Source organism: Canis aureus, chromosome 1 (assembly GCF_053574225.1).
Source record: "Canis aureus isolate CA01 chromosome 1, VMU_Caureus_v.1.0, whole genome shotgun sequence".
In the NCBI taxonomy this organism is placed as follows: Eukaryota; Metazoa; Chordata; class Mammalia; order Carnivora; family Canidae; genus Canis; species Canis aureus.
The window spans coordinates 39,159,587-39,231,675 of record NC_135611.1 but is presented as its reverse complement, the minus strand read 5'-3'; the positions used below and the strand labels follow the sequence as shown (position 1 = coordinate 39,231,675).

The 72,089-nt window shown below is 37.9% G+C and overlaps 1 long non-coding RNA gene across 1 annotated transcript; it reads right to left on the bottom strand.

The window, feature by feature from the left end:
* Positions 1-36,569: 36,569 nt before the first annotated feature.
* LOC144313299 (uncharacterized) lies at positions 36,570-63,237 on the bottom strand. The gene is made up of 2 exons (XR_013378980.1): positions 63,180-63,237; positions 36,570-36,837 (listed from the first exon to the last, which is right to left on the bottom strand). It is a non-coding gene; the product is annotated as an uncharacterized LOC144313299 (long non-coding RNA).
* Between the last annotated feature and the right edge of the window lie 8,852 nt (positions 63,238-72,089).

The following is a 72,089-nucleotide window of genomic DNA, read 5'->3' as shown; positions in this document are numbered from 1 at the left end:
TAAAAACATAAAAAATCTAAAAAAAATGAACCATCACTTCTCTTTAAAAAAAAAAGAAAAGAAAACGTACAAGAATAGAGGAGGAAAGAAGCAAAGACACACACATATACACATATTGAAGAGTTGTGTTTTATGTTAAAACACAGCCCTCAGGTTGCGACCATACTAAGTATCCATCTTTCCACACATTCAAGGTTTTTACTTAACTATTTCCCCTCTGGACTGTTATAATCAGGTGCTGTGTATAATCAGATCCCTGGGAATGGCCCATGGGTTACATGCAAATAACACATATGAGTTTTATCACTTACAGTAATAACCTGTCATTTAAAACCACCATTCACGTGGAGAAAAGGGAACCCTCTTGCACTGTTGGTGTGAATGCAAACTGGTGCAGCCACTCTGGAAAACACTGTGGAGGTTCCTCAAAGAGTTAACAATAGAACTGCCCTATGACTCAGTAATTGCACTGCTGGGGATTTACCCAAAGATACAGATGCAGTGAAACGCCGGGACACCTGCACCCCAATGTTTATAGCAGCAATGTCCACAATAGCCAAACTGGAAGGAGCACGCTGTCCTTCAACAGATGGATAAAGAATATGTAGTATATTTATACAATGGAATATTACTCAGCCATCAGAAAGGATGAATTTGCTTAAACGTGGATGGAAAAAAAAAAGGTGGATGGAACTGGAGGGTATTAGGCTGAGTGAAGTAAGTCAATCGGAGAGGGACAATCATCATATGGTTTCACTCACACATGGAATGTAAGAAATAGTGAAAGGGATTATAAGGGAAAGGAGGGGAAATTAATGGGAAAAATTTGAGAGGGAGACAAACCACGAGAGACTCCTACCTCTGGGAAACGAGCAAAGGGTTGTGGAAGGGGAGTTGGGCAGGGGGATGTGGAGTAACTGGGTGATGGGCACTGAGGAGGACACTTGATGGGATGAGCACTATATGTTGGCAAATCGAACTTCAATAAAAACAACAACCAAAAAAAATAAAACCACCATCCAAAGAAAAGTACTGATTCTGTTTGCTTTTCTATGTTCATGTTCATCCACTGTATTTTGAAAGTAGATATGTTTCAACAATTCAGAGTACATTAGCACTAATAAAATCAACATGTTACACATTGAAGTCATTGCTCAATTCGGTCAAACTCTTAGTTAGACCCCTGCAAACAAATGTGAAACTCCAGAGAATTTTAAACAATTATCTAGTCAAGAGCTTTGAAGCTTCTCTATCAAAGACCTCTAGGGCAGCAGAGAATGTGAACATCCTAGGAGAGGGTGGGCTGGCCCCAAGGGGCCTCACACATTGTCAGCTTCAGGAAGGAGGCAAGCATGTCAACCCAGGGGCTTTGTAAATTCTGCAGACCTCCAGCACAGGAACATGTTTCCCCTGCAGCATCCACCCTTGGGTTTCTTCAATTTCTGGTTTGAAAAGTAGGGCTCCATCTCTTTGCCTCTAGGATATCTAATATCCATATGCCTTGCTCTAAAATCGAGACTCTGACTCAACTCATGAATTCCCTGTTTTCTTCAAGAAAAATCTAAGAGATTATCCCAGAGATGTCATTCTATGGTGAATGCTTGAATGGATACGTGAAGAGGCTAACCTCCCATTTTTCAAACTAAATACCACACTTAACACAGTCCATTTTAAGCCCCAGGCCTTGCGTTTTTCTAAGGTAATATCAAGCTTCTCACTATAACCCCAACTGCTCTGACAGTTAACTGGGAGGCATCAGGAGAGAGGATCGGCCTAATGCCAATAAAACTGTGAGTGTGTCTTGCCCAACAAAGCAATCAAGGCTGAAATCCTTCTGGAGACAGGTCACAACCATTGGATCTTATTTACTTATGTACAAATTTCTATTTCTTTTGTAAAGAAAAAAAAGAATCAACTAAGTGTTTAGAAAAAATGAGCATTTTAAGAATCATCAGGTTCTTCTTGCTTTCATTTGCACAATTGATAAAACATTTGAAACAAGGTCTAGGTTCTAGAAAAAGTTAAGTAGCAGCCTGCCAAGGTTAAGCTTGTGTGAATCTGTAACTTTGAAACCCAAAACACAAGCTTATTCCTGTACAACAGGAGAGTAGAGGCACATACATTTACACAAAGGAAGTTCTCTTTTACATAAAATAAAATATCTCCTTACCTTTGAGTCCCATGGGTTGGTAAATTCCAGTGCAATTCGGATCTAAGATAAATAATGAAATGTAGTGGAAAATCAATCAAACATAATCTAAAGATCATTTGCTCTAGTATTACTTTTCAGAAAGTCACGTTAATATCAAATGGAGACTTTTTCCAAAGTACTCATGTGTAAGTCTCACCCCTACTTGTGAGGAAGAGGAAATCACTCAGCTTTTCTGATTTATATCTCTGGAGAGATCCCTCTGATTAGCACCTACTTGTTTTGAAAATGTAGCAATGCACATGACAAAGGAATAGATACTTAAAGCAAATAATAATTGTGTAATAAATATAAGCAGTTTTTTTATAAGCAGTTTTAATTATATAATATAAATGATAATACAAATAATTTAAAATATGAATAACTGAAAAATAATGTATCTAAACAAATGTAAATAACAAATTAATGTAAATAGTTATTTATTCAAAATGACTCCCCATCTATTTCCTTGAAAATTATCTATTTCTTCCTCCTTCTAGGAAAGAGAATAACATACCTAAAAATTTCTGTCCACTGATCTAAAGAACTGATCTACTATTTATGGTACATTAAGTCAGTTGCTGTTCAAATATTCTTTGGCAGAAAGTAAAACTAGGACCTAAGGTTTGAGTAGAGCAGCATCACTGAAGTTTTGGATTCATGCAGGTTTAACTAGACATAAAGAAAAAACCAGAAATGGTGCTGTTGTGCACAAAGGGAAATCAGCTTTGACTACAGTGATGTTTTGTCCTCAAACACTTTATCGTAGGCAGGAAGAGCTTTTAAAGAGTCACATGATCTCCCAAAGAACCACTGAGGAGGGTGCCAGGGTGGATCAGTTGGGTAAATACCCACCTCTTGATTTCGGCTCAGGTCACGATCTCAGGGTCCCAGGATCAAGCCCCAAGTCCAGCTCTGCTCTCAGTGTGGAATCTGCTTGAAATTCTCTCTCTCTCCCTCTGCCCCGCCCCCACTCACATTTGCTCTCTCTCTCTCTCTCTCTCACTCAAACAAATTAATTAATCTTAAAAACAAAACAAAAAAAAAGTACTGAAGACCCCAGTTTGCCGTGCAGTGCTTTCTCACAGGCCTGATGCAGACTCTCTGGAGGCTTAAACAGCAAGTGGCCCATGAGCTGAGTCCTTCCCGCAGGTGGCTCGGTGGGGTATGCCTTTCATAGTACATCAAATAAAAGATTTTGATTATTCCCCAGAAATTTAAAAATCAAGAGACTTAACATACAAAAATACCAAGTAAGGCCTTCTCTTTAAAAACTGGACATTGTACCAACTCTTGGCGATCTACGGCAACCCGGGGTGGCCAGATGGGCCCCTGTGCTCAGTTTCATCCCAGGACTACTACTTCTGTCAGGAGCATGTCCTTGGTTGAACCTTGTAAAACCTACAGATGGAAGTATGAGGGTATTCTTTAGGCCCTTAGGACATTAATCTACCCTCTGCTACAGTACGTTCAAAAGTATAATATATGTAAAATGTTGAGAATAACAATCACAAACTCTTAAAAGGTATCGGCCATTATTATTATTATATCATTTTCTCCATCCTCCTTAGCTTTTACCATTCCTTTGTAAAGGAATCTTTTTCTAAGATTAGGAAATAACTGGTGTCCTGGCTTGTGCATAAAACATAAACACATCTTTACATGTACACATGTAATACAGGTGAAATGTGAAACACACACACACACAGAATAGGAGAGATGTTGCTGGGGAGGATTTGGGTTGTTTATTCATCCTATTCTATTTTAGCTGAGGGGCAAAAAAAGCTCAGCTCTATAGAGCCAGTCCATCTGTGTTTCCTTTCCAAACCTATACCTTGTGTCCTTTAAACCACTTTTCCAGGCTTACTCTTATTTTAAAATTTCAGACAGCTACTGAGACAAGTAACCTAAATTCATCACTGTCCTAAAAAGAAAAGAAATTCACCACTTTTATGTAGATGTGCCATAAGACAAACACTGTTTTGGTGTTCTGGCAAAACCACACACAATGGAGACAAAAATATTCTCCAAAGAGATGTCGATATATCTTATTACAGTTATCCTGCACTAGCATGGGATGAAAATGATTAAATTCATAGCTCCAAAAAACAACGCACAAATTACTTCTTGAAGGGAGCAGCATAATAATACCTGGAGTGTAAAAAAAGGAAATGAAGTTTAATTAAGTGTTGCCCAGTGAAATACTTCTGGAAAAGCTCAGTGGAGGCAAAAAGCACAAGTCCAGCTTGCCCGAGATGGGGAGGGACCTGCTGTCAAGTATAAAAGACCTTGCCCAAAAACTGTTTATTTATTACATAGAACATACTAGAATCCATGTATAATAGCATTATATGCTATATAGCACTCATATGTACTCAGACATTCACCTAACCACCAATCAATCTTCTCTTTGTATCACCACTAAAATACTGACTTGTCTGGTTATTTTTTAATAACACGACTATTTTCATAGAGAGTGGTTCAAACCTCAAAAGAACTGGAATGTTGTTTTTAGTTAATACAAATAAATATAAATACCTTTAAACACATCTGTTATTTAATCAATCAGCATGAAAAAGTCAATGAGTTTAAGAACAGTCACCAGGCAAAAATTTGTACCTTCAAACTGAAACACGTTGAGTCAAGGAAGAAAAATGAGATATAGAGAAGTCCAATTTTTAGACTAAATATTGAGACACATGCTTAAAGGTTAGTTTTTGAATATATTTTTAGGTTTCCCTTGGTCAAAATATGAAAAAATGTAGTCTCTGTCTAATACAACCTTGTGAGTGGGGCACCTGGGTGGCTGAGTGATTGAGCATCTGCCTTTGGCTCAGGTCGTGATCCTGGGGTACATGATCCAGTCTCCCATTGGGCTCCCTGCAGGGAGCCTGCTTCTCCCTTTCCCTATGTCTCTGCCTTTCTATCTCTTATGAATAAATAACTAAAATATTTAAAAATAAAAATAAAAAACAGCTTTGTGAGCTATCATCCTCAATGCTCACACCCTTCAAAAAAAGGATGTGCCAATATCAATACACACATGCTAATTCCCTGCCTCCCTGTAACCATGTACCCCATGTATTAACCCTCCTAGGTTTCACTACATAGGGTAGTTGTTCAATATAAATTGTATAAATTATCTGTCATTATAGAAAATAAGATTTTCTCCCTCACTTATGATATTTCAAACATTTCAGATTAAGTTAAGGAGTAATTTTGTGGTGAAATTTGCAATTAATATCTTAAATGAATGTACTAAAGATGTAAAATGGCTGTGATTTGTTTAGCATTGACTACAATTATGGTACTAACAATAGGAAATAAATACCCCTAGCTAGTGCCAGGCTATATATATTTGTCAACTTATTTAGTCTGTACAATAACCGTATGCATAAGATTGATATTTTCATTTTACTGATGAGGATACTGAGACACTCACATGTTACATAAACTTGCCTGATGTCACTTTACTAAAAGGTAGCTGAGCTGGCAAGTGAAAGGATGCAGTCCGCCTCCAGATTCTCTTCTCTTAACCATGTGCTAAGCATTATGATAGAACCCTGTGATGGTTAATTTTATGTACCAGCTTAACTGGGCCACAAGGCATCCAGATATTTGGTTGAACACTATTCTGGATGAGTCTGCAGAGGGTCTTTTTAGATGAGATTAACATTTGAATTGGAAGACTAAAGTAAAGTAAATCACCCTCCCCAATGTGGGTGGCCTAACTCAATCTGTTTAAGGTCTGGAAAGAACCAAAGGTTGAGTAAGAGAGAATTCACTCCATCTGTCTTTGAGCTGGGACACCAGTCTTCTCCTGCCTTTGGACTTGGACCAGAACTTGGTTCTCCTGGTTCCCAGGCTTTTGAACTCAGACTGGAACTATATATACCATCAGCTCTCCTGGGTCCCCAGGTTGCCAACCATGCATCTTGGGACTTCTCAGCCTCTATAACAATATGAGCCAATTCTTTATAACAAATTTCTTTATATATATATCATATTGGTTCTGTTTCTCTGCAAACCCAGACTGATATAGACCTTAATATATATAATCTCACTTAATCCTCATATCTACCCAACTAAAGAAATACTAGTCACATTTTTATAGATCACAAAATGATGTCCAAGGTTGCGCTGCTAGGGAGGTTTGAAGCTGGGATTTGAAGCCAAGTCCAAACCTAGAGTCCATATGCTTTCCCCATAATTGTAGTACCTCTCTGAACATGTGAAAAGAGATGAGAAAGTTTCAGGCTAAGGGAAAACACCATCTGTCTGGTCTTTCCATTCCCCTACCATTTCCACCATGTTGACCCATTAGACATCTCTATAGCTAACCACACACCTTGAAAACCCAGTGAAATTCCTCTTTGAATGGAAAAGAATAAGTAGTTTTTTTTAAAAAAAAGATTATAAGATATAAGTAGACTTTAACAAAATGATAAATTATATAACCTCTGAAACTCTAAAGACTTTATACTATCCCTTGTACTATACTAAAACTAAAATCAGTGATACATCAATCAACCTTATTTGGCACTTTTAGTCCTTATTCAGGAATCTCACCATTTGCACTTTGATTGCTGATCTCTCTCTCTCTCTCTCTTTCTCTTAGCTAAGAGGTCATACATAAAATTCATTAGAAATACTTAAGGCATTTAGACGAGCTCTCAGACTACTGTAGTTGTATTACAGGGAGCAGTAACAGAAATCAGGCATCCCTTCACATATACACACAAAATAGTTATTTCTGATAACAATCAAAGGCTATAACAACAAAAAACCCCTCTTCCTAACATTCTATGCCATTATAATAGCTGTCTTTGACAACTAAATACCAAGTAATCAAAACAAATGTTAATTAGCACCCAGCATTTACTATTCATAGAGACAGGCCATCATCTGTTAATTATCAGACCAATAACAGAGTATTGATCACAATTTGTCAACTTGGAAATAATTAAAACCAGTAAAAGAGAGTAGAATCTTTCAGTAAACAATAGGCTTTCATTTCAGAAACGCTTAGCCAGCTCTTCTATTGTACATTACTCTCTTCATCAATAAGTGCTTTTCATATAATTGTCTCTCTCTTGATTGTGCTGGTTTTTAAAACAAAAATTATGTGTTTTAGTGAGTACATATTAGGCACATATATCATTTTGGCAGCCAATATCAAGTCATGATGGAATTGAGAGAGTCAATACCTAGCACAAGTCATAAAATCAGTTTTTCTTATTTGTTTGTACTTCAAAACACTATTAGTTAAATTTGTTTTTCTTCCATTAAAAAAAAAAAAAAAACCTTTACTGAATGCCAACTATGTGCTTTTTTGATATGGAATTAATTATTCAGATATATGCTTTTAGATTCTAAGTCTTAATATCCAATGCAAACATACATCTTCACAGGAGACAAAGCCATTATTTGCTTTGTCTTAAGACTCCTCAGCTAATGTAAAGTCAGTTTTCCATCTAAAGGAAAAAAAGATATGCTACAAAAACAGTATCTTGCACCACAGTCCTTAATATATTTCTGAAACTTTTATAATAATTTTTCAAGAAAATGCAACCTGTAAGGACTAAAACCACTTAAAGCATGGATTTATGGTCAAAACCTTTCTGACACAAGTCAGCTACCACTATGCCTGTCAGAGTTCTCCAGTTATCCCAATATAAATTGTTTTATATCATAAGGAAACATTTCATCATAAGGAAAAAATTAAGTTTTCGTTGTAAATGAGAGTTAAGATTGAAATGCCTATTTTTGCTTACTTTCTGGTTTCATCTCAAACCACAGTATGTTTCCACAAAGATAAATTCAAATTTTGAGGAACTATAAACTAACTCAAGTTGCAGATCAGTAATATTGTCTAAGGGAATGAATGGTCCTTTTCCAGCTGTGGGGAGATGCCAAGTGTTTTAACTCTGCAAAATCTCAGCAGCTCACCTTAAAATCGGCTTTAAAATAGCTTTTCTGTGATAACCATAGGTGCCCATTTTCTGCCTGACGAATTTCCATTTTAGATCCCAGAAAAACATGAATCATAATGGAAATTCTGACATAACACTAACTATAGCAATCCATGGATGAGGGAGGAGAGAATAAAATAATTTTAATGGCTATCAAAGTTTTACCTGGAGAATTGGGTGGTTAAATGGATAACCCCTTGACTTTTCACCCCTGAGACTAGTTGGATTCAAGTCTTGACTGGAGTGACTAAAAGGTCATTCTGACTACTGATGTGAGAAAGGCCCAAAGTGAAATTGGAATGGTCTCAGTCCAGTTGATTCAGTGCTGTATTTCCAAATCACAAAAGCAAATGAATAGTCTCTGAGAAGATATACACAAAACTCATGCTTCTAGAAACAAGAAAAGGGTAAAAAACACAAGCTAATATCACTGAACTGTGAATCACACAAATATGGTACCCAAGTAAAATCTTGTTGCAAAATATTTATACATTAACAACAAAAGCCTTGGGCTATTTAACCATTGGCATCGTTTCAAACTCTGTATTGTCATTAATGCTTTTGTTATGACCTGCTAAATGCTAATCCAGGAACATGGTAAATTCATTTAATTTAAACAGAAAATACTTTCAATTTTCATGGAATTCATTTCAGCTATAAAATAAATAAAATATAGGAATATCAAAATGTCAGCAGCCTGACAGACCTAGCTATGAATGAAATGGAATCATCTGATACCCAAAGAAATACATAGAAAAAAAAAAAAAAAAAAAGAAATACATAGAAGTTTCCAGTAACGCTGAAGGCCTTTCTTAAATGAAGGAGTTAATAGATGTAGCATGCATGTTTCAAAAAAATACCCTGTTAAATTACAAATTACAACCAGCTCTCAGCTCTGTTTCGTTTATAGTGAATAATTCATTTGTACCTTAAATTCTTTCTCTATATCTGATTTAAAACACTTTCCAACAACAGGTGCTTATCCATATAAATTACTCTCTTGATTCTGTTGGAGAATGGCTGATTATAGGCAGAGGAGGAGGGAAAGATGTCATGGTGTTCGTGTCAGACCCAGATATCCTCTAACAAGATTCCAAAAACAAATATCCAGGCCGAAAATATTACGGCAGAGAAAACAGACCCATTCCATCAAAAATACATCCGAAACTCAGTTGAATAATATATGCATTTTTCATAGTGAATTACATGAAATGCCCCTATCCCATCATTTTTAACTATTTGAGAAGGCCAACCTTTCATCTTGACACAATTTTAGTATTTACTATGGACTTCCTGCAAGAATCCACTTCATAAAGTGACAGCACTTAGACCAACGATTCCCATTTTCTATAGATGACATTATCAGTCTCCCCCTATTTCAACTTCCATTTTGATTTAATTCGATTAGACAATTACCAGCAAACCTAAAACACTAACTCATAGCAGTAATATAGGAGAGAAAGAGCAAAGCTGGTTGGCATGCCCTATATATGAGGAAGATTTTCAAGTATTGCTCCTTTCAAGACGCCTGATTAGAAGTCTATGATTGCAATCACTAATTCTTTTCTCAAGGGTCACACAATTGTTCAGATGGCCTAGAAATTGCAATTACAACGCAAAATGAGGGATGCTGGCTGATGGTCCTTTCTCTGAAATCCAATCCACTTTTAAAGTACACTGCATTCCAGTAATTGCTTTTCATCAGTACTCTATTTAGTTGTAACATTTTATAATTTTGCATTTTCATTGAAAAATCACATTATACCACAAATATTGGGTTTATAGGAGTTTTCACATCATCACAAGTCTTATTTTCCAGTTCCAGACCTCAGAATTTCCACATTTTAGAAATACTGTGGTCAATCTGCTTCCCTTGCAGCCACATGTCTACTCGCAAGTGTGACATACATAGGTCTTGCTTCTTAATATGCTACTGACATAATTATCTCGGACAGTCCTTTGCTCCACAAATACTAAAAGTGAATGAATGACAAGCCACTCCAAATTGTACTGGTTGCTATATTATTAGAGTTAAAAATAATAAATGAAAGAATAAATGAATGATCATGCATTCAGGATACATTTTTGTAATAACTGGAGGAGCAAGAGTTGGATATTAAACAGTGTTATAGATGTGGCAGCATCGTTGCCATCGAGCTCACCTCCTTCCTGAAAACTCTTGCTTCCTGCTTCCAGGTCCTCACATGCCTGGTGTTCTCTGGTCTCTCCTTTCTTAGTGCCACCCCCCAACTTTGTGGGGGTTCTCTTTTACCTAACAATGGAGTGAACCAGGCTTCTTCTCCACATTCATGTATTAATAATTACCTAAGCGCCTGCCTTACAAGGAACCCTAGAAATGACTGGAAGAATAAGAAAGTATCACTGTTCTCAGTGGGAAAGCAAGACCAAACAACTTCAGTACGATGTGGTTGTGATGTTACTCAAAACACTGTCAAGAAGAACTAGGAGAGCACCCAATGAGAGGGGTAGAGGTAGCAGAGGAGTGACTTCATGGCAGGGGATGCTCAGGAGCTTGCCAAACAAATTAGTCAAGAACAAGCATTCTGGATGACGGGAACAGCCTGTGCATGACATGTTCAGGAAATGGAAATAGTTTCCTCTTGTTGGAACAAAATACATGGAGGGCAAGTAGAGAGAAACAAAATTTAACCAGGGGGCATGGCACTGGGAAAGAAATTTTTGAGTGACATGAGCCATTCTTAATCTCAGAAGTGCCGCTTTGCCATTATGTCAAGAAAATTTTGGAGAGCAGTGAGGCTGATGTTAATGAGACCAATTCAGGGGTCATTTAAGAAGTCTAGGTGATATGAGAGGAGTGGAGAAGTAATGCACTTAGTCCTAAATATGAAATAATAATAATACCACACAATTCTTATATAGTGACTGAGACAAGCTAGGTGTTGGGCTAAGCACTCCATGCATATCTCCCAAACCCTCAGACAGCGCCATGCTCTATGTACCACTATTATCCCATTATACAGATGAAGGCTCTGAGGCAACAGTCCATGAGTAATGTGTCCAAGCTAACAAAGCTCTGCCTACCAGAGTCAGAATTCGAATCCTGGGTGTCATACTGCAAAGTCCTTGCTCTTACCCACCACACCATGCGAAAGTGGGAGATCTGAGTGCACAGGGTCAAGAAGCAGCAGTGCAGGGTTCAGAGGCACAGACCTGAGAGGGCCTGCTCTGATCCTCACCTGAAACAGTGATCCTCTTCCTGAGCTTCAGTTGAAACTCTAAAATCTTAAATTCTTAAAATGGATTTTTGCAAGATTACCACACGGAATAAGATAATGTATGTAAACTAGACCACCATACCTAGCACAAAGAAAGAACAGGTATAAATTGTAGTTCTCATTTCTACAGAACGTTCCCTACATTCTCCATATAGGTGCTCTTCACCAAGGCAGCAGAAATGGGTAGAGAGGTAAGGAGAAGCAGGGGTGGGCAGGACTTAGGGGACACAGGATGGTAATTTTGGGGTATTTTCTATTCGTGAAAAGTATTTTCAAGGCAGGAACTAGATTATATTTCTTTTATTTCTGGCAGTTTCTGGCAAATACTAGTTTGTCAAATATGTGTAGTAGGGTTATAAATTTATTTTTTGGGGGGGTTATAAATGTAATTCATAATTCAGTATTAATACACAAAGGAAAAGAAATAATTTCTTTATTTTATCTATAGCTGAACTGTTCCCCTCACAAGCTCTCCTCCACAGGTTAATAGTGAAAAGCATTCAATATTGCTATTATCCAACATAAAGCTTAGTTGGATGCAATAGTTTAAACAATCCTTTCAGGGAATGCTGAGTCTCTTTTATAAAAATAATAATCTCTGCCTTTCCCATTGTTGCCCTGCTCCTCTTACCTCCCTTCTTTCTCTACCTAAAATAGCACACAGGTGTATGCTTCACGTCAGGATAAGCCCACTCAACACAAGACTGCCGGGAAGCAAGCAACAAGACAACAGACTCTTCAATATTCTCCAAAGCACTCGTTCTAAAGATAGGTCTGTTCACGTCCTGCAAGGCTGCTGTTCCTCCCTCCCCCCTGCCCCTCTCCCTGCCCCCTGTGTCTGAGGGTGCAGTCGTTCTTTGTCCATCCATCTCTACTTTGTGTGTTGGGATCAGCCATCATACTGGCTAAACTTCAAGGCCAAAAGAAAACTAAAGATTTCTCCCAACTAGTTAATAACACATCTCTTATTAAAGTTTAGACAACCCTGGATGTTACATGTAGCAGAAGCTGTATTCAAAGGTCTGTCAAATCCAGTTATATAAAATTTATCATAGAAATTTGGAAATAATTTATCTTTGGAATACAGAAGATTAAAATCTTAAAATGTAAAATAAATGGAAAGCGATCAAGTTATACCTAATCAATAAAAAATATGACTAGTTTTGAGGGGTTTGATGTGAGTTCTATGCATGTTGCAAAATGGTCTGCAAGAAAATTATATATAACTAGTTCTTTTCTTGAGGCAGAGCTATATGCATGTTTGTCTGAAATTAGCAATAAACTTTAAATCACACAAACTCTTAGGTTTGGGTCTGACATTTATAGGATATGGGAAGTCTTTAAGAAACACTTTATTTCTAAGTCAATATCCTGCTTGGTAGTTTCATCTTTTGAAGATGAAAATTGATTTTTCACAACACTGCAAATAGGCCATCCCCCTGCCCCATTACTATGAAGTGCCAGAAACACAGGCAAAACCCCAATCAACTGGCCACAGGCAGCCTCATGGTTCACCAATTCAGCATGATCTACGCAGGATGCCATGGTAAGGTGACTTTTCCAATGTTTTTAAACAATTTTTTAAAAGACAGGTAAATAGTACTTTTGTTACAAGCTGTCATAGTTATTTTACCTGAATTTTTATTTCAGACAACAAGGAAAAAGAATTGTCTCAGATCTATCACAAAAAAAACCCAGCGTGTTTACTTGTGACAAGCTCATTTCTCTATAAGGACTGAAGGATTAATAGTCATTGGGTCAAGTTTGAAAGCTGTTATTTAATTTATGAGCTTCCCCCCCCCACCAAAAAAAAAAGAAAAGAAAAATCAAAACAGAAGAATAAAAAGTATTTTTCTGTACCATTTTACTCTCATTGGAAGAATTGAGGAGATACAGCAAATGAAAATGTTGGGATATTTCCCACAATATGATACATGGAGTTTTTGAGAAGAAATGTGGCTCAGTATAGTCTAAGGACTCTCTGTCCCTGCCCTGCTGATGTTGGGTACTTACATGATTATACCAGAGATGTTCCACTTACAGTTGAGAGGTAGAAAGCCACAAACAAACAAACAAACAAACAAATTACTCTCTCCCTAACAATGAAAAATAGGGCAAATTAAGCTACAGAATCATAACTTTTCTAACCAGAGAGCTGACATCACAAAGCAACACAAGTCAATTGAATACAAAAGAATGACAAATTTTTCCAAAGAAAGATGGGACAAACTGTTCTGCCATTGATAAGGTATGGGGAAACCTGGTATGACAAAAGTAGCTTTGATTTCATAAATTTTTAAGGACAGAGTATGCATTAGCATGGCAGCTTAGAAAATTAGGAGCCCCAGACATGAGGACCCACACCCTCTTGCAAGTCTCCACTGTGTGACCATGAACAAAACGAAGGGCAGGATCAAGGAGCAAGAGCAGTGGCAGAAGTGTCAGGAAGTCAATGAATGCCACTTGGGACAACACAAGATTCCATCCATTTCCTCAGACCATTCTCTCACATGAAGCAAAAACTTTAAGGTATGAGGGCCACGGGAGGCAGGAAACCCTCTTGTCCCCATAGCACAGTCAAGATTCCAATGCTTATGGGGGAAAGATAAAAGCAAAAAGCCCTCTGTTCCCAGGGGAGGGGTTGAAAGGAGCAGGAAATTCTCTCCCACCCATTGCCTTGATAAGGAGATGGAGTGGAGGCACAGGGATGCTGAGAAAACCCTACTCCCAGGCTCAAGTTCAGAGAACCTTGCTGAAAATGGAGATGGGACATAAGAACCAGACCCCTCCCACCATGCATCCAACTCCTATCCCATCCCCAATTCTATTGGCTCCACCATAAACCTTGGGCCTAGTAATAAGCAATTATAGTCTACTTCTGGAGAAAGGACCAGAATGGCCCAGGTATGAAGGAGCTGTCCAATCTGAGGACAGAGCAGGAGCATTATCAAAAACCCTTCAGCACTGCAGGGTCTACTCTAAGCACAAGATAAGAGTAACCCACTGTTGGAAAAATTTGAAGTCCATAGAGCAATCATGGTTAACTACAGCAAAGACAAAACCGAAACCAACTCAACTATAGACTAGACTGACTCAGCCACAGTGATGAGGAAAACAACTTTTGTTCTTCAGAGTTGCTGCCTAGGTATTTTATAGTACAATAACCCTGCTCACCCTCAGAGTCTGGACATTTCAATAAGGACTTGATTTTAGGATATATGCTCTAAATTTCCACTTTAGTTTTCCTGGGGCCGCTTTTAAAATAGCTATTTAGAGTTAAGCCCACAAAAAGTTAGTGACTTTTACCCCAAACTATCTTTAAGTGATAGATTCTTCTATCCTGCTCTCAACCTCCTGCTCATCCATCTAGGACAGAGGATTGACCTTCTCCTGGCTCACTGCACACTCATTCCTCATTTTTGGAATCTGTAAGCAACGAATCTTATAAATTTACTCCCTTTATGTGGGTGTATTGAAACTGTGCCTTCAATCAAACTGAGTGTAGGGTTTTCACTTCCCCAAAGTGGGAGCTTGGATGCTAAGGGAACTAACTACTTGCTGACCTCGTGTGGGTGGCTTGTGCCTTTTCATTCACCTGGTCATAATCCGCAAAATCTTAATTAAACACACCAGCTCCGGCTTCTTAACACAACCATCCACAATAATGGCTTGACAAAACAAGAGGTGTATCCATTTCTGGATGTTATACTACCCAGTCTCTTCTGGTCTTCAATACAATGTCTGACATTCAATCAAAAATAATGAGGCACACAAGAAAGCAAGAAAAAAAGATGACTAAATAAGTCTTTGTCTTTATTAAGTTCCTGCTTAGGGGAGAAGACTATTAGTCAATAGCTAAAATGGATTATAACAAAGTACTATATTAGAAATATCTCCAAGTGTATTAGAAGTAGTACACATATAGGGAAATGAGTAATTATTTCTGCCTAGAGGGAGGTACCAGGGAAAGCAAATAAGAGACATTAAGTGAGAATTTGCCATGAGGACAGAAGGAATGAGCCTTTCAGTAGAGAAATTGCTGTGTGAAGGCACGGATGAATGAAGAGGACATGAAATATTGGCAATTTCACAGTTAGGCCAGTAGAGCCTCAGGGGAAAACAGTTCTCACATTGTTTGCTGCTTTCCTTCTGGTGTCTGTGAATGTATATTAGTATACAATGCTAATTGTTCTCTGCAAACAGGAAAACAAATTGACTATATGCTGGGGGTGAAGTGATTCCTTACCACCAGAGTGGCCCCTAGAAGAATGATTTTTGAGCAGCCTCTGGTTCATTCATAAGCTGGTATTAGAAAGGTTGGGTTTTCTTGCCACTGGTGATTGCTGATATTTAATTGAAAAAGATACTCTTAAGTGATACTCAATGAAGCTCACTCAGCATCCCAAAGACAGACTATTCTCCTCCCTACAAAAAATTCATATTAGCATACATTTGAATAAATTTCTTACATTTCTCTAGTCACAGGAAATATACAAACATTTTTCTCCTTTATCTTTCTTATTGAAAAGTTGAATTAAGACAACCGTATGGCTTGTAACACTTCTCATTAATGGTAATTAGCTTCTGTATTTGAACAACATAAACATTCACATGTGTGTTTTAGAGAGATATAAAAATTATAACCTTTTGGAAATCACCCAAAGCTAAACTGTGAAAGCTTTTGATTACAAAGTACATTGAGGAAATGGCGCAATTGCACAAAACTTTCAATACAATTGGCTTAAATTGATTTTCAGTATGGAATTTAAACTCTCATAATATAGTTAGTGCAATTTATTTATAGGCTGTCACTGAGCCGTTTGGGAAGCTACACAAATGCTATGTAATTAATCTTTTCGCTGCTCTCCATTTTTTCTGTGAGAAAGTTGACTCCCTTGGTGTAGATATACCCTCTACACAGATTAGGACAGAATGTGTAGATTCCACAGGGGCAGGGGTGCTGTGGAATATTTAAATCTCCATTGGTGGGGCATCTGGGTGGCTCAGTGGTTGAGCATCTGCCTTTGGCTCAGGTTGTGATCCTGGGGTCCTGGGATCACGTTCCACATCAGGCTCCCCGGAGGGAGCCTGCTTCTCCTCTGCCTAGGTCTCTGCCTCTCTCTTTGTGTCTCTTATGAATAAACAAATCTTTTAAAAAAATAAATCTCCATTGGTATCATTGATATTTCCTTCTTTCATCTAGATAGATAAGGATCAGGAACTCCAGAATCTGTACTAAATACTCGTTTCCTTATATATTCGTTGCAATCTTGCATTCCTTTATTTAAACCTGTGCCAAATAAGATGGAAATGCAACATGGTCAGGGAACACAGACTATATGCATATCCCTGCTTCTCAGACCTGCAGATACATTCCCAGGTGTGCAAAGTCGGCTGAGAGTTCGAGCACTAGGATAAGCATGAAGCATCTTTCTGGATCATTCATTTCCCTCAAGTATTTTTTGAGAAAACATTTTTTTTTGTAAATAAATGTAGTTACATCATGAGTTATAATGCAAATTAGAATTAGAATATTTGTATGATAAAACAAATGGTCTTCACCTTTGCCCGAGAATACCACTAGGCTCCTTGTTTATGCTCTTCTCCCATAAGGGGGACCATAGTGAATACTGTAAGAAATTCTGATAATTGCTGAGGTGAGTTAACAAAAGATGTATAGAAATCTAGAGGTATGGTTGTAGATAATAGGAGGCAGTTCTATGATAGTCATGATTCTTTAAGAGATCACAAGCATGAAGAAATGCATTAAACAAAAACTCAGCCACCATGAACTGCCCAACAAAGGAAGTGATGAGGCTTGAATTTCTGCTCAGCCTATGGTTTCTCCGGAGTCCCAGAACCACATGCCCTCAACAGAATGGATCAGATATCTTTTCTAAATGTTCTACATTCAATACCACCACCTTTAAAATGGGCATTCCAGGAAAAAAAAAAAAATCCACAGTTCAATAAAAACAGCCCAAATAGGAAAAACAAACAAGCAAACAAATGAAACCCTGTCTATAAAATTTGTTTGAGCTGCCTTGAGGTCCAGATATTCTGATACCTGTTTTCCCACTCTAGATTGTGATGTGGCTCCCTGCCCCCCCCTCCCCCGCCCCCCCCCCCCTCCCAATGTCAACTATCTGACTCTCTGGCCTAGTTTTCAGAACATCCTTTGACACCAATGACCTCTCTCTACCACTGGCCTGTGATGCTGACTCTAGGCAGCATGTGACACCCGCCACCCCCCCCCCCCCCCGACCATCTGCTCAGATACAGGTGGTGGAACTCCAGCTTGCTCTTTCCACAAGAGGACTTAGGGTGTTGAGCAAGACTCTCTTGCCTCTATAGATGGCCTGCCTCCACCTTCTTACCACTCTTCCTTCACTGAAGCTGCCCTGCGCTAAAGGCTGACTGCCCTCTGAGCTATGTCACCGTTGGGAAGTGCAGAAAACAGAATACCACAGGGGTCAGAATCAAAGAGAAGCCAGGCCTACTCCCAGCTTTCTGCTGTAGATGAACCTACTTCTCCAGTGTTCTCTGTGATCCAGGTAAACTAACCATCGTCCTTTCTGTAATTGAAAGAAGAGAAAAGGACACTTCTAAAAACTTCACATCAAGGTTATACCTTCTGGCAACAACACTACTACTAAAGCTGGTTAAACCATCAATTCCTTGAGGTTTCTATATATCTCTGGGCCTACTTTGCCTTTGCTCAAACTAACAGAGCTCTATTATTTTTCTACTTCAGTACATTGTGAGAATTGCTTAACCTTGGAATAAAAATTCATGAGGTGGTAGAGAGACAGCATTCATCAGAGGTGCCTGCGAAGGACATGCTTTGGGGGCCTTCCTGTTCCTTCCCCTAACTTTTTTTGCATTTAGCTCAGCAGGCAAGAAAATCATGGGGAAAAAATTTCTTTTACTGTAGAGCAGACTTAAGAGACACCCCCAGGCTTTGTATGCAATGCCTGATTCTGACAGTTTCTCCCTGCACACTCAGTGGGGGAGTGTGGCAGTCACAGCCCTTTCCCTTCCATGCTCAACATAGTATACAATACATAAAGCACTCTTCAGAAAATTACCTCTTCCAAGGTCCTAAATGATACCCTGGTGCCCTGTAAGAGTTGATTTCCATCACTGTAAAAATTAATTCACCTCATATAGTAAGCAATCTACTTCTTGAGAGTAATTTTGTTATAGGATCAAAGCCAATACTTGGCAAAAAGGGGAGATGTCTCTTGTGAACTCCACCACAAATGGTTCTTGAAGCAGTAAGGTTTTTTTTGTTTGTTTGTTTACTTCAGATACTATTTCAAAAATGACAATCATTATTATAGAATATTTTCAAACAGTTAATAAAAAGGAAACAAAGTCAATTTCTTGTAGGTGGCATATGAAAAGACTTTTGCTCATCTTTTTAATCACCGAGGACGAATGATATTTGGGAGGTGCAAATCAGAATGGGGGGGGGGAGCTGAAGAAGTAGGGATAAATGTTCTGTCAGAGTGATTGGTGACCAAAAAAACAAAAAACATTGGCAGCCCTGGTGGCGCAGCGGATTAGCGCCTCCTGCAGCCCAGGGTGTGATCCTGGAGACCCTTATAGAGTCTCACGTCGGGCTCCCTGCATGGAGCCTGCTTCTTCCTCTGCCTGTGTCTCTGCATGGAGCCTGTCTTCTCCCTCTGCCTGTGTCTCTGTGTCTCTGTGTCTCTCTCTCCCTCTCTCTCTCTGTGTGTCTCTCATGAATAAATAAATAAAATCTTAAAAAAGATAAACAAACAAAAACATTGGAAAACCAATGAGTCTGTTAGAAAGGTAGAATTTGAGTCTTGACCAGAGGGCATTCATCTCCTTTGCTTTATGTAAACTCAGCCACTTCACCTCAACATCAGAGAACTTAGCTGGAAGATATCAGAACTGTCCAACTAGGGGGGCATAAAACCTGGGAAATGTCATAAGCACCTGTGGGAAAGATCGCTTGTAGGTTTTGGAAGGAGATTCAATCAAACATTCATTTCAGTTTCTCTAGAAGGCATATTCATTCACTTATTCTTTGACAGTCTTAGTAGAGCATTTCCTTTGTGCCAGGTCCTGTAGTAGGCTAGGAGGACATAAAGATGTGAGAGATAAGTCAGGGAGCAGGGCTGTGTCATAAAGGGCCTTACATGCCAAGATGAGAAGTTTGGATTTTCGTGTAAGAACAATGGAAATCATGAATGTTTTAGGTAAAAAAAAAAAAAAAAAGATATAATATGGTTTGCCTTTTAAAATACAACAGAGAGATGTTGTAGGGAGGCAGAATTGGAAATAGCTCGTCACAAGTCCATCACTTTGGCAATAGGAAGATGTGTCCTAGAAATAGGTGAGACTAAGATTCAAGTTAAGTTCAATAAAAAGAGAAATTTTTATTGAAATTTTTCCTTTTTTCCCTTTTCCTTGAAAACCTCAACATTTGACTTTTTTCCCTTCTTTTTCCTTCTGTTCTCCCCCCCCCCTTTTTAAATGGTAGAATCAATAAGTGTTTGGCTTAATATAAGAGAAATGTAAGCTTACCATAAAAACTGTTAAAATATACCAGTGTAGGAAAAAAAATGTAAAACTCTTCCTCCCTGTTGTAGTCTCATGCTGGGCAGATAATTATTTATAGTTTCGTGTATCCAGGATTTTAGTTTTATGAACACAAAAGAAGAAAAATATAAATTAATAATAGTGATTTGGTAAATGATCATCAGCTTGAAAAGGAAACTTGAAATATAAATAATGATCCACAATACGAAAAGAATTCAGTACTAGGTGGATATGGAACAGGACATATGTAGGTAATCTTATTCAAAGTGTGCCTATAAGACCACCTGAGTAATTCCTGTTTTTTTGTGCATCCCAGTGAATCTCCAAGAATGGAGCCCCAAAATCTGCATTATAACGGACTTCCCAAGTGATCCCAGAGCACACTTAACTCAAGAACCACTAGCTCAAAGTATGTAACTTTTGTCTTAAACAGTGAACAATTATACATCTTTAAAATGGATAGATGTCACTTTAAAAATCTTTAATTTCCTTTTTAATTGTAGGAAAAGTGTTTTTTCTAATGGTTTATAGCCACCAGAACATGTTTGGAAGAAATAGTCATTGTCTTCCTCCTCTGCTCCATTGCAGAGGGACCTCAATTAGTCAACACTCCTGGCCTCTCTCTCTCTCTCTCTCTCTCCTCACTTACTCTTTCAAGGGATGAAAGAGGAACTTAGCTGATTGGGAATCAGGAGGGAAGCGGCTGGCTACTTTCCCCCCAGTCCTGCCTGGCACTTTCTTTGGGATACCCTGCTGCAGTGTGGTTTTCTTCCAATTCCCTCCATGCCACAGGCTAAGTCAGAAAGTCTATGGGGAAGCCCAATGTCACTGGAGAGCTAGTTCATGTCCTTCACTTTTCCTTTCAGCAGTAACAAAGCAGACATTTAAGTCCACTTTCTATCTGACTTCTGTATCTGTCATCCGGCTCCTAATCAAGTAGGAGGGGCGCTATGTGCTGCTTTCACTGAACTTCAGTGCCATCTCAGTGGGTCATGGAGACTCGCCCTGCTCAGAGCCACTTAATGCCTATGCTATTCAGCTTATTTTAGTGCTATCTTCTTTTAGTGTTAAGTGGAGTCAGTTAAGTTCTACCAATGCACAAAAGTAAAAATACAGGCTTTTGTTTTGAAAGACAAAACTGTTAACTCACTCTGTAGTTATAGAAGATCATTTCTTAGATCTCAAAGTCCCGGATTAAAAAGGAAGGGATTCTCAAGGTATTTCAATAAATATTTCTGAATAATTCAGAAGGTGGAAGGAATGTGAAGAAGGAAGTGAGGAGAGAGAGCTCTAGCTCACTTTTTTGCCTTTCGATCTGTCATAAACACTAGTTTGGCTGAGAAGGATGTGAAAGTAGCATTGAATTTGGGTGATACACTGGTTCAGCCACTACCCAATACTCTAGGTAACCTTCAGCAAGTCACCAAACACTCAAATACTCTTGGACCTCAGTTTTGCCCAAAGGTCTTGGATCACAGCTGCTTTGTTATTTCTTCCACTATTTAACTACTTCCTGCTTCTGTGGGCTTGTGCAGGAGTCCTCACTGACAGAAGGCTATCCCCTTATTTTTCTTTGAATATAGGATAATTTTTAAATACTAAACTTTTCTCATATCAAGAGAGACTATAACTTCTCCAAAAGACCAACGACAGCAGAGGGTCTGCAAAATGTAGTCAATGAACATGTATTATGAAAAAAGACCTATCAAACGCAAACATGTTTTCTATAAAATGGCAACGTCCTGGGTGTTACAAGCTCTAGATCATGAACCAAGTGGTCTGAACTTTGGTGTGTTTTTTGTGTTTTTCTTTTGTTTAGAGAGAGAGTGTATGTGCACATGCTCAGGTGCAGGGTGGCGGGGGGGTAGGCAGAGGGAGAGAGACAGACTTCCAATTCCAAGCAGGCTCCACACTCAGTGCAGAGCCCAGAGATATGACTCCATCTTACAACCCTGACATCATGACCTGAGCTGAAATCAAGAGTCAAACTTCTAACCAACTGAGCCACCTGTGTGCCCCAGGTTTCATTTTTTATATCAATTTATGGCTTAACTTTGAAACAGATACCTAGCATTCCTGGTAGTCAGAATAACAGTTTATACAAGTGAGATACAGTCATCTATGGGAATCAACAAATCGTTCTAACCTATTCCTATGAGTAGGGTAGAATAGAAATAAAATTGAGATAGGGGTTTTTGGGTGAATTACTTTGTCTCTAAGCTGTTTCTCACGTGTAAAATGAAAAAAAAATTGGATGTGAATCCCTTTCACATTCCTTGTTTAAAAGTCTAGGACACAAGCATTATCTCCAAACAGAATTAGTCAGTTGTTTTCCTGTATCTCTTTGATGCTAGCATGTGTGGGTGTTGGAGCAGAAGTGGGAGGTTAACTTTGTAAAGCTAACATCCCAGAATTGCTTTCAAAATACAATTAAGTTGCTTGCAGAAACCTTCCAGTTGAAATCAAAGTACACTTAGAAGATATAAGATACATAAGATAGTATTATGCTTTAGTTAGATAAAATGGCCATGAAATAGTATTGTGCACTTTAATAACCAGGATTTTGAAAATTCTTAAAGTTCATAATAACTGATGAGAGAAGCTTTCAAAAATGTGTCCTCCCTGCTCCAGTAATGTGTCTTGAATTTCTGCATGAAAATGCTCGTTTCTTTGCCCCCAGGTACCAAAGATATGTCTTGTCAGCTTAAAAGATGGTTGGTGCAGACCTCAGAGTGAGCCCCTGGTGTTTATTTAAATAGAGCTTTTGATTCTCAAGCAATTAGCCACTCATGACTTATGACACTGTAACTGATGTCATCAGAGCAGCTAATTAAGTGTAATTATGCACAAGACACTCCATGATGCAAGGGACTCAAAGCTCAAACATATTTCCTGGTTTCTGGATACCACCAAGTTAATAATTTGGCTGAAATTCATCACAGTCTGATCATGAATCTGGCAATGACCCCTTTGAAGAACGCAACCTGCCATTTTTCCAAAAAGTTTAATTTAGTATCCCTAGCCTTTCCTTCGCTTTCTGCAATATTTCCTACACCCTTAATTAAATGAATCAGCTCTGCTACAGCCACTAGTTTAGAGTGATTAACAAAAATAGGCCAGTAGGTTTGTTTTGAGCTTATTTCTATTTCAGCCTAAAGCACAGGAAGTCTTGGGTAATGAGCAGCTGCTGAGAATTAGACTTGCCTGCCTTGATCAAGACTGTGGTGAGTACGCAAGGTGATCGCATGACATCTTGCTCTGTGTGTTCCAGACGTGGCTGGGAAATGCAAAAGGGGAATGCAAACGGGAGCACAGGGCTAGGGGAGGAGCTCAGATTTGAGGATGAAGCAGATCTACATTCAGATCCCTACCCTACTGCCTACTAGCTGTGAGACCTCTGACGGGGAGCTGAGCCCTCGGGAGGACAGTGTTCCTTGTCTGTAATTACAGATGATAATTCCTGCTTCAAAGAGTCATCGTGAAGATTTAATGAAAGAAACTGGTAGGATAAATAGTAAGCTCTCTATTAATGCCAGGCCCCTTCTCCCTATAACCCCTACCCTCTTGCAGGACTTTCCATTGCTGCTTGCATCCTGTCCTTCCCTTGTTCCTTTCCTTCCTCCCTCTGCTCCTGCCTTCAAATACTTAGGACCAGTAGAGAAGTCAAGTAATTAGTACTTTTACTACAATAAGTACATGGGTGGGTGGTTAGGGGTTAAGGAGAGGGGCAAGTAATTGGAAGGCATATTTAATCCAGTCCCAGAGCAAAACTTAGAGTGACCTGGGGGCCAGCAGTCAGTGATGACACGTGGATAACAGAGCTGGTATGTGAGGAGAGCATCATGTGCAAAGGCCCACAAGCCAGAGAAAGCCCAGAACTGCCAGTAGTTCTGTCCGGCTAGAGGCAAGTTACAAAAATGTTGCAGGAAGTAGGCAGAAGCTAGATCTTGAAGTACTCTCTAGACCTCGTTGCAGAATTGAAACTCTACCCAGAGGGCAACTAGGGGTGACTGCAGGGTTTTGAGTGGAGAAGAGACAGGATACACTTTGCGTTTGAGAAAGATGGTGGGTGACATACAGGGATTACTCAAGAAAATGAGGCCTGACAGGAGGCCTTTGAAGTACTCCAGGGAAAATATGACGGCAGCCGGACCCAGAGTCATTAGAATTTTTTATTATCCCTTCTTTAAATGAAGAACAGCGCTTGGGAACTTCTGTGAAGTGTCTAGCTAGTCAGATGGGCTTGCCACCTTTCTCACCTTGCTGGGTGCTATTTATAAGCATGTGCAGTTGCCAGTAGCATGGCTATATTTTCTTTTGTGACTCACAGTATTGAAGCTAGAGTTCTGGTCCAGCTGTTGAGTGCTGTGGAGCCAGCTACCCTCCTAGATGGTGACCGATGGCTCATTTCTGTGCCAAGAGAGAGCCTCCCTGACAGAACCACCCTCACAACAAACAAAGCACGTGTAACAACAGACTCGACTAGACTTCTCAAGAATCTATTCTATTATAGGTATGACTGTGCACTGTGAGTGTGTGAAGGGAAAGAATGTTTCACAAAATATAACCTTCCCACTTAAATGACCTTCCCTAGTGACTCCTGCGAGGACTTGGGAAGACCTATTAGCGTTTAATAAAACATGCCGCATCAATGTAGTTGAAGGGCAAAGTGCTCAAAGAATTCTAATGTCTTAAGAAATGCGCCAACCCTGACACTCTTATGAGAAGGTCAGTCATTTTAGAAGCAATTACTCTAAATTATAATTTTATGAAACTTCAAATTAGAAGGAATTGCTCTTTGGATGTAAAAAAAATAAAGAATTTTATACTTAATTTAAAAAATAACTTGCAAATAAAAGAACGTTTTCTTTGAGTTAATGGGGAAAAGGCATTTCTTGGCATGTAGAACTGATGTTTAAAAATGTGCTCTTACATCCACATAAGTACAGTAACCGCTGTTATTCCGAGAAGCATAAGTGAATAGCAGGGGGCATCATTTTAACACTGGCAATTTTAAAAATTATTTGGGCTCATGGTATTTCTTTGCCAGAGAGCAATGAAGTGTGAAACCAATCCAGTGAAACTAGATAGATTGGGACACCACTACTTACATATTTTTACCAAGCATTCAACACGCAGACACCATCTGAACTCTATGGTTCAAGATCATAAATCCTCCTGTGAGGCTCGTTTGTTAATATTTGGGCTCATTTATCATCTCAGAGGACAACCACAAAGGAAAACACAATTGAATACAGTCGATCCATAATACTCACGTGTTTGCATTGAAACCTAATTTAAACAAAAAGAAACTTCCCTGTATTTTCTTCCGACTCCACCTCCATGCCCCCATAGGCCTTAAGAATGCAAATATATTTATAAAAGAGTTTCTACTTTTGTTCTCTTTTTTCTTGCCTCTGACCATTTTATTAGGCTACCATTTGCCAATTAGCTATCACACATCATTTCCTGTGAGAAGTGCTTTATAAATAGGATCCCACCCAGTTGCAACAATGCTATGAAGTAGGTTGCTGCTGGGACTACTCTACAGTATGACAGACTGGATGGCTTAAAACAGAAGTTATTTATCATTTATCTTTTCAATTTGTTTTCACTGGGGCTGTCCAGTGTAAATTTTCTCACAGTTCTGGAGGCGAAGAGTCCCAGATCAGGGCTTGATTCCTTCCAAGGGCTATGAGGATAGGATCTGTTTCAGGCCTTTCTCTTTGGCTTGTATTGGCCATCTTCTCTCTGTGTCTTCCCCTTGTCCATGTCAGAGTCTAAATTTCCTCATCTTCTAAGGTCATTCCTATTGATGAGAGTCCATCCTAATGTCTTTTTTTAACTTAAGCTCCTCTATAAAGACCCTGTCTCCAAATACAGTCATGTTCTGGGGTACTAGGCTTAGGACTACAACATACGAATTTTGTAGGGGACACAATTCAGCCATAGGTATTCTATTCTATTATATTCCCATTTTACAGCTGAGGAAATTTGGGCTTAGAAAGTCTGAGGCCAGAAAGGGAGTAAATTGTGAGGTGAATATCCTCTGGAGTCTGTCTGATTCCAGACAGTAAGCTCTTAATCCACCACCTGAAATAGCTCTCCAGCCCTGACCCCACCCTATGTCATATCTTGCCCCCTGGCCCATCCCTGGCCTCACCACTGGTATGAAAGTGCGTCATCTGATGAAGCAATACTGAAAATATTTTTCTGCCAGAATTAAGGAGAAATGTAAACAAAGGCACCTTAAATGCTTCTATTCATTATCTACTTAACATGGGATGATAATAAGCACCTTAGAAGCAGAATGTAAGAGAACTTAACCTTGTCATCTAGGAGCTTTCAATTACTGATGAACACCACTAATGCAAACAAGTTGAAAAGATGAATGATATAAAGCTGAGTAAATGTCTATATTAACTAGATAATGAAAGGATTTCCATTAAACAAGAGCAAAGAGATAGGTAGAGCCAGAAGGAAGCTGAGGGAGTTCCATATTTAGATTAGGCTGGTCTGAAGGAAATCTTCATCTCTCTTCCTATTATTCAAGAACAACTGTGGGAAGACTTTCAGGGACCTCCAAAAATACCCAGTTTTTTCTCAATTTATTTTTTTAAAGCCTATTATATATTTTTGCATATTTTGTTCATGTTCACCTTCAGCAGGATGTTACTGTTACAAATTTTGTAAACATGGTCAAAACAAAATGGCATATTCACAGAAAACTTTAATTACTTCAGTCATAAAAATGAAGTCAAACATCAACTCTTTAAAAAGTTTGATTCTGAATTAAAACGTCAAAATTAGCTGAAACAACATCTTTCTAAGTGTTTTGGTCATTTAAAAGCAAATCAGAAGACATCTGCAATATCCTTACCAATATATAAACACTGGAAAATGATTGTTAACATCATAGATATGTGAATAACACCTCTTTAATGAGTAAAACTTGTATTTCTCAAGTGATGCAACATTAGCCACAAGGTTTCTAGCTGAAGCTGGCTTTAAAGTGAAATTTGTACACAATCAAATGTTTCCATATCTATCAGAAGTTGATTTGGACAAAGTGAAAGGCTGATTGAACACATACCTTAACATCAATAAATTGTGTAGACCTCTCTCAGTCCCAACTGTGGGGTCATCCTCACGGGTATGGAAAGTCAGAGAAAGCCATCCTTTAGCCTTGTCCCAATGAGTTACTCATATTGAAAATCTTAATTTTAGCCTATGTTTAGGGACAATGAACTTGATGTTGTTCTCCTCCCTTTCTTCCATGAAGATTTGTCTAAAGTGAAGCGTCATTGGTCCAAGTCACACCTATTATCATATAATAAAAATTTCTTATAATGTAAAACTTGTCAAGGAAGTATGGGTGTACAGGTCCACGTGTTTTAACGCATTCAAACCTAGCAAATAGCTTCAAGTTCAGGTGTACGAAGGAATATGATACATAGCTATGGAAAAAATAAAATCCAGAAACAAATATCCAGAAGCAATCTTCCATGCATTTCTAGGTAAGATTATATGCAGTAAAAAATTCAGCCCACTAAATGGCCTAACAATGGGTTCTTATCTTTGGAAACCATAGTGTTGCCCTCAAACAGTAATATATTTTCACCATTTCTCCCAATCCTACTGAAAAGCACAGTGACACAATTCCAATGCATATGTAAATAATTACTAAGCAGCAGATAATTATGCCCAAATCAATAGCTGGACAGCTGGGTTACTCTATGTCAAAACCCAGGCAATTCAATGAAAGCTCCCCTGAGAAATATTCTCGGTTGTTATGGTGAATTTTGCTGTTACTTTTGCATTTTGATTGATTAATACACAATGCACCTTGGCATATTTTCTATTTGGAATGCAAAATGCTAGTAACACATGAGAAGACTCAGTTGAATTCTCCTACTATTTCCTAATGGATTTTTCTTTAAGCTTTTAGAAACACACCAAAAATTTTAAGTTTATATCTTTAAAAAGACTTCACTTACATAATCTAAAAACAATATGCTAGTCTAAATTAAAGGACTAGTTAAGTGGATAGACGCATCAAAAAATTTCTAGCACATTCTTTATTTTTATTTATTTATTTATTTATTTATTTATTTATTTATTTTTTATGATAGTCACAGAGAGAGAGAGAGAGAGAGAGGCAGAGACATAGGCAGAGGGAGAAGCAGGCTCCATGCACTGGGAGCCCGACGTGGGATTCGATCCCGGGTCTCCAGGATCGCGCCCTGGGCCAAAGGCAGGCGCTAAACCGCTGCGCCACCCAGGGATCCCTGTATTGTTTTATTTTTTTATTTTTATTTTTTTTTTTAGCACATTCTTTAATATTGAAGGAAGGAGTTGATGATAATTCTTTGAGATGTGTAAATGTGGCACTATAAAGTATACAGTTAACTTTAGGATTGCTGCATTAGCTCTATATGCATTCATGGAGGACGTTGATGAATTCTGTACCGAGACAGTGCATATCATATGTTTGTTAACCTTCAAGGGGAATGAAGAAGAAAAATGAGAAGGGTGTTCCAAATATTAAAACATATTTCACTGGGCAGCAAAGATAGCTGGTTTCTACTGCAGTTTTCTTCTTCTGGCTTACAAGGTTCACCTCAATTGGTCTAGTGGGAAGAATTCTAACATTTTTTATACACACGTGTTCCAATCTTCCTCTCTTAAATCACTGCTCACAATCCTCATCTCACTTTCTCAGTGCCAACAGCCATACTTACTGTTGACAAAATGTGGTGTTTTGTGCTGGTAGCCTTGTGGGGATAACAATTTCATTTAACTTATGTGCTATCTCAACAAGACGGGTGACATTGATTCAGGGAAGTGACTGGAGTTTTATCAGCTCATCTCCAAGGAGGTACAGGACAGCTTCAACCAACCACCTTTGACTTCTTGTCCATGGACAATTCCATTGACCTATCACAACATGGACTACCACTTTCTTTAAGTACTCCTGGAAATTTCTATTTCATCTCTCTATATATATTTTTTTAAACACACAAGGCCTCCCTCTCTCTCTCTCTCTGTTGGCTGCCATTTGAAATTATAGGCCTTGTGTCTTTTGATACTGGATCATTGTCAAGCTTGAAGGGATCTGGTTAACTTTTTTCCAAGGGCACCATCACCCAGGAAAACAATATATTCTTCCAACCTTCCTCACCCCATAGCCCCATAACTTGTCACAGCCCATATTCTGATTTGCATTGGAAATATAATTTGTAATTGCCTAGAAATTAACTATAGAATTTAAATTTCTCTTCCGGGATTACTAGAGTAGTCCAATCTATTTTGCTTCAGTTTCTATTTGACATGAGTATTTAAATGTAATTTTTTCATTAAAGAGATGATGAATGAAGAACATAATTTAATGGAGTCATGCCTAATAAAATGAGAAGGGTTTGGACGATAATTACTAATCGGGATTTTTTTCCAGAAAATTAAATGTTCAGTTTCTCTGTGCCTCTTTTTTTGTAGGTGAGAGCCTCTGCTATCTCATGATTCCTCTTGCAAAATATTAAAATGAAGCTGTTGCTGAAGAGTTGAATATAAAGTAGAATTTCCAAATATACTCAGGTATGTTCTCAGGTATTGGATTTTCAGAGGGAATTTATATCCTTTCACAATAGCACTGCCTACATGATGCTCCCTACCACAACCTCATCATGATAAGATGGGTATGTTCCCTTGGAACATGCTTACATTCCTGTCTTTGGTGTGGAAACATTTTCTTTTCATCCCCTCTTAGCTACTATAAAAGAACCATCTTTTATTCTTCAACAGTATCTCTGAATTGTGCCACTTAAACCATTTGCTTGGCCATGTTTTCTGGTCTCTGAGAAAAAGGAGATCATGACTTGGACTTGGTAGCTCAAATCTCTTGCCTTCTCACATCTTCCAAATAAAACAAATAAAAGGAGGTCAGAATAATGAGACAATGTGTAAACTAAGGTTCTCTGTGCTCAGAGGTTTTGCTTGATAAAAGTGTGCTTGTGTGTGGAAATGTGTCTTCATATCTGTAATAATAGGGCACTGTTTTACCTCTACAGACAATCAAAAGAACTGAAGTGCAGCTTCTCAAAACCAAGTCTAAGATTAAATATTCAAAGTACAAGTGAATCAATAAACAAGCTACTGTAACACACTCTGAGTAGAAATCTAAATCTCAGAGGACCAAAGCTCCTCTAAAGTCCTTTCTGAGTTCCCTATCCTCGATTTCTGGCCACTCAGTCCAAAGGATCAGGCTCTCTAGGACCCAGTAATCAAACTGAATTCAAGAAGGGAAAGAGAGAAGTCCATATGTAGATGAAGATTCTCTGGGAAACACACACATATGCATGCGTGGGCAAACACACACCTAGAGTATAAAATGCTTCTAACCCTTAAAAGGTCGGAGGTAAGCAAGTCTACTAGTCCATCATCAACAAGGCCACTCAACAAAATAAAATGAAGGGTGCTCAGCACAATCAGCAAGAGAGTTTGTATCCAACTGAACTTGTAATACTAAACATTAAGCATCCAGCCACAAAATGCTGGATTTTTCCTTAACATTGATACACACATGTCTAAATTCTCTAGCTTGTCAATTCTTTTTTCTTAACCTCAATACCTCTCAGCAATAACCTTCACATACCATAATTTTCATTAGTGTGCCTCATCCCTAATTCTGTAGAAAATCTTTTATCACCAAATGCTTCTACTGCATCTCCTCTATAAATTAGTTCAAACATATGTCACTCCTTATCTATTACCCTGATCACGCTTGAATCTCAACAACCTCCCCAAATGCTCCTAGCTTCCCATCTATAGTTTCAAATTTTTGCATAACTTAATCTTACCAAGCAGTCCTTCCTTTCACCGATTCTTTACTCAAGTTCCACAAGTCTGACCAAAATTTTAAAAATCAACAGACTTTTCTAGAGATTTCTTACATTTATTTCCATGTGTATTTTTCCTCTATTCATCTTATAGAGAAGCTTCTATTTTCTAACCCTCAAGTTCTATTTTATTCAAAGCCAGTTGAGCTAAGATATATCAGTTGGGGTTCAGTAAGCGTTTCCAGTTTTACCTTAATTTGATTATCTAAAAATGACGGTAGCAAGTGATCAAAATCAAAATGAACGCTTCTGTTTTAATACATAATCCAGTTATTTTATATCTTCTATATAATTATGTGTTTTATATGTGTATATACATGCTCATATGTAATTTTGAATCTATTATATATTATGCTTGTATAAGCACTTACAAATATGTACAGCACTTATAAATGTCTAATTATTTTTATCCTGCCCTTTAATGAAGGTGTTGAGATCAGTGTCTGAGACTCCTTGAATAGTGGTTTAATGTTTATTGTAACAATAAATGTTATTGTTATCCTACCTCTACCTTCCCATGAAGAGGCCCCGGAAACCAGTTTCAGTGAAGCTTACAGGAAGGAACCAGCTCATTGGGTTTAGCTGAACGTGGAAGATTCAGGGGATCTTTTTCACCAGCCAGAAATAATTATAACCAGGCCCATTAACAAGACTCTGCTTCCATCCACCTCCTTCAATCAGATAACCTTTATTTAATGTCCTAGGGCTGTGTTCTGCTGGCACTTGCTCTGGTCTGTTCTTCTTGTGAATTTATTAGCCAGGAATGTAATTTAATCTGTGATTTCAATTTCCCACCAGCAGATCACATTTGCCATTACCTTCCTTAATAATATTGTTTTTAAAAATATGCCAGTTGTTCTTTACGCTGTGAAATCATAGGGTTAAAACTATGGCATTTTTATAAAAGAATATGGTACACACTTCTAATGCACACTATCTGTTATTGCCAGAGACCATTACGTTTAGCAGAGTGATCACTTAGGTCTAGACATTTTCTGCTATACAAGTAAATTCCATGTGCTTGAGATGCAGAGGAAAATGTGGAGTCATGATGCTAGCTCACATGGAGTGATCTACCCAACATAGTGGTTTACACCATGGGGACAGCACAAATATACCACAATACCTGAAAAATCTGAATTTGGATTTCTAGACTCCTCTGGCATTTTTGCAAGACCCACAAGGAAAGAATTCCAACCATGTACTTACTTTACCATAGAAGAAGTCTGTGATCAAGCTTAATCTCAAGACCTAATTACATGAAGGCTCAGTTCTCTCATGTCTAAAGAGAACAATGATTCTCAACCAGGATAATAATGCAGGATCAGATGGGGCACATGCATAGTTTGAAAAATCACATATATCATTATAATATCATCCCGTCTCTGGAAAAATAATCTTATTGTTTTAATGATACAAACTAAAGAAATTGGAGATTAAAGAAAATCAAACCAAAGGTTTTTGTTTTATTTTGTTTTTTAATCAAAAGAGACTCTGGATTTAAAATAGCCAAAAACAAGTGAATGAAATACTCTTTCAGATCTAAGACCTATGATTTCCCCCTCCAGAGAATAGATTGCTCCACCATCAGCATTTGGCACTGAACATGGAAGGGCTGGTTATTTCCTGTAATTAGTACTGCATATCAGCAGTAATAACAAATTTCAGTCTTGCTTTGATTAAATATAAAACATTTAATTCAAATATTAGTCAAACACACAGATAACACAAACATCCGTTCAGATCCTTGTATGACTTGGCTTCTGCTGACCTCAAACAGCCCCAGACTACCCCAGGCCTGCTAATCTTGAATCATGTAAATCACATTCTGAAATGTTTTAAAGAACTTACAACTTCTTAGTTAATAACAAGCTAACAATGTGCATCCTGTTTATCTTAAAATCACTCCTGACAGAGGAATGGGCTTCAGACCAGACTCACGTGGATTATCTCCCCAGTGAGTAAAACGTTTCACACTCAAACATTTAATGTTTAAAGATCAGGACTGTTAGTTAAATGAATTAATCTGGTGTGAAAACTATTTGCATTTTTAACATCATCAGAATTTCTTTCACCCCCAACTGTTTAGTACATTGCTTGTATGATTATAATTAGCGAGAGAGGGAGAAAAAAGTCATTTCATTCAATGCTAAATGGCATTCAAGAATTCTCCAAAGAACCACAGAACAGGTGGGTGGGGCAAGGGAGCCAGGAGGGCTCTCTTTAGAGACAAGGCATCCTGTCAGCAACGAGAAGCCCAGTGTCTTCTTAAGACAATAGTTAATTTTCCCATGTTTATCCAGTATTCAACCCATTCATCCAAATATTCTGGAAATATTTTTTGAGTCAGGCATTTTGCTACATGATGAAGGACATTAAGTCAAAAGAAACGAGTTTCTGATGAATGGGGCTGGAAAGTTAGTTTATCTCTAACTTGGGTAAATGAGATTCTGGGATTTTACCAGGGGTTGCTAGCAATCAGGTTCCCATGCATGTGGTCTCCAGCATCCAAGAACTGGCCTCAGTCTCTGCCTCCCCTACCATGTTTCTCTTAAGCCATGCCTGCCTTCTTTCCTCCTTTCTGTTCCCCAAACATGCAAAGCCCATTTCCGCCACTGAGCTTCTGCACTGGTGGATCCCTCTGCTGAAAACTCCTGCCTGGCACCATCTTTCTTTAGGTCTGAGCCTCCAGATTACCTCCCAGGAGTTCCATACAGCATCCTCTGTTATCTCCATCAGCTCACGATTCTCAATAATCTGGTTGACTTGTGTCCCTGTTCATGGCCTGCCTCTCCCACTAGAATGTAGATAGAGTCAGAGCACGGACCTTCTCCAGAAAATATCACATCTGAGTTAAGCTAAAAAGACAAGAAGGAGTTAGGAGAACAAAGGAGAAAGGAGAAGAGTGCTTTTACACATATATTCATTTATGCATAGAGATATGAAAGCACATAGGTGATTTGCTTTGAGATAAGGGACTTATGTTAAATATCTTTCTCTTACCCAATCTGCCGCAGTGGCCTTTTTACTACTCACAAACAATGGCAGGGCTGCTTAATGGAGTGCATGCTGCATGAAATTCCACATGGATTGACTTATGTACATTAAATCTAATCCACCTGACAACCCCATGATACACAAAAATTAAATATACTGCCTAAAGTCCCTCTACTAACACAACAGAGCCAGACTTCAGTACAAGCTAGTTAAACTCCACAGCTCTGAAGTGCCGAGCTGAACACCCTTCTTTATTGCATTTGGGCATTATAAGTTTTTAATAATACAACAAAACGTCATAGAGAGGGAGCTTACATGCTGGGCTCAGCCATGGTGCCAGTGGTAACCACTGTGCCGGACTTGGTCTCATCATGCTCCAGGCCAACTGGTGACTACCTCCCTGTCCAGGATGACTACCTCAGGCCCTAAGGGCCTGTTTACTTCAAGATGCCTGAACAAGTGGTGTCATTTCCTGTATTTGCTCTCTTGTGATGAAGAATGTTGGGACAAACTGGCTGAGCCAGCAACAGACATTCAGAATTTCACCCAAGTTAACTAGTTGAGTTGGGTAAGCATCTAGGAGCAGCAAAAGAGAGCCTGGAGCACAAGCCCACAATGAAGGGTGAAGGGAGGAGCCAAGGATGAAAATATGAAGGAGTAGAAGGAGCAGTTACACAAGTGGGCAACTGGGGAGCTCAGAGCAGGGTGAGAGGGTAAGGGTAACAGCTCAGGAAGAGCTAGCTCCCCCAGTGGACACCACAGACTGCTCACAGCCAGCCCCTCCTGCCTCTCCACAGGTCAGCAGGGAGTCACCCCCCTCTGAAACCAGACTGGTTCGTAGGCATGTACATAAGGAAAACCCCTCCTGGTTTCTCCCAACTAATTTGATAATTTCCAGATGATCTGGAAGATGAGGAAGGGATGAATTAAGGGAAACAGAAATAGTCTCTATTCTTCTAATCTTTTTTGGATTACTTCTATAATATAGAAGAGAATTATTATAAGAAGTCTGAGTACACACACACACACACACACACACTGTACCACTCTTTTTTTTAAAGATATATTTATTTTAGAGGGAGCACAAGTGGGAGAGACGGAGGGAGAGAGAGAATCTAAAGCAGACTCTGCGCTGAGCATGGAGCCTGATGTGAAGCTTGATCCCACAACCGTGAGATCATGACCTGAGCCAAAACCAAGAGTTGGACAGTTTACCAACTGAGCCACCCAGGCGCCTCTGTACCACTTCTCTTAATGTTCCAGTTGTGCCCCCTGCAAACTTCTCCCCTGGCCCTTATTATAGTTTTGAGTGTTTACTGGCTTGAAGTCCTCTGGGTGAGGACCCTGTCTTATTTATCTTTGTAGACAGGTAGCTAGCATAAAACCTGGGACATGGAAGATTCTAAGGAATCACTGGATGAGTAAGTAAATGAAAGAACTCCTATAGCTTTATTCTTTTAAGACAATGCAAATCGAAAGAAATGAGTTACAGTCTTCATTTCTATTGATAAGAACTTTAAATAGTAATAAATAGCAATATAATATCATTTAGGTATTTACATATTTAAGTCTTGATCCACTTATTACATTTGCTCTGTTTTCTCTAGGTATCAAGAAGCATCTCAATTATCACCCAAAATAAAGAACGATTTGAACATATGTATGCTATTGGCCTAAGAATAACTCAGGCATTTTGATTCCTAGAGGTTTTATGGTGAAAAAAACCCTAGAAATTTAAAACTGATCTAATTAAAAATATCTAATATAAAAAAATATTGCCAAGGAAAAATTTCTCTCTCAGAATATTTAACCAACCAAAAAATGTCAATTCAAAAAGCCACAGGGTTCTGTTCATTGTCTAGGGAGGACAAATATAACATGGTTCCTTATTCAAATGCCTCAGAGACTCATATTTATTTCATGGGTCAAATTAGCTGTGACTTCCAGTGGAGTAGAAATGTAAGAAGGAAAGCATCCGGGGCTGGAAGAGACAAGTCATGTGGCCTTCAAATTCAGACATGACAGAGGGCTGAAGTTGGTCTGTTATGGGCTGTTATTTGCAGATGCGTACGTCTGCCTTTGAAAGTCATTTTCCATATTATCAAAAGTAAATCTCTTACCATCAGAATACTTTTTATTGACTATCTATTAGTATAAGATTTCAGAGTTCCCAGGATGTCACTAGAGAAGAAAGCATCTTGCCTCACAGCTCTGATATTACAGAACATCACCTGAATTTTCCATCTCAGATTGGGTAACATAATAGATGCCGACTGCATACATCAACCAGGTTATTATTTTTACCACTAAAATCTTATGTTTGATGAAGAATCTTGGCCTTTCACAATCCAGACAGGCCCACAAACCACCACCTGTCACATTCCATAAGCAAAATCGTAAATATAGGGGAAATAAACGCCATTAAGTTTGTGACAGATTATGCCAGTCACGAGGGGCTGCTTCACAAGGAAATCACATGAAAGATTTTGTCTCCATCACCTTTCATGATAAATTTATCTAATAAAACTGAAAGAGGAGAATATTAGAAAAAGGAATTATAGGTTAATTGTTATCACATTACACTTTTAAAATGTTATCCCACCTGGCACCCCTTAACAGATGCCTCCTAAGCAAACTGTCACAAGTGAACAAAGAACTTTAATTTGCAGAGGAACCAACTCCACACTGTATTAATAAAGTCATTTCTTGTTGTCTCTTAATAATGAGCTGTCAGATGGTTTGCTTTGATTAAAACAACAAACTTCCTGCTATGAAAGGACCCTGTTCCATGTGAGACTCACTGCTTCCTCTTAGATGGGATGTTCTGAATCTTCCTCTCTCACTAACCCAGCTTTGATGCACCTTGCATGGAGTTCGATCTTGAAATCTTTAACAATCATTCCCTCCAGTGCATGAATTGTGGCCTTGTCGTGAGCAAAAGTCTTCATCGTGTCCTGTTATAAAGAGATTATTATTTATCAAGACCAGATTTCTAGCCCCCATTGGAGCATCCTGTTTCTCTCCTCCTGGGGCTGCCCCTCGCAGCCCCAGGGCAGGACAAGGGGCTCTGCACCATATTGCCTTATGAATCTTCCTCAAGTACCCAATTATCCCGCTGCAGCAGCATGTCAGTGTCCTGACAGCTGGGGGCCGCGAGCAGGCGAGTGGGGCGGAGGTGAAAGACAGGCCCCAGCACCCCCATTCGTTCTTCACCGCATTTCCATTACCATGGGCAGGAGAAGAGGCACACACAATGAAAGGAGTTCATTAGGGATGTCACGGAGGTCAAAGACTGCTCGGAAGAAAAGGCCGAGGTGAAAATTAAAAAAAGAAAAGTGCCAGCAGAGTCCAGACAGGTGCTGGGGCTCTTCCTTTGGAAGAGCAAGCCCCCTCTCCCAGCCCTTGGAGCTACTGGCGGAGAGAGGGCACACTCAGGCTGATTTTAATTGAGATCAATTTCACAAGTACCATCTTCTGCAAAGTCCTTCAATTGATTGAAAGCCAAATGAAGCTTTTGTAAGTGGCGACAGGTTTTTCTGTTGTCTCCCCTCTTCCCCCTCTCCCTCCCCAGCATGAGGATTTTCTGAACTTTGGGAGGCTCTATGCTAAAGAAAACATCAGTTATTCTGGGCCAATCTCTGCACGTGTATTTAAGAATAATTATTACTTGAGCTGTACTTCTGCGAACCTAAACTGTGACCCCCCAATTATTTATCAGCAGCAAACATTTATTAGTGAATCAGAAGCACGAAAGGGCCTGGAATTCTACTTGTTGCCTGGGGAGTGGCCTCTCTAAAACCTCACTGATTCTACTGGAGGGCCCCAGGACCAACACTGTGTCACTGGCTGATTGAATCTTAAAAGGTGTTTACTACAAGTAGTTAAAATTTAGAGGACCGGGGCAGCCCCGGTGGCCCAGTGGTTTTATGCCGCCTTCAGCCCGGGGCATGATCCTGGAGACCTGGGATCTAGTCCCATGTCGGGCTCCCCGCAGGGAGCCTGCTTCTCCCTCTGCCTGTGTCTCTGCCTCTCTCTGTGTCTCTCATGAATAAATAAATAAAATCTTTAAAAAAAAATTAGAGGATGGATGTGGGACCCACACTTACCCAAATGATTATAAAGATCACTTGTGTCATGATGTGAATGCCATTTATTAACCAGGAACATCTCATAGCTAGGTAGATAATAAGACCTCATTGTTGTTTATCTAACCTTATCTACAACTCCACGCTTGACAGACCCCTCGGTATTTAGTTTATTAAACTAAATAAATGTTGACTCCAATAACAGAAAAAGACCCCGAAACAAGAAAAACTCACAGTATAGGATATCCTATGGGTAGTGGTGAACGGTTCCTTGCATTGAGTTCACAATAATAAGACAATTTCTATTGAACTGCATCATAATTGGTTTCAAGCTATAGAACAAGAGTTATTTATTGTAACTGTTGTGTGTGGGGTTGAAATACAACATACTAAGGGAACCCATAGCTACTCTTAATCTAGAGAATTTCATGAACAATAAATGAACAGATATATTAGGTATGGCTCTAAAGTATGTAAAGTTCCTTTCTACAAAAGTACACTAAAATCCTCCTGTTTCAGTAAGTTATCCCCTTCAAATAGTTATTGCAAGAATCAAGTGACATAATGTGGAAAATCATGAAGTTTCATACGCGGCATGCAGTAGGAGGGGTATGGTATGTGTGTATTTGTGAGAAAATATATATATGTCCTATTTATATTTGAAGACAATAAATTCATTCCAATGAGGCTGCAATTGTTCAAATTGCAATTGTTCTGAATTCCCTCTGAATTATTTTCAGAGCCTTCAGGCACATTCTCTTCAGTAAGATTTATGTAGTACTTAATATCTGCAAAGAACAATCTCAGACAGACTAGAAAAACTTCCTGTGACAATGGCCTTGATTTCTGAGTAGCACTGTCATTCAGGAGTGAGCGCAATAAAAAAATCTCAAACAAGCAATCCAAAATACATCATTTGAGGTCAAGACAGAGATATACTCTATCAGACGAGGCTATATAGTTGCTTGGGTAACTTCCTGCCTAAAGCCAACTCCAGAAGAGGAGTTGCAAGACTGAGAAATAATAGATTCAGCAGAGGAAACATGTAGCCTCCAGATGACTGCATTAAACCCAACACTTAAAAAATAAATAAATAAATAAATAAATAAATAAATAAATAAATAAACCCAACACTTATTTGGCCATGTACACCCTGGAGGTTGTGAAATACAGATTTTTATTACTTTATAATGAAGCCTCATTCTTATAAGTGACAAATCTAGAGTCTCTCAGTAAATCTGAACAGCTGAAACAAATTAATAAATGGTTAGTATATATGTTTATAGGTTGGAGAAGAAGAAAGACTCTAGGAGTTAGTGATTGCATAAAAGCAAGAAATTGGAAAGAGTGGTTGAGTTCTGCTAGGGAAGACTGCACTGTGTCTCTTTTCATAGAAATTTGCAAGCTACATGGAGTCCTAGAGAGTATCTGGAGTTCTTGACCAATTCTCTCACTTTCAGAGAAGAAGCAAAGTTCAGGGAAATTAACTGCTTTGTCTAACCACATAGACTGAAAAAGAAGAATGAAAAATCAGATCAAAGTCTTATTCCACATTTCCACTATACTTTGTTGTTCTAGAAATGGAATTTAAAGAAGCCAAATTTTTTAAGAAAAATTTTATTAAATAGTTACACAAATTCATATGCCTTTTAACACTACCTTTGGAAATCTAATAGCAGTGTATGTCTTCGTCAGCAAGAAACCAATAATGTAACACTATAACCCATTGGGAGGGCCATTTCTAGAAAAGATCTCTGGACATCAAGAGATATCTAGACTTTGGCCTTTCTTATTCTACTCTTTACTCACCAGCATGGCTTCAGGAGTAATAGGACTTCCTGTGGACTACTTCCTACATAGGAGAGAATGTACTGAAAAGTCTGCTTATCCACTTATAAATTCTTTGTAATTTTATAAATTTATTATTGTCATTTGGATTGGATAGAAAAACACACTCTTACTCATCAATGGTCAAAAATTAGTTTCAAATTGTTCACACAAAAAGCTCAATAAGACTTTCTATGAAAAAAATATAAACAAATATTCCCTCCCATCACAAAGAACTATTTATAAATGTGATAATTCATTTGCGTTTTAATTTCTGTAGCTCAAATTAAGTATAAGTCTGCATTAATTTACAAATAGCTAAATAAACAAAGTTTTTCATTAAAAGAGTCATAAATGTACCAAAAGAAATGTCACAGAGTAGAGTTTTATGCAGATAAGAGTTTACTTGGAGAGTTATGATTTAGATTTAAAAAGATAAGCAATCCTAATTTTTCTTTTTTCTTTTTTTTAAAGATTTATTTATTTATTAATGAGAGACACAGAGAGACACAGGCAGAGACACAGGCAGAGGGAGAAGCAGGTCCTCGCAAGAGCCTGATGTGGGACTCGATCCCAGATCCCAGGATCATGACCTGAGCTGAAAGCAGCCACCCAACCACTGAGCCACCCAGGCTTCTTAATCCTAATTTTTCTAATAATCAAATTATTTCACTTGTTACATACGAATATACTTATTTATATTTTAATATGTCTCCAATAATATTTTAATTGAAATGTACACCATACACATATTCTTTCTATGGGATGAGAAAATTTTTAAACAGAGCAATGTTTTCTAAAAAAAAAAAAAAGAAAGCCCCAACTTGCAGATCTCAGACAAAATATGACTATCAAAGAAATTGGATTTTCTTTCAAATCCCAACACTCCAGATACCACTTGACTTTTCAGAGTACCTTTTTAGGAGATGAAATAAATGTAAGGATCTTGGATTTAATCTTACAAGTATTGCACTATGAATTTGCCACATCCCACCTCACCGACAGTTGTATTTCAGAAGAAAATGAAATCATTCACCATATCTATTTCATAGAAAGTCTTGTAGCATCAGGAAATGGAAGTATTTTTCACAATAAATCATTGCTCTCCTAAAGCACCAAAATAGCTTCTCTCTTTCCAAAATTGCATTACTGCTACTTATAATATGTTACCATACAGAAATACTTGCAAAGACATGGGACTATCTAGGAAAATGATCCACTTTGCTTCCTTTTTTGAATCCACTGAATTTGATAAAAGAGAGAATTAACACATATAAGCATCTAATAGCTCTATGCTTTATATACATTTTCCCATTTAGTTCCCTTACCTGCAAGAAAGGTATTATCACCATTTTACATATAAGGATACTGCTGCTCAAAGAGCTTAATTAGAGTCTCCCAAGGTAAGGAGCTGGTGTGTTGTGGAGCTATGTCTGAAGCCCATTCTGGGCTGACTCCATTTTAGTACTAAACTAATTTACAAAAACCTAATGGTAGAGTTTTTCTTTAGCTTTCAACAGTTTCCAAGCCAAACACCTTGCCTTTGAGACCTTGTTCTAGGCTTGCCCTCTCTTGTTCACTGCCTTTATGGTAGGCCTCTTTGATCCAGAGATGGATTCTGTTCTGCTCACCTTTCCTGCTGATCCTCATTTTACTAATTCTTTTAGGACTGTCGACAAATTCCACCCCATTGGATCCAAAGGCTAACCTAAGACATCAAACAAGAAGAGCATTACAAAAAAAGAGACTACTCTGAAGACTTCAAGAGAAATGTGCCCCTCCACTACACATGAATCAGAATAGAAAGAATCTCAAGTTGGCCAGGATGATACCTTGAGCAAGCAGAGCTTTTTAGTGCCTCACAAACTCCATCTAGTAGGCTTTTGACTAGGTTTCTCTTTAAAGAATGAAGCCAGAATTTCTACCTTTGGTGAAAGTAGATTAACTTGTTACAGACAAACTATCCCACTTGAAACATTGTGGAAAGCTGGACACATCCACACAAAGACACACACACACATATAATTTTTTAAGTAATGGGTAATTATCAAAACAGCAAAGACTTGAGGAATAACATCCCAGAGACTAAGGAAGCAAGGTTTTCCCCTCGAGGCATTTGATGAGGGACTGAGAAGCCCAGAGAACTTCTGCCAGTCTGAAAGAGTAGGACTAGCAGAAATTGGATTCTGAAGCTCACTAGATTCAGTCGGGAACTCCTCCCTAATACAAAATTCTACCTAAGAACAGATGAAGGAGAAACAGGTCAGTACTCACAGAGCTAAAGCCAAACTCCAGATCAACTCAATCTTCCTTTGGCTTAAAGTCACCTTTACCTATCTTAACTGCTATCTGAAATAAAAGTCCATTCTCCACATTATACTATGCTATATTCGGCAATAAACAAAATAATATCAAAAATTAGGAGATAAAACTAAATGAAGAAAAAACAGAATTGGTTTTAAAACTGTGTATGCATCTGTACATATATTCATACATAAAGATGTTCTTTTTCCCAGAATTTATCTATAAATCCAATGCAAATGCAATTAAAACTCCAGTATGTTTATTTTTTATTAGATCAATAGGTTGATCCTAAAATTCACAGGGAATTTTTTTTAAGATTTTATTTATTTATTCATGAGACAGAGAGAGAGAGAGAGAGAGAGGCAGAGACATAGGTTGAGGGAGAAACAGGCTCCATGCAGGTAGCCCAATGTGGGACTTGATCCCGGGACTCCAGTATCATGCCCTGGGCTGAAGGCAGGCATTCAACCACTGAGCCACTCACGCATCACAAATTCACAGGGAATTAAAGGGGCCCAAATAGCCAAAAATACTATGAAAAAAAGAGATATTGTACTGGGTACTAAGACTTCTTAAAAAGGTATAATAATTAGAAGTGTGTGGAATTGGTACAAGCATAAACAAATATGGACATAATAGACCAGAAAGATATTTGTGTTTATATGGGAATGTGATTTATTATAAAAGTGATATAGCACAGCAGTGAAGATAGGATGACCTCTAAAGTCTGGGTCAACTGGACTTTCATAGAGGGGAAAGTACATGTTGCCCTCTACCTTATCTCATTATAGAAATAATTCCATGTGATTATAACTTTAAATATGAAAGACATTGTAACAATACAGCCTTTAGAAGATATATAAGAGGGATCCCTGGGTGGCACAGCGGTTTAGCCCCTGCCTTTGGCCCAGGGCGCGATCCTGGAGACCTGGGATCGAATCCCACGTCGGGCTCCCGGTGCATGGAGCCTGCTTCTCCCTCTGCCTATGTCTCTGACTCTCTCTCTCTCTCTCTCTCTCTCTGTGTGTGACTATCATAAATAAATTAAAAAAAAAAAAGAAGAAGATATATAAGAGAATACCTTTATGACCTTGGATTTGGCAAAGATGGCTTAAACACAGAATAAAAAGCACTAACCATAAAGAAAACAGTTGATAAACCAGGCCACATTACATTGAAAAATGCCATAAAGTACTGAAGAGACAAATCACAGAAGGTATCTGAAATATATAACTAAAAAAGGTTAATTCCCAGAATAAATAAAGAATTCCTATATCTTCAGTAAGAAAAAAGACAAATTGCCATTTAAAAAAGGGCAAAAGAAAGGGGTAAACACTTTACAAAAGAGTATATCCATGCAACTAATAAATATAGTCCTCTTTTTCCATGGTTCTAGTATCTGTAATTTCACCAGTTACTCAACAACAACTTCAAATTTCAGTAATGACTGTTAATTAACTCTAATTGCATGAAATGAAAATTTTACTGGTAGCTCTTTAGCCAAGAGTCGTGGCTGTGAATAGTCATGAATCATGACCAATCACATCACTTCTTTCAAAGTCTGTTAGTGGCTGGTCACTATGAATGTGTTAGCTCTTTTGCACACAGACAGCAAAGCATGTAATTGTGTTGCTTCCTTGTAGCCCAGTTACAAATGTAGATAATGCTTCACAAAAAAATTAATAATCAAAGAGGGAATTGGTCAACTAGAGAAAGTACAGAAAAAAAGAAAAGTTATAGGAAAAAAGGAAGAGTGATCATACTGAAAATAAAACTAAAATTTAATGTAAATGGAGTTAAAGAAGAAATAACTGATCATGAGAATGTAGATATGACCACCATCTGAGAGACCTGAGATATGCAGCCAGAGGAACTCTGTGAAGGCAAATTTATCCACATAAATGAAGAAAGTGGTTGTGATGCAAAGGATTAAGATCTCCCAGAGGAAGTAAGTCCAGTAAAATACTTCATATTAAAGGACCTCTTAGGGATAGCTCACAACATTGGAAGCATGAGGGGTAAACTACTGGAAGCTGATCCAAACTGATAAAGGCATGTGATAAGTTGCCAAGGCAGAAAAGCTCTCTGTTCCGCATTGTAAACCAGACAGCGGGAAGGCAAGAACTGCACAAACTATTCTTATGCAGCTTTTTAGAAATAAAATGCCTTAGTTCTTATATTTTAATTACAATGAATGAAAGAAATTTTGGTTTTACAGGTTTTTTCATTCCCCTATGCATCTATAACCCACAATAAGAGAGGTTATTTTTTAATATGTTGACAAAAAATTAAGGTAACAAAGTTAAATGGTTATTTTCTCCATTGATCAATAATAGAGCTTTGCATAATTTTATCTTACACAATTATGTTTATAGTCCTGCAATACTGTGCAAAGCAAGAACTGCTCTGTTTAGGAAGAAGATTTTCCATTTTGTGAGTCATCTGGAAAATGAAAAGACTACTACATATGTACCAGAATGCTTAAACCAAAACAGGATAGTGATACTAAATGTTAGCCAGGATGCAAAGAAATTTGAATTCTTAGGCACTATGGATAATAGGGAAAACTGGTTCAAAACATTTAGAAAACCTTAGCAGCATCCACTATTACTGTGCGAATGTAAAATCTATTATTAATAGTAGTCCAGGGGTAGTTCTGAAGTGGCCTGGGAAACCCTGAAGGTCTTTAAAATGCTCTCAAGGAGCCCATGAAATCAACAATTTTAAAAATAATACTAAGACATTATGTGCCTTTTCCTCTGTTCTCACTTATACTAATCATATAGAAGACATAGCTAGAAAACTGTAGGCACCTTAGCATGAATCAAGCAGCACCATCAAATTGTAGGAGTTGTCATGGTATGGTCCTCTGTCATGCACTCACTTATGGTCAAGATAAGAATGAGAAAAGGGGTCGGGGGAAGAGGAGAGAGGTAAGGGAAGGGAAAAAAGGGAGAAGTAGGCAGAGGAAAAAGAGGAAATCAGCTTCACTTAAGAATGTCCTTTATAGGGATCCCTGGGTGGCCCAGCGGTTTAGCGCCTGCCTTTGGCCCAGGGCGCGATCCTGGAGACCCGGGATCGAATCCCACGTCGGGCTCCCGGTGCATGGAGCCTGCTTCTCCCTCTGCCTGTGTCTCTGCCTATGTCTCTGCCTCTCTCTCTTTCTCTCTCTCTCTCTGTGTGACTATCATAAATAAATAAAAATTATATATGTAAAAAAAAAAAATGTCCTCTATAGGGATGCCTGGGGGGCTCGGCAGTTGAGCTCAGGGCGTGATCCCATGGTCCTGGGATCGAGTCTTGCACTGGGTTCCCTGCATGGAGCTTGCTTTTCCCTCTGCCTCTGCCTCTCTCTGTGTGTTTCTCGTGTATAAATAAAATCTTTTTTTTTAAAGAATGTCCTTGATAAAGTAATAAATTAGCTGGTAATGCAGTTATGATTTTCAAATGAATATATAAAATGCATATTTTATTCATTTATTTGACAGAGAGAGAGAATACAAGTGGGGGTGGGGGAGAGAGAAGCAGGCTCCCCACTGAGCAGGGAAGCCAATGTGGGCTCGATTCCAGGATCCTGAGATCATGCTTTGAGCCGAAGGCAGACACTTAACTGACTGAGTCACCCAGGCACCCTATAAATACATATTTAAAATATTTTATTTGTTTTAATTTCTAATACAGCAATACCAATAGATAAAAGTGGCAGGGGAAAAACGTCTTTAGAGTCCTCAATAATAATATTTTTTATCAGGAAAAAGGGTTCCTGAGACCAAAAACATTTGAGAGCCATTCAGGAAATAATGTCTCTGATTACTTTGCACCTATGTCATTTACATGTCAGTGAGCCCCTTTTTAAGGGTTTAAATCTTCTGAGGTAGTTAAAATATTACTTATTCAATCAATTTTGTTTATAACTTTTATTTATCTTGGTAGACTTCTTAAATGGCACCCAATGATAAAGTTCAGTCTAATTTCTGACTCATGATCAGAATTTCCCATTCCAAGTCAGACAAGGATATTGGGGTGAGGTTACCTCCTTTCTAATTATTCAATGAATAAAAATAGGGCTTGAGGGCAAAAATAAGTGGAAGTTGTTACTTGTCATTCAAAAATAAGTATCTTCGGTCACCACAAACTGCATTGAAGAACTAAACCGTTCCACACCCCTGCTGCCCCAATATATTTTTCATTTAATCTCTACATGTAGCTTTAGAATAGAGGTTACTGCATAAAATGAGGTACATCCATATGAAAGTATGATTTAATAAAAACTTACTCAGTGTCTCAAAATATATGAACAACATGGGCATACCAAGTGTTAGGTCAACTCTAAGAACTGGTAAGAAAAACAGTACATAAAGAAGATTTTAAAATAAAAAGAACAGTAGGTAATTATCTGTCATTCTTAGCATCTAATTCAAAACCTATTTATTTTGAATTATAATTTTATAAACTTAATATTAAGCCAGGCTCTAATTCTGATTTTTAAATATATATACCTTCATTAAAAATAGCTACATAGCATGGGCTTCCAGTGTTAATCTGGAAATGAGAGCAAAGTCCTCTTTACATACTGCTGACACAAGTGTGAGATGCAAATATGAGGCTTCTGGATTCTGCAAAGTGCTTGAGGAAGTGACTGGAGCTTAGGGGTAGCAAGAAGGTCTCTGGACCAATTCTGGACCAAGCAAAGCCCAGACAGTCTTTTAATTCTGGCTAAGATAGATTAACACGCATCACATTTACTCTCCCACTTGAAATAACTAAAGATTTGGACAAAATACATGAAACAATTTTCTAACACTAGACATTAAACAATGAAGGACATTTATCCCTGTGAGATGAGAAACAAATAAGATGAGCCCTACAACTATTGCAGCTCCATCTCTAGTAAGAATTTCCAGGCCATGATTCAAAGAGGGGAAACCCACACAGAGGATGATGACTCCCCTAAACTGAGGACACAGAGATGAGAGTTCACTGAGGCAAAGGCAGCTAGAGTTTGCATAAGGGCACAAGAGTATAAAGACTGTACAGGAAAAAATACAAACTTGGGCAATTTGCAGTGTCCCCATGTACTCTTTAGCTGAGTACTGATCAATGCATGCATGTAATAAAACTACTTAAAGCCAAAAACAAAAAAATAAATAAACTCACAAAAGGATTAGATAGAACCTTCCTCGAGACTCAACATAGGACTGGGAATAGATCTATTCCCACTAGCCAGAGGAGTACACCTCATAATCCATGGGGCATTGCATTCAGCGCTCAGAAGAGTTTTGCCTAAGTGCTGGGGTAAAATTACCTCTAGAATACCCACTGATGAGGTCTACATTAACAATCTTTAAAGCTTAATTGCAAATCATACCAAAGCTCAAGATACTTATATCGTAAAAAAAAAAAAGCAGCATATAAAGTAAAATGCAAAATGTCTGGCCTACAATAAAAAATTACTAGGCATTCAATGGAATATTACTCAGCTATTAGAAATGACAAATACCCACCATTTGCTTCAACGTGGATGGAACTGGAGGGTATTATGCTGAGTGAAGTAAGTCAGTCGGAGAAGGACAAACATTATATGTTCTCATTCATTTGGGGAATATAAATAATAGTGAAAGGGAATATAAGGGAAGGGAGAAGAAATGTTGGGAAATATCAGAAAGGGAGACAGAACGTAAAGACTGCTAACTCTGGGAAACGAACAAGGGGTGGTAGAAGGGGAGGAGGGCGGGGGGTGGGAGTGAATGGGTGACGGGCACTGGGGGTTATTCTGTATGTTAGTAAATTGAACACCAATAAAAAATAAATTAAAAAGAAAAAAAAAAAACAAAGATGCAAGAAAATAGGGTCCATTGATGGATAAAATTAATCAAAATCAACACTGAAATGATACAGATGATAGGATAGTAGACAAAGACATTAAAAACAGTATACCTATATTTGATATTATCAGTAAGATAGGGGAGTGATTGAGCAGATTAAATAGAGACATGGAAGATATAAAAAACCAAAACCAAAACAAAACAAACATTTCATGATGAAAAGCATAGTGCCTTAGATGAAAAACACAATGGATATAATGAACAGATTAGTTATTACAAAAGAAGAATGAACTTAAAGACACAGCAATAGGAACTACACAAAATGAAACATAGAGATAAAACAGATTTTAAAAAGAAAAAGATAGAAGTGCATCAGTCAGCTACGTGGTAACTTTAAACAACCTAACTAAAAATGAATTTGTAGTTAAAAATCTTTCTACCAAAAATAAATTAATTAAATGCCATGCCCAAATGGCTTCACAGATATTTAATGAAAGAAGTGATACCTATTTTATATCCAGTCTTCCAGAGAGTTGAAGAGTTGGGAATACTTCCAAATTCATTTTGTAAGGCTATTATTACCCTGATGCCAAGACCATAAAAAATAATTACAGGAAAAGAAAAATACGAAACAATATCCTTCATGAACACAGATGCAAAAATCCTTAACTAAACTTTAGGTAACAAAATCCAATAAGATATAAAAATGATAATACAGCATGACCAAGTAGGGTTTATCCCAGGAATGCAAGACTATTTTAACATTCAAATGTCATTCAACGTAATTCACCATATTAACAGACTAGAAAAACCATATGACCATCACAATAGATTCAGAAAAAGCATTTAACAAAATCCAGTAACTATTTTTGATTAAGAGTCTACACAAAGTGGGAATAGAAGGAAACTTCCTCGACCTGATAAAAGGCATCTACAAAAACCTCCAGCTAACATCTTAATGATGAAAGACTAAATGCTTCCCACCTAAGGTTAAGAAGAAACAATCTGCTCTCACCATATCTATTCAACATTATAATGGAGGTTCTAGCTGGTGCAATATGTAAAAGAAAAAAATAAGGCATCCAGATTGAAAAGAAGAAAGTATGACTATCATTGTTTGCAGACCTCATATTTCTCTGTGTGCAAAAGTTTACAGGATAATGACAAGTCTGCTAAAACTAATCTGTGAGTTTAGCAAGTTTGCGAAGTATAAGATCGATATATAAAAATTAACTGGGCAGCCCAGGTGGCTCAGCAATTTAGTGCTGTCTTCAGCCCAGGGCCTGATCCTGGAGACCTGGGATCGAGTCCCACGTCAGGCTCCCTGCATGGAGCCCTGCTTCTCCCTCTGCCTGTGTCTCTGTCTCTGTCTCTGTCTCTCATTAATAAACAAAATCTTTAAAAAAAATAACTGTATTTCCATATATTAGCAATTATTGAACAGCTGGAAATTGAAACTAAGAATGCCATTTATGATAACATCAAAAAATGAAATTCTAGGTTTGGTTTGTGTCTGTCTTTTCTGTTGTCTTGTTTCTTACATTCCACATATGAGAAATAGATTCTTAACTATAGAGAACAAAATGATGCTTACCAGAATGGAGGTGGGTGGGGTGATGGTTAAATGGATGATGGGGATTAAGGAGTGGACTTGTATGATGAGCATCAGGTGTTATATGGAAATGCTGAATCACTATATTTTACACTCAAAATTAATAGTAGACTGCATGTTAACTAACAAATTTAAATAAATACTTTAAAATTTTTTTAAAGATGAAACTCTAAGAAATGAATCTTTAAAAAATGGGCAAGATATACTCAATTAAAATTGCAAAACATTGTTGAGAGGACTTGAAGAATGAAATAGAGAGATGGTTATGGAATGGAAGACTTAACAATATTGTTAAGATATCAATTCTCCCCAAATTGATCTGTGGCTTCTTTGAAATATCAATTAAAATTTATATGAAAATACAAATGACTAGAAAATCCAAAGCATCTTGAAAAAGCAGTTATACTACCCAATTTCAAGATTTATTATAAGTCTACATAGTCAAGGTACTATGGTATTATCATCAAGATAGACAAAATAATGGAACAGAATAGAGAGTTTGGAAATGGATCCAGAGTACATGGTCAACTGACTTTTGAAAAAGATTGAAGAGCAATTGCTTAGAGAAATCCAAAAAAACAGTGCAGAAACAATCACATATCCATATGCAAAAATAAAGTTTCACCTGTTTTATAAGACATTCTATTATTACTTTAAAATAAAATTTCATAGGGAAAATATCTATTTGAGGTTCAGCAAAGATTTCATGGGTATGACACCAAAAAGACAATCAACAATAACAAAATAAATTGGACTTCATCAAAATTAAGAACTCTTAAAGGCAATATGACAAGTCTACTGCTAACATATTGATGGTGAAAAGCTGAAAGATCAGGCATAAGACAAGGATGCCCACTTTGACCACTTTTATGCATAGAGTATTGGAAGTCCTAGCCAGAGCAATTGGGAAAGAAAAAGAAGTAAAAGTCACCCAAATTGGAGAGAAAGAAGTGAAACTATTCACTATTTGCAGATAACATAATACTATATATAGAAAACACTAAAGAGTATCAAAAAAAAACTGTTAAAACTAATCAATGAATTTGGTAATGTTGCAAGATACAAAAATCAATACAGAAATCTGTTGAGTTTCCACACACTAAAAATGAACCAAGAGAAATTAAGTACACAATCCCACTTATAATTGCATCAAAAAGAATAAAATACCCATAAATCAACTTAACAAAGAAAGTGTACTAAAAGTATAATACATTGAGGAAAGAAATTGAAGAATATACAAATAGAAAAATATTCCATGCTCAAGGATTTGAAGAATATCAATAAATGTCCATACTACTCAAAGCAATCTGCAGCTTCTATGCAATCCCTATCAAAATTCCAATGGCATTTTTCACAGAACCAAAACAAAAAAATCTAATATTTGTATGGAACCACAAAAGATCCTAAATCATCAAAGCAATCTTGAGAAAGAACAAAGTTGGCGATATCACACTTCTTGATTTCAAACTATATTACAAAGCTGTAGTATAGTATTAAATACTGTAATACTGACATAAAAACACATAGATCAATGGAACATAACAGAACCCAGAAATAAACCCCACATATATACGATCATTAACTTATGACAAGGAGTCAAGAATATACCATGGGGAAAGAACAGTCTCTTCAATAAATGGTTTTGGGGAAACTGGACAGCCACATGCAAAAAGAAAAAAAAGAAGAAGAGAGGAGAAAAAAAAAAGAAACTGGAATATTATCTTATACCATAAGCCAAAAATGAACTCAAAACCGACTAAAGACTTGAACATAAGACCTATAAAACTCCTAGAAGAAAACATAGGCAGTAAGCTCCTTCATATAGGTCTCGGTGATCAATGTTTTTAAACTGACACCAAAAGTAAAAGCAACAAAAAAATTAACAAGTGGGATGACATCAAACTAAAAAGCTTCTGCACAGCTAAAGAAACCATCAACAAAATAAAAAGGCAACCTACTGAATGGGCAAATCATATTGCAAACACTATATCTGATATGGGGTTAAAATTCAAAATATACAAAGAACTCAAACAACTCAATAATACAAATAACTACAACAAAAACAATCAGATTAAAAAATGAGCAGAAGGTCTAAATAGTCATTTTTCCAAAAAGACATACAGATAGCCAAAAGGCATATGAAAATATGCTCAACATTACTAATAATCAGGGAAATGCAAATCAAAACCACAATGAGGTATTACCTCACACCTGTTAAAATGGCTATTATCAAAAAGACAAGGAATTCCAAGTCTTGGCGACAACATGGAGAAAAGGAAGCTCTTGTGCACTACTGGTGGGAATATAAATTGATTGGTGCAGCCACTATGGAAACCAGTAAGGAGATTCCTCAAAAAATTAAAATTAGAACTACCATATGTTTTAGTAATTACTTCTGAGTATTTATCCAAAGAAAACACTAACAAAAATAGACATACATGTCACCATGTTCATTGTAACATTATTTACAATAGTCAAGATATGGATATAATCTAAGCATCCATCAATGGATAAATGAATAAAAAATGGTGATACACACACACACACACACAGAGATATGGAGAGAGCTATGTCATTCAGCCATAAATAAGAATGAACTCTTGCCATTTGCAACAATATGAATGGATCTCAATATTACGCTAAGTGAAATGAGTCAGAGAAAAACAAATACCATATTATTTCTCTTATATGTTGGTTGGGAGGGTGAGGGGAACATACAGAAAACAGGTGAGTGGTTGCCAGGAGAGGTGAATGAGGTGTAAGAGAAATGGATGAAGAGGGTCAAAAGGTAGAAAAATATAAAATAATAATAATTTTATACATTGGTTATCTGTTGAAATGATAGTTCTTCAGGTATACGGGGTTAAATATTTTATTTTAAAATATTTATTAAAATAAAATATTCAAAACTATCCGAAGGGAGTGTAGGAAATATCTTTATGATCTTTCTTGGGAAAGATTTCTTAAACCGATACAAAAAGTACAAACTATGAAAGATTATGAAATTTTACTGTATGAGTATTGTAAAGGGTAAAACTAAGCTAGTTAAAAAAACAAATGACACATTGGAAGCATATATTTATAAGATATAAAATAAAGGATTAGCATCTTGAATATATGTAAAATAAATTTAAATGGATAAAAAGTTTAATGGGTCTAATAGAAAAATGAGTTGAGGATATTAACTGTCAATAAACAAATCAATCAATAAATAGATTTCTACTCAATTGTATAAAGAAAATGTAACTTCTTCATTTCACATAATTCACTTCATCCTCCCTACCAGCCTCCACCTTACTGGTCTGGGTGATTAGAGGGTGGGAATGGGGAATAGGGTTACTACAAACTTCCTGGATAAGTGAACCTCAGATATCTAATTCACCTTTAGATAATATACTCCTCAAACTCCCCCTACAAAAGACCCTGACCTTCAAAGGAAGAAAAAATATTATTTGATGCACTGTCCTTAAGAAGGCAAGAAATTCAGAAAGATTTCAGAAAGATTTTCAACATAAATTGAAATCTTCATTTAACCGACTGATCAAAGAAACCAGAATCCAGATCACTTGAGAATTCTCATTAAACAATGACCTCATCTGTAAAATGAGAAAGTTCCATCAGAAATTCATTCACTTATGTAGCAAAAACTTATTTAGTTCTGAATTTGTGCCAAATGCTGGGTTTTAGAAACATAGATATGAACAAAACTAAGTCCCTACATTCATGTCAGTAATAAGTCAGTAGGAGTTAAAAAAAAAAAAAAAAAAGGAAAAAGAACCCTACTCTTAGAAACTCATTATGAGATTGAAAAGTTAGATCGGGTGGGGGCGGGAGAGTGCAAATCTTCCATCTGCTAAAGGATTTTAATTCACAATACATAAAGAACTCAAAACCCAATGACAGGAAAACAATCTAAGTTAAAAATGGACAAAATATTTCAACAGACTCCTCACCAAATAATAGATACCAATGTAAATATGTACACGAAAAGGTATTCAACATCATTATCCATTAGGGAAATACAAATTAAAAGTATAATGAGATTCCTCTACAAACCTATTTGAGTCTCTAAAAAGTCTGACAATATCAAGTGTTGGCTAGGATGTGAAACAACTAGAACCCACTGCCAGGGGGAATATAAAATGACACAATTGTTTGGGAAAATAGTCCAGTAGTTTCTTTTTCTTTTTTTTTTTCTTTTGGATTTATTTATGTATTTATTTATTTATTTGAGGTGAAGAGGGGCAGAGGGGGAAGGAGAAGGACAAGCCAACTCCACACTGAGGATGGAGCCCTACACAGGACTTTATCTCAAAGCCCTGAGATCATGACCTGAGCCAAAACTAAGAGTCAGATGCTTAACCAACTGAGCCACCCAGGCACCCTAATCCAGCAGTTTTTTATGAAGCTGTCCATACCTTTTTCATTTGATCCACCCATTCTACCGCTAGAGCCTCTGATCTTACAAATATGTGTGCATAAGTGTCACAGAAGCTTTATTTGCAATAACCAAACAATGCAAATGCCCATCAACAGATGAACAGATAAGTAAATTTCATTTATATAGCCATATAATTGTGGTTTAGATATAGCCATACAATAGTATAATATTCACCAATAAAAAGCAATGAACTATTGATACACGCAATAACAAACATTTAGTAATGATGGATATGGTCATTATCTGGATGTTGGTGATAGTTTCATGGGTCAAAATAAACATATGTCAAAATAAACAATTGAAAAAAACGAGTCAAAACAAGAAATAGATTTTAAAAAATAACTTTAAAAAAAGATCTTTTTTCTTAACGATTTTTATTTATTTGAGGCAAGGGAAGAGCAGCCTCGGCACAGAGCCTGACATAGGGCTCAATCCCACAACCCTGAGATCATGATCTGAGCCAAAATTGAGAGTCAGACACTTAACAGACTGAACTACCCAGGCACCTCTAGATTCTTAATTATAAAGAACAATTAGATAGTTACCAAAGGGGATGTGGGGCGGGGGGGCGGCAGGTAAAACAGGTGATGGGGATTAAGGTGTACACTTGTGTACACTTGTGATGAGCACCAGGTGATATATGGAACTGTTAAATAACTAAACTGTACACCTGAAACTAATATAATTCTATGCGTAAACAACTGGAATTAAAATTAAAACTTAAAAATAAATAAATGCAAACAAACTACAGTGAATACAAATAAATTATTGTACACTTTAAACATGGGCAGTTTATTATATGTCAAGTCCACTTCTATAAGGTCTTAAAAGGCTCAGCCACCGGTGTGAAGAGTCCCCTTCCATAAACTTCCATTTCTCAAACTGCTCTTTTATGGCTTCTTTCTTCCTGTCAGAATGTCTTTTTATCTTTCAGTGTTTGAATTTGAATAAAATTGTTAATAAGGGCAAAGAACAGGTACACATTAGGTCTGGGGTCTCTCTGTCCACTAGAAAAGAGAGCTTTGATAGGCTTTAAAAAAAAAAAAAAGCAAAAATATAAACCTCAAAAAAGGAAGAAAATCATCCTGATTTATTACTCATGTTACAGCGAGCGATCTGGCAAGAAACAAAACTAGCAGTTAATCTGCCAAGCAGAAAAAATGCAATCCCTTTGTTGGTTGTTATGAAGCATTCGGCTGTTTTATGGTGGGAGTCTATCAAATTCAATACATTTTACATGATTGCAAATTCCTTAAAATATGAAGATGCTGTAACGGCGTAACAATGAGGGACTGAGATACTTTGCAATAACAAATTTTGTTATTCTTTGTAAAATCTACCATTTTATTTTTAACAGTAATGACACAAATTGCTATCAGTGTTACTTTAATATAAATGAATATGCGAGCTTTAATGTGCATATGAAAAGATAAGAATTGCCTTCTTTCAGAAGTGTAAGTCAGGCATGTAAGGTAAGGAAAGAAGACAATCTTCTGGATAAAATGCATCTATAAATATCTATGATAATTGACGATAAATTACACATTCTCCTGCCCCTACCTCTACCCATCAGTGCTATGCCCTTACCAAAGATGTAGGATGAGAACAGATTGTACCATTCTTTATCTTTTCTGCATAAGCTCTGTTAAATGCAACCCTAAATGGAGCAGCTATTTTCAGGTGTAATATAAGATGCCACTTGGGACATGCCAAGAGTGTTTCAATTATGAGGAAGTAGCCTCGTCTGGAAGTGGCTTACTCGCTCACTTTTTGGTTGGACCTATAAGGTGACCATTTATAACACCCCTTACCAGCTATGACTGAGCCATCCACAGCGCCCCTGCCCTCTGCAGGGCTTATGTCCCCATGGCCTCACCCGCAGGTCTCTGCTTTTTTCCAAGCTGTGCTCTGTCACCGGACACCCTTCCTGCCTCCTCGATGACGTCATCCTGACCCAGAACTCTTCTGCTGCTCATCCCATCCCATCTGTGCCACTGTGAGCACTCCACCCACTCTGGGACTTTCAGTCTCAGTCTCTGTGTTACACACTAACCACTGAAACCATTTTTCCTTCTGGTTTCTTACATTAACTGTGACTTCATTTCTCTCAAACTCAAAACCTCATCCTCCAAATTTTCCTGGTGCAGCTCTTCTTTCTTCAAAACCCCGGCCAGGGGATCCCTGGGTGGCGCAGCGGTTTGGTGCCTGCCTTTGGCCCGGGGCGTGATCCTGGAGACCCAGGATCGAATCCCACGTCAGGCTCCCGGTGCATGGAGCCTGCTTCTCCCTCTGCCTATGTCTCTGCCTCTCTCTCTCTCTCTCTGTGTGACTATCATAAATAAATAAAAATTAAAAAAAAAAAAAAAAAAAAACCCCGGCCAGGAGGGTCCTCCTCTCCTGCTGCCTTGTGCCTCAGTGCTGCTTCCAACCATCGCTCCCAGATCACCCACTGCTCCTCCGTGGACATTCAGGGCACCTGTGGCACCGTTCTCTCCCCTTCCTCCACCTTATTCACAAACTTCATTTCTCAACCATCATTCTCAGAGCCTGACTGCCTCACCATCTGGGAAAATCACTCCTCCATCACCTGCACCTTCTAGGGTCGCCTAGCCTGATCTCACACAGGAAAGGCCAGGGTCACACTCTGAGATCACTCTGCTCGGGGATTCTAAAGTAACTGCTGCTAATCACCACCGTTGACTGTCCACTGTCCCTTCACGTCCCTGCCACTTTCTGCTGCTAAACCTGAGCACAGATTCAGGGTTGTTAATACGATCTATGATCACAATCAGCAAAATGAAGATATCCAGCTCTCTGGACTGAAAGGTTGACATCGTTGGCAGCTTTGAAGATCTGGCTTATAAGCTGAAGTCATAAAAATCATGAAAACAGCCCCTGTCCTTAAGAAAGAAAATCCTCCTTTTGATTTAGCAAAGCAAGTCCATCTATATGCTAATTTGAATTTTTATCAGGCCCTTCGCCATCTGGCTCCAACTTCCTTCATTTCCTACTCCCACTCCTTCCCCCTCAATCCCTCATCCCTTCCTACTCCCAGAGCCTTGCCCCTCCAGACACCCCCAGGTGGCTTCCCTCCCAAGGCATGTTGCGCCTGTGTTCATGGTCCTCTCTCTACCAGAAGGCTGGATCTCCTCTGGAAATTTCTCTCTCCACTTTCATCAAATTTAAATGTTACTTTTTCTTTGAATCTTTCCCAAGCTCTCAGGATTTTTTATTCCTAATAAACTATTTATTGAGTGCCTGAACCATGTCAAGCACATTCTAAGATTCGGAGATTCATCCTGGAATTACCTTCTGCTGAAAAGAAACCAATAATTTAAAAAAATATATTAATACGTATTACAAACCAGGCTAGAAGAATGAGTGCTGAGAGAAGGGGAAAAGCAATAAAACAGAGTAGTCTGAGATGGCCCCACCGAGTGGGTAACCTTTGGGCAAAAATCCAAAGGGTCTGAGAAGTGAACTTGCAGCTGAAGGACAGCAAGATCACTGTTTGCAGCTAACATTTTGATGTGCAAAGTCGGATTATGAATTCTGTGAGGATAGAGATTAGTTTTTTCAGATGTTTATGCCTCTAGTTTCCAGAATGGTTCCTGGCCATCTTGTAAGGGTTGAAAATGATGTTGGAATTGAAATTGCTACCTACAGCATACTCTACTTCTCCCTGTCTGGGTACATTTCACATTTTCAGGTGACTTTTCTCAGAAGTAACATTACAAATAGGCAACTGAGTGAAAGACGACAAACTTTAATTACCATGAAAGCAACACACCCCATGCTTTCAGCACTTGTTGTAAAATAAACAGTGCAAAGGTAGAACTGTCTTTCATTTGATATATTGAACCTTAAAGCTAAATTCTTGGCCTTCACCACCATATTTACAAGTGTCTAATAAAATGTAAAGGAAATTGATTTCTTTTGCATGGCATTTCATTAATGTCAATGACCGAAAGTTTCACGCACTACATTATCCTTAATGTACAGTGATTCACAGCAGTACTACATTACTGGAAAAGTCACTGTCGGTGTAGTCTGAATGGATTCTGGAGGTAACAGTTTTCCCCTTTTATAAAAATATCCTAAGTTCTATGTTTCAATGATATGGCTAAGCCAATAAATGGCTACAATACTGATCAAATGCAGCAAATTAAAATGAGAACTTAGTGTGACATAGGTCATGTGTGCGTCTCCAGAAGAAGCTAGTGACCAGCTGACAACCATTCCACAAGGGAAACCCTCGTGGAATGAATTAAAGTGACTCACAGAAAAGCACAAAAGCTTATTGCTACTGAGATGACATCATTGAAGAGTAAAACTATCTCTAGAATATCTGTGTCAATTACATTGTTGGGGAAGCGGTCACGTTTTACAGTGTGAATGTGTATTAAGCACTCACTCAACAAGATGACCTCAGCAGTGAGGCAGAGGGAACACATGCAGGATGGGTCTTTTGCATTCCAGGACTTTTGGTTATAATTCCAAAGGAAGCTCATGAACATAGACTGGAACCTTGCTTTCATTATAATTAAAGCTTTTAGTCCCCTTGTTACCATGACAGATTACCCATAAAACCTAAGAGAAAAAGAATGTTTGATGTATGATTCCTATATTACTCTCTGAATGTAATTGTTTTTGCATAAACATTATGGTTTTTATGTCTTTGAGGGTTTTTGTCACAGTGATGGGAAATACATAAGGTTCTTTCTACAAGCCAATCAATTAGTAGTGGCTGGCCAGATCACTCTACTGAGAAGAATGTACACCAAATCTACTATCAGCAGGCAAGACTGCTGTGATCAATTATTAATGTCTGCCTCGGGCTAGAGTTAATGTTATAACATATGCTATTCTTGTTTTCAAAGGATGATAATACATTATTGCATGAAGCACACATGGTGATAGGGAGAATCTAGCTTGAGACCTGAAAAGAAGGATGAACCAGCAGGAAGAGAGTAGGCAATTGTTTTATCCAGCTGTCCTTCCTCATTTGCAGACTCTCCTTTTGATACAGTCTCGTGTTTATGTTTTTGCCTGTTTGTTTGAATAAGGCAGGTAATTCCTTTACAAAGTACAAACTAGCTACCTACCTCTCAGGACATGAAACAGTGAGAAAATGACACTGTATCTGTTGAGGTTCCATTAAGACAGCAGAGTCTATTCTAAATATTTCACGCAGGAAGAGATTTTACGCAAGGTTCTAAGAGAGTTCAACAATGTTAGACAGTCATGGGCATAGGGTGTGGAGTTGCTCTGTGCCATCCCAAAACCCAAGTTAGAAGAAGTTGGGATGTAGATGTAGAGATCATCCATCAGATGTTTAATGAGGAAACCCCGATATGAGCGTGTACTAGATGCATGCCACTAATATTGGCTTTCAGGTTGGTGCTCAGAAGGGTGAAAGGTGGGTGGAAAGATCTGAACTTTAAGCCTAAGATGGAACTGATGGGCTGCAGGTGGATCCTGGCTCTGCATGACAGCCCCAGGCTCATATTGTGCTACAACGGGCAGACTGGATGTCAGCTGCAATCCTCCAGCCCCTAATTTGCTTTACCTCCATTATCCAGGAAAAGCTTAGATGGTCTTATATTTCCTACCAAAGTCTGTTCAAGGACCTCTGGGGCTATGTAGTACTTAAGCAATGACTATCACAACCACTATCCCTCTTTTCCCTCCTACCCAAAGAGGACAGAAAAGAGTAGTTTGCAGTTTACATTTACAGCACAACATTCTATCATTAGTGCACTCATTGAATAATTATGATTAAACACGAATTTAAACTACGGTTAACCTTTCCTAATAATTATAGAGCTTAAAGTGACCTTGTACAATATAACCATTTTTATTCATTGTCCAGATACTTGAAGACCCCATGATGCTTTTTTCTTTTTCTGGAAAATTGACCTCCATTTTCTTTTAAAATCCCTTTCCTGCATAGATTAAAGTCTCCATTTCCTTTCCATCTTTCATTCATGTTGCTCTTGCTGAGTGTCCTAGATTCAGGTGAGCTTCACTGCAATCCCATCATTGAGAGCTTGATATTTAAGACTTTTTTTCTTTTAATATTGTTTTCCCTGTAGATTTCTAAATAATCAACATTTAAGATATTTCTATAAGAGTCTGGACAAGATAAGAATAACCAGGATTATGGTTCCTATTTAACATTCTGGGAGTTCTACCCAATGATAATGAGTGGCAAAACCTTGTGTATCATAGGAAGAGAAGAAGCAAAGTTTTACTCAGTTTAAAAAATCTGAGACAAAAATCAAATCATGGTATACTATTTGGCCCAGTAATAAAAATGTTAAATACTTCTGATAGTGTAAATAGTGGCTATTGGTTTGGAAAAAACAAATTGTGATGTATGTTATTTGAGAGGAATTGAGGGAGCAAAGGAGAGGAGTTTGAAAAGTGAATTTTCATCCAGAAAATCTACAGAAGCTGATATATTGAAAAAGATCAGTATAATCAGGACATTTAGAAATACAAAGAAAAATGCCAGGAAAAGAATATCAAAAATTGCTTAAAGTAGTAGCTTCTGGGGACAACAGATGAAGTTAAAGGGCTATGATAAAGAGACTGACTTTTTTCATTATCAGCCCTTCAATATTATTTACTATGGATTTATTTAACTATGCACCTATATATCTTGGGTAAAAATAAGTCACGATTATCCATACAATGAAATAGTATGTATGCAGTTGCTCCAAAGAATAGGGTACACGCCTATATGCTAACATGAAAAATAATCTAACATATAGTAAATGAAAAAATATTCATGTTGCAGACTTTTTAAAAGGGACGGAGAAGCATTTTCTCTTCATACATTTTACTGAAATTTTTACTACGACATGTATTATTTTGTAATTAAAAAATAAGAACTTCTTAATCCAAGAAAATCCACTGAACATCTGCTGAAATTAGTGAAAGTGTCTAGAACAAGGTAAACAAAGACAGTAGCTTTCCTATGTGTCTCTAACAATCATTAGAACATGTAATGTGAAAATGTCCCACTCACAATGGTGACAAAAAACATAAAATACTAGCAACAAGACTGATAACAAATGTACATAAGCTATAACATTTTATAGAAAGTTACAAATGAAAACATGTTAGTGGAGAGGTTAACCATGTTCCTGGTTGGAAAATTCAATATTGCATACCCATAAGCTCTCCTAAAATTAGTTTATAGATTCAATGCATACTGCAACAAAAACCCCAATAGATTTTCTATGGAACTTGTCCAGCTGATTCTAAAATCCATCTGGAAGAGTAAATGTGCAAAATTAGCTAAGAAAATTCTGAAAAAGAAAAACAAAAAGGGCCTTGCTTTGCTAGATATCAAACACATTATAAATTTCCAGTAATTTTTAAAAATGTGGCATAAGAGCAGGAATGAACAAGATGATGAATGGAAACGGGGAAAAGATAAGCAAGCAATTCACACTTGCGCAGGCTGAAGGACACATGAAAAGAGGCTAAATTTCTCTGATCATAGGAGAAATAACAATTAAGCAACGAGCTACTTGTTGCCCAATTTGTTGGAAATGTTAAGAAAAAAAATAATACTGAAATCTGGAAGATACATGGGGAAACTATGTCCCCATATGCTATTGTTGTGAGGAACTTGTTGCAGCCATTCTGGGGGCAATTTGGAAATCTAAATATTCAATATGCTTAAACCTTGACTCAGAAATTCTATTTCTAGGACTCGGTCATGAAGTTATATTCATGCATGTGCAAAAGAATATACATGTACGGTAATATCTATTGACAAAAAATCCTGGAAATCATCTAAATGTTAATTGTTACGTTAAAGATTATGAATTTTGTAGCCATAAAAATAATGAGGCAAAAGCTTGTGTATCATATGGGCAGATAACCCAAGGGATACTTGATACTGAGAGCAGGAAAAGCAAATTGCAGAACATTATGGATAGCAAGATACAAGTAATTTATAATCTATAAATGTACATATGTACACAGGAAATGGTTTGCAAAAACATACATCCAATGTTTAACAAAAATTCCCTCTGAAAAGGAGAATGAGATTGGCATAGGACAGAGACAAATTCACATTTTACTTCACATAGTCTAGTATAAGACTGAATTTTTTTTTTCCTTAGGGCAGAAATGTTTGCATCCATTTGTAATTAAATACATTTTCAGAGTACAATATTAAAAGTATTGTAAGCCAATATACCAAAGGAAAAAAGCCTATGTCAAGTATATGTTTATCATTTCCTGTGTAAGTTGAAATTTTATCAACTGGACTTATTTTTTTTAATATTTTATTTATTTATTCATGAGAGACACACAGAGAGAGGCAGAGACATAAGCAGAGGGAGAAGCGGGTAGGTTCCCCATAGGGAGCCTGATTCGGAACTCCATCCCAGGACTCCGGGATCATGCCCTGAGGGGAAGGCAGATGCTCAACCACTGAGCCACCCAGGCGTCCCACCTGGACTTTTTTGTAAGAAAGAAAAATTACAAGTAGTACGGAATTGGAAAATTAAATGTTCAATTTTCAATTTAATCATTACATTTTGGTTTTTCTTTTTTCCCACTATGATATTTAAAGTTTGTATGGAAAAGAATAGGGAGAGAGAAGAAATAAGGAAAATATGAGCAATTCCACAAGATGTGCAAAAAGCCCAATTGTATTCTTACTGCATAAAGTGCCCAGTTGCCTCTCCCCACCTGAGAGTGGTGGAAAACAGTGGCCTTGAAAGCAGCCTTTGGGTTGTCATAATACAGACAGATGGGAATTTGAGCTTGTGTAGGTCCTAGTGCATGGAAAGCACCTACAGCCTCCCTTGCGCATGCATGTGCAGAGACATGCATACACCCATGCACGCACACACGTGTGTACACACAGACACTCACACACAGTTGCACGTGACAAGACGCAGACAAGACCAAACCACCCTCTGCTCTTTTTCTTAGCCCCTTTTTGGATTTTGCCATAAAAATGTTCCAAACCAGGCTTTGCCACTACATCTTCCCCTATTACATGCCAATGCCTTTTTGTAAAACTGCAAATCGCCATCCAAATTGTTAGATGTGATTATTTCCAGTTTCTGCAAATTACTTTTTAATGCCTTTCTTCCTTTCTCTAATCAACCCCTTGCCATAAAAATAAATAAATGTTAGGAATTTAAATTAGACAACCACCAGCACCCCTTACCTAATGCTTCATATGTGAGAAACCCCGCACAATACACTGTGGAAAAACACAAGCTGAGTAAGACACAGGCCTCACTCTCTAAAAGCCCTCATGATGTCACAGAGAGGACAGCTATGTCAACAACCACTTTACTATCAGGCTGCATCCCATAAAGGCTTTAATAACAGGGCAGCTCATAGGGAGGAGGGTGATTTCTAACCAGATGCGCTCCAGAAGGCTTCATGTGGAAAATGACATGTCATCTAGGCCTTGAAAAAAAAAAATGGGGGAGCAGGATATTCCAAGAAGGATCCATGTGACAAAAGGCTTAAGGGTGAGCACTGTCACTAATGTGGTGGTGAAGCTTGATGTGGAGGGAAAGGAAAGGGGAAAGGAGGCACACAGAACTGGGAATCATTCCTAAAAAGAAAGCTGGAGCACAAGTTCTCAACAACATCCCAGTAAACGTCTCCTCTTATTTGAGGATTCTCTGTGGGGGTTTTTTGTTTGTTGTTTTTTCTGGTTTGAGATTTATTTCTTGCTTATGAAAGCCAGATAAAATGAGGATCTCACTATATTTGCTAAATTGGCCATTTTGAATTTAAAAAATTAAAACTTAAAAAAAAAAAAAAAAAAAAAAGCTTTGCTATTCCCAAATCACTTCTTTTGTAATCTGATCACAAAAAAGAAAGGTGATTCCCACTTCAGACACAGAGGGAGAGTGTGGCTGGTTGGGGCTACCAGGGGAGACATTACAGTCCTCCTTGGGTTTCTAATGCAGCTTGGGCCACAGGGGAGAGGAAGCCAGGGCCCAGAGCTTTCAACAGCCAACGGGAAAGCAGAAATGGGCATATGCCCTATTCTTATGGGCTGACTATGGATAAAGTCATCTGGGGACTCTCTGGAGAGCTTTTTTATTTAATGTCCTATTCTCCAAGTCCACATAGGCATCCCATTGAGCTGGTACAAACCTGTCCCATACAATTCCTTGTTTTAAGGCTGAGGAAGGCAAATTTATTGAATCACGTGTAATGAAAGTAAAAATTAAAAATGCACACTTTGAGAAACTAATAAGATATTAAACAGAGGAAAAAGACAATCCTTTCACAGTCTCTGCTTAAATAAGCACCCTAGGAGGGCAAAAACACACAGAGAAGTGCAAAAATAGTTTAACTGTTAATTTCTGAGATTTCCACAGGAAATACTATCTTACAGGATTCTCAAAAGAATTATTTTCACACTAGAGATACCTCCTTCATTGAAAGATAGTATCACATCAAGGACTGTCTCGGCAAAAATTATGTTAGTTGACCTTTCAGGGACCAGCAGCTGTAGAAATGGTTTCTGTGGCTGGTTAAAGGCGCCGAGTCCAAAAGCAGTGGGGAGTCACCCTGTAATTATATCGGGCCTGAATCCTGACCATGGAGTTGATTGGTGAAAGGTACACAGTAGGAATTCTGCAAGCACTTGTTGGCGGCCTGATCTTCACTCATCTGTTGTCCATCTTGTCTAAAACAGGGTTCTTTTTCTCTTCTGATTATAAAAGTACTTTGCTGTCAATAGCAAACTTTTATAAGGTACAAAAATATTCTGAAAGGGAAAGAAAACTCACCCATAATCATACTATACAAACATAACAACTTTTCATTTTGAGATTTCTCTCCTTTTTCCCCCTATATTATTCCAACACTTTCAAAATGTTAATTTATAAGATACATCACAGGTTGTATCTGACTGGTATATATAAAAAAGAGACCTATATACATGAAGTGAAAAAAAGAAGCACCCTGGAATAATCGTATAAACTACATTAAACTGTGTTTGTAGATTCAGTTGCTTAAATTTTATCCCCAAATGAAATAAAGGCAATACAGTAGAAAATACAATAAAAACATTATTTTAGGGGAAGATATTCATTACCAGAACCATGTTCCACAGTAACAGTGCAAATGCCCATTCTAGTTGAACAAGGTTGAGTGATTCCCCACTTGTTTCTCTACAATCTTGGGACACGATAAAGAAATTGCTACCTAAGTACATTTTATAAAGGTTACAGTAGGCCAAACCCAGAGAACAAAGGAGATAAAAAAACAATAATATTCAAAGCAGCAATGGAAAGCAACATAATTTAATTTCACCAGCAGATGTTTGCTTGGTGCTATTTGTTTTTGTTTTGTTTTGTTTTGTTTTTTTGTGTTTTTTTTAAAGATTTTATTTATTTATTCATGAAAGACACACACAGAGAGAGAAAGAGAGGCAGAGACACAGGCAGAGGGAGAAGCAGGCTCCATGCAGGGAGCCTGACGTGGGACTCGATCCTGGGACTCCAGGATCACGTCCTGGGCCAAAGGCAGGCGCTAAACTGCTGAGCCACCCAGGGATCCCCCGTGCTATTTGTTTTACCTTTTGTAGGATTTAGGAATTTCTAATTGCAAAAACCCCCCAAAAAACAAAAAACCCAACCAAACAAGCCACCAAAAATCTAGATACTTCATGCTTTTGCATTTTATATACATATCAAATATATATTCGATTTTCAATTAATTCTGCAAATATTCAGTTCAGCTGTGAGAGATTAGAATGAAATGCCAATTAAATTTACACATGATGTTAAATGTTTCACAATCTGTGTTTCTATTTATTTTTCATTTATGGAGATCCTATTTGTGGACTATTAGCATAAACGTTCACTTAAAAAGAGTCCTTCAAAAAACACAATTGGCATATTTCGAAATGTAATATATTAGTATTTTTCTATGACAGGATCACAAACAAGTACATCTACGGGTATCAGTGAGAAACAAGTATGATGGAGGAAATCTTTCTGCAAAGTACATGGACCTCAAAAGTATCGGGACAAGTTTGACCCACTCAGAAGATGGCTTATAGTATATTTATCTCTGCTGGTCTCCTGGAGTTATAATGATTACTGTCAGCAGGGATGCCCTTTCCTCTGGCAGAGCTGACACTGCTGAGTACAAATTAAAGGGAAATCAGATTTTTAGTCTCTGAAAGGGTGGCAGGGGTGGGGGAGGGGCGAATCTTTCTTTCCATACCTTTCTTCTCACTGTTTTGAGTTTGTCAAGGAGACTCACACTAGAAAATTTAAACAGAGAGGATGCACACTGAATGGGCAAGTTTTCATTATGGAGTAAAGTGGTGTGAGACAATTACCCACATCCCTTCAGCTTTCCTTACCCATTACAAAGACAAAAGATATGAACTCCAGTCCTTCCTCAGCTGAAGTTTGTTCTCACAGCTTCATCTGTGAGAACTCCAAATGCATTCTGTGGCAATCCCAAAAGACAAAGGGTGCAAATTTCGTTAAAAAAAAAATGGATTCCACATATAAAAATACGCAGAGAAATGGATGAATGAAACAATTGCAGAATTCTTTATCATGGGAGGTTTTTGTATTAAGGTTTCAAGATTCCATTGTGGTAGAAACAGTGACATGTTTTCAAATCGCTGATGAAAGGCTTAACATAAATGCAATGATTCATTCTCATATTCATGTTTCCCCAGCTTCATGATAATTCACACTAAAAATGAAAGTCAACCCCTGTTCTGACTAAATCCTTAATTGCAGTGAGGTATGCTAATGTGGTAATGACATATTATCAGTTGTTGCTTTTACAAAATATCCTACAAGACAGTTACTAGTATACTGTGAAATATTAATAATTAAAAACAAATCACACTTGTCAAAATAAATACATCTGTCTATTACAATATCTTTGTTTCTCCCCTTGCACTTGTTTTCTGAAATGGCAGGTGTCAAAGTGGGTCTTTTTGTTGTAGGACATGCACCCAATTATGCACACTGTTTAGAGGGGGCCTGACAGCAGACTAAAATGATTAAATGCAGGCAAGAGTGATGTAGCAATAGGGGAGAATTCTTTGGAATTCTTCTTCTAGGATAATCAAAAGCGATTGAGTGGGGCCCAAACTTCAACTGTTCCATCAGTGGAACTCAGCCCAAGCCTTTGGACCCTGAACATTCCCATCCATAGTAGGAGCCTGGAGTGAAGAGTACTGACACACAGATGTGCCTTCATCAATAGGTGAAGGAGATCATTATTCTGAGAGGAATTTCATTTATTACACTATTTGCCGCATAATTCAGTAACCAGGTTGTTCAGGTTTCATATTTAACTTTTAAATCCTTCACTAATTCAAATAATTTTCTTACGTAACAAAATGGAAATTAACCATTTCCATCTGTTTCTAAGATTTTATTTCTTCATTGGTTTTCATTTTAAGAGTAAACGAGAGGGCTAGCTTACAAGTTTAGAATGAGGCCCTTAATTGCCAAGCAAACCAGAGTGTCCCAAGGCTTGCCTAGGGCATCCATCTCTGAAAGAAGATAGTTATAACGTCATTTGTTTTCTGTTCCTAAAGTTTGATAAATTACAAATGGGATGGATTTGAGCTGTTTATTTGAGAAAGGTAAGTCCATAAAATACTATAGTTCTTTCATCTTTCACTTAATTCAGATCATTACACCAAGGAAACACCACTTACCAGTAAGGATAGCTAATCTGTTATTCCCATCCTCTCCTTCTTTAAGACTATTATATGGGTGGTCACCTGCTCTTCGCTTCTGTTTCTTCCTACTTTTGTGAGGATGTGAGACATAAAGAAGGGGAGGAAATGAGTGGAGGAAGACCATTCCTCAACCTACAGAAATGAAGGGGAAAATGGAGAAACCAGGAACTTAAATGCGTGGCAAGCCCCCTTAGTTAAAAAAGTAGAGTAAGTTCCTGTTAGAAAATGAGAACACTCTGGTTCATCTCAGCACTATTCCTTCTTGCAAGTCCGTTTTCTGCAAAATGGGTTTTATTTTGAGAACAATTAATAATTGACGACTAACAGCTTCTTTCAAGATATGATACACCCATATTTCTCAGACCTTTGAGAACTTTTACAGAAACATTTGCCTTCAAAAATTTAAAATGTTGTCTTTCTTCCATCACAATATAAGGTGTGCTTTCCCAAATATTTTAGGTAATTACTTCTTCCAAGTAAAAACAACACTTTCATTTTCTATATTTAAAAATTATATTCTTCAATAAAAAGTCTAAGGGTAAAGTCACAAATGCAAATGCATTTTAATGGTGACACTAATTTAGAATCTCAAGATTCCTTTTTTTTTTTTTTTTATGATTGTTCTTACCTAGTGGGTAATGGGAAAGATTGGCCAGTATTGCTCCTAAAGGGAATATACATATAACAGCCTATTGCCATCCAGAACATGAGCCCTGATAGTCAATCTGGAAATTTATATCCTCCTGATCCCATAATATAGGGACAAGTCTGCGTATAACCTCACTGAGTACCCTGACAGGAAGAGTGACCTCAATGAAACTTGGAAAATAAGGCTTGAAAGACTGTCCCAAAGAAACCTTGACCTGATTTCCCAATTCCTACAGATCATGAAACCTAAAGGGCTGAGATGGGGTAGTAGACCTTGGCAATATCCTGGCACTAGGTCAGCCTGGTGAAGAGACAGGGTGGCCGGAGGACAACGATCTAGGGAAGGGTGGAATCCTGTAAGTCACTCTGGAAATCCTGTTTTCCAGGGCGTGCTGAACTTCAGTTTTAGCAAAACCTCTACCAGCATATTAGACAACATGCACTTGCATGTAACATACTGTATGAAAAGAGATACAGGAGATGAAATAATTGAGACGTTCACACATGTACAGTTCCCATTCTTGCCTAAGCATCCTTCCACAGGAGGAGCTGGGACATGTCAGCATGTCATAGGGACAGGCACATTTCTAATTCAAGGCCTTCAAGACCCATCAGCTCCGCAGCAACCTCAAAGCTTCCTGTCAATGTTGTTAATGGCAAATCTAAGCATGTGAGTGTCTTCGGTCAGGGCACTCCTAATAGCAACGTGATTGCCAAGTGATTGAGAACAATCATAGGGAGAAGACAGAAATGGCCTATTAGGACTTTGTGGCCATCTCCCCTCCCTCCCCACAGAGCTGCTTTCTCTCCATAGGCACAACAGAGCGGTGACCTACAGGAGGGGTACTCTATAGCTTTCCCCAGTTCCATGTCCAGCTACAAGTTCTGAAAATCTAACACTGGGGGGAGAAATGGGAAATACACCCTCATACTATAAATGTGTACCCTACTGCTGGGTATCTCCAGAGATTTATTCAATATAGCTTATTATATATACTCTAGATGCTATTTCTCTTATTTTTAATAAAAGCAATTTAACAGAAATTCCTAAGTGGAGTATAGTCATTCTCCTATACTGCAGGGGAACTGTAGAAAAAAATATGCTACTTCTTTTCTTGATCACCTTTAAAATTCTTTTATCTTTCTAATGAACCACCTTTCTATCTTTCAGACCATCCCACCTGATCCAGAGGGAAGTTAAGCTAGTAGAGCAAGCTGAAGTTGATGTGAAAAAAAAAAAATACAAAAATACACATACAAATCCTTTTGTATTTATTCTCTTCTCTCAATTACATGATCTTTTGGGGTCATCATTGATAAAGCTTCGCTGACAGCAAAGCAATCCATAGTAAACAAATTCACAGAACCAGGGATTGGGGAAAAAAAAAAAAACCCAGACATGTTCCCAGGGCCAATAATACAGAAGTTATTATTTTTGTTAATGTTCTGATAACATATCCTGCTTCCTAATCTTATCTGATTAGGAAACTCATTTCCCCAAAGAATATGTATTCTATTAACCTATTAACAATTCAAAGCACATCAACTGTCACTTGCCAATTTTAAAGCTTAAGTCTTAAAGATTAACTTTTAAAGCTGTTAGGAATACACCAGTGTACATATTTCGACCCATTACGCTCACAATCTTTGACGTTTTCTATATGAACTGGTCTTTAGGAAGGTGTCTTCTATGCTCATTCTTTTATTCTGTATTAAATGCTTTTAATCCCAGGGTCTACCTACTTTGGTAGTTTGGGTTCTGCAGTAATTCCCACTCATTAACTGGGTAAATTACATCTCTGTGCCTGTTTCCTCATCTCTAAAATGAACACGGTGATCAAATTAGCTGGTCCCCAAGAGGGTTCAGCATGTCTCTCCCAGAACACTCAATAGATGGTGGCTATTACTAGCATCATTATTACATGTATCTGAGGAAGATTGAGATCAAGCCCCACAAAATAAACATGATCCTCATTCACCTTTGACCCCATTCTTACCTTCATCCCTTGTGCTCAATGAATGGTCTCTTCCACCCACATTCTGACTTAAAAGTGGGGAAAAAAAAACATATTATCTCAGCAGGAGAGGACAATCTGGCTCTTTAATTTCTCTAATCCTCCCACCTCAATTAGCAAATCATTCTAAGTGCAGAGGTGGGCTGAAAACTGCAAAGGTTTTTAATGACCACTCTTCACTTTCTCACTAAGGTTTGCTACATTTCGAGATCAATAGCATCAATTATCCCAGTTGCCACACCAACCATCATTTTGTGGGAAAAGACTCAGGAGAGACAAGTCCACATTTAAACTGGGGTCTCTCATCTTGGGCACTACTAGTTTCGGCGGCTCTAAATACAGCCCACACCTTCTGCAGTTCACAAAAAGAGCTACAAGAGAAAACTGATCCTCAAGGTATCTTACTAGCATCCTCAGAAACACAATTATAGTGAAATACATGAAATGTGCCCAGCATCACTGGGCTGGGCTGGAATGCTGGGTTGCTGGGTAGGTGGGTTCCTGGAGGGGCTTCTGAAGAGAGCCCTGGACAGATCCTGGGGGCCGCAAGACTAGCCTGAAAGGCTTATATGATGTGTTCAAACAAAGTGACAAGGGCTGTCTCCTAACTGCTGTGGAAGCCCCGTCTGGATCCATGAGAGAGCAATTTCCTCCCATTTTTTTTCCTCCCATTTTTAAAGACCTTTAATTGAAAAGTAATTTTTAGTAACTCTAAAAATGCAAAAATAAATACAGAACAAAGAATACCCATCTACCCTTGACCAGATTCACCTATTTTTGAATGTTTCACCTTATTTTTCACTGCTCTCCCTCTTACCCATTTCCCCCCTGAACTCTTTATTTTTTAATAAAGTTTTTTTTTAATATTTTATTTATTTATTCATTAGAGACACACACAGAGAGAGAAGCAGAGACATAGGCAGAGAGAGAGAAGCCGGGTCCATGCAGGGAGTCCGATGTGGGACTCGATCCTGGCACTCCAGGATCATGCCCTAGGCTGAAGGCAGGTGCTCAACCGCTGAGCCACCCAGGCATCCCCCCAACCCCTGAATTCTTTAAAGGTAGATTGCATACCTCCTTATCCCTAAAATAGTTACATATATCAAGTCCTTAATCATACAAGAATAGGGGAATTCTCTTACTTTTTTTGGGGGGGGGATTCTCTTACTTGGTGACAGTACAGTTACCAACTTCAGTGAGTTACATGAACACCGTTCTCCAATCTATAATTAGTATTCCAAGTTTTATCACTTGTCTCATATATGCCTTTTATCCCATTTTTATTCCCTGCCCTCCAGTATAGGATCTGGTCTACAGTCACATTACTTTCTTTACCTGTCATGTCTTGACAGTGTTTAATCTGGAACATCAAACAGTCTTTTATAATAACTTTCAACGTCTTTTACAGAATTGACATTTTTGAAGAATATGGTTCCCTACACCCTCATGTATTATTTATTTTATTAGAACATTCCTCACTTTAAGTGTGCCTGCTGTTCCTCACAAATAGATTCAGGTATCATTCTAGGCCAGAACACGGCTTAGGTGATGTGTCCTTCTCAGTGTCATAGTTTATTGTGTACAATGTCTCATTGATAATGTTCATTTTGATCATCTGGTCAAGGCACTGCCCAATTTCTAGACTGTAATACTACTATGGATTTTCTTCCTCACCATTAATAAGCAGTATGTGGGAAGACACCAAGACCATACAAATATC